Source organism: Stegostoma tigrinum, chromosome 1 (assembly GCF_030684315.1).
Source record: "Stegostoma tigrinum isolate sSteTig4 chromosome 1, sSteTig4.hap1, whole genome shotgun sequence".
In the NCBI taxonomy this organism is placed as follows: domain Eukaryota; kingdom Metazoa; phylum Chordata; class Chondrichthyes; order Orectolobiformes; family Stegostomatidae; genus Stegostoma; species Stegostoma tigrinum.
In genome coordinates this window covers 187,530,663-187,602,751 of record NC_081354.1, presented here as the reverse complement: position 1 = coordinate 187,602,751, position 72,089 = coordinate 187,530,663, and the positions used below count along the sequence as shown (strand labels likewise).

At 48.4% G+C, this 72,089-nt stretch overlaps 2 protein-coding genes across 3 annotated transcripts in view; both read right to left on the bottom strand.

Moving 5' to 3' along the window:
* Positions 1-14,675, bottom strand: part of LOC125455611 (V-type proton ATPase subunit B-like) — a 60,932-nt gene extending 46,257 nt beyond the window's left edge. Inside the window, exon 1 of the mRNA XM_059650658.1 lies at positions 14,280-14,675. Coding sequence (XP_059506641.1) covers positions 14,280-14,394 — 115 coding nt within the window. The 5' untranslated portion in view covers positions 14,395-14,675. The remainder of the gene's footprint in view (positions 1-14,279) is intronic.
* A 14,195-nt stretch (positions 14,676-28,870) lies between these two features.
* vax2 (ventral anterior homeobox 2) lies at positions 28,871-65,883 on the bottom strand. 2 transcript variants are annotated; one of them, XM_059651649.1, is made up of 4 exons: positions 65,690-65,883; positions 65,110-65,360; positions 54,793-54,980; positions 28,871-30,473 (listed from the first exon to the last, which is right to left on the bottom strand). In XM_059651649.1, the coding sequence occupies exons 2-4, from the start codon at positions 65,297-65,299 to the stop codon at positions 30,021-30,023; spliced, it is 831 nt and encodes a 276-aa protein (XP_059507632.1). In that variant the 5' UTR covers positions 65,300-65,360; positions 65,690-65,883; the 3' UTR covers positions 28,871-30,020. The 2 variants fall into 2 exon arrangements, with proteins under 2 accessions (XP_059507632.1, XP_059507630.1); XM_059651647.1 differs by having other exon boundaries at positions 65,110-65,883.
* Positions 65,884-72,089: the final 6,206 nt, after the last annotated feature.

Here is a 72,089-nt window from a genome sequence, read left to right as displayed (position 1 = left end):
ATATGTAGCTATGACCCCTTGTACAAGCTGAAGTCATCATCCTCGGAAAAAGACTCTCACTGCCCACCCTATCTAATCCTCTGATCATCTTGTATGTCTCTATTAAATCCCCTCTTAGCCTCCTTCTCTCCAATGAGAGCTGACCCAAGTCCCTCAGCCTTTCTTCATAGGGCCTGCGCTCCAGGCCAGGCAACATCCGGGTAAATCTCCTCTGCACCTTTTCCAATGCTTCCACATCCTTCCTGTAATGGGGCAACCAGAACTGTACGCAATATTTCAAGTGAGGCCGCACTAGCGTTTTGTACAGTTGCAGCATGAAACATTGTTGTGTATGAATCTCAGTGCCAGTGTGACGCCAAGGTTTTTTGGCCATATGTCCCAAAGACATTAAACAACATAGCCATTGAAAATTAATGAAAACAACCCAGCTCAGCAAGCTAGAGCAGAACTTCACACACAACCTTAGCTACAAATCTCTGCTGAAACCTTAGGCCCATTCAGCCGTTCCGAAGAATGAAAATATTTACCACACCCAGCCTGTACCTGCAAAACCCACAACACAGTGTCCAACATTTAGTGTGGTTCAGCAATTGGACAACATTTAATGGATAATCCTGAGTGTGTGAAGAATGATGCTGATGCCCAATTTTGTATTGTTAGTTGGGTTTGTAGTTTGGTGCCCCTGCGTATGTTGGAAGATTCATTTATGAATACAGTGGGTCCTTTGCTTTATAGACCCAAAGAACCAACTTTTTGTCTGAATAAAACAGGTGACTGCCATTCATAGGGAATGCCTTGATCAGTCAGAAACCACATCCCTGGTTTAAAATTTAACCAAAATCGGGCAGTAAACCATCAATTGGCATTAATGGATGCTTTCTCCATGGCAACGTCTTTCCCAATCAGACTCCACTTGCCAACCATTAGACGACAGGAAATGGGAACAGGAGTAAGCTATTCAGCCCCCTCAAGGCTGCTCTGTCATCCAACAGGACCATGGCTGACCCGATATCCCACATATCCGCTTTCCTATCCTTTCCCCGTAATCCTTCATTCTTGACTGATCAAGAATCTATCTGTCTCAACCTTAAATATACACAAGATCTCTGACCTCTCCCACAGCTCTCTGTGGCGAGGAGATCCAAACACTCACAAACCTTGGAGAGAAGGAATTCCTCCTCATCTCAGTCTTAGATTGGTGCCTCTTTATTCTGAGATATGCCCTCTGGTGCTAGACTCTCCCATGATGGGGAACATCCTTTCAGCATTTACCCTGTCAGTCCCCTCAATAATCCTGCATGTTTCATTGAGATCATCTTTCACTCTTCTAAACTCCAATGAGTAAAGTCTCAATGTGTTTAGCCTTCTCTGAGCTGCTTCCAAATGAACTGGGATATTTCCTTAAATAAGGGGGAACAAAATGCTCACAGAACACCAGACGTGAACCTTGTTGCAGTAAGACTGCGCCACTCTTATATTTCAACTGCTTTGATATATGGGCCAACATTCAGGTCCAACACAAGCATGTCCCGGCAAAACTGAAGGATAGGAATGGCAGGATCCCGGAACCATGGATGACAAGGGAAATTGTAAACTTCGCCAAAAGTGAAAAGGGAGTATACAGTAGGTCAAGGGAGCTACAAACTGACAAATCCCTTGAGGGGTATGGAGAACTTAGGAAGGAACTTAAATGCAGAATTAGGAAGGCTGAAAGAGGGCATGAAACAGCAAACATGGTCAAAGACAATCCCAAGTTTATTTGTGCACATATTAGAAGAAAAAGGTAGCAAGGGAAAGAAGACACCCTCCAAGGACAAAGGAGGGACATTATACATGGAGCTGCAGGAAGTGGGAGAGATCTTTGATGAGCGCCTTGTATCGGTATCACCGAGAAGGACAGGACTGATGTTAAAGTCAGGGATGAGTGTGTGCATACTGTAGAGAATGTCAGTATATTAAAGGAGGAAGTTTTGGGAATCCTAAATTGCATTAAGGCAGACAAGTCCCCAGGGCCAGACGGGATCTATCCCAGGTTCCTGCGAGAGGCAAGGGAGGAACTAGCCGGGGCATTAGCAGATATCTTCGCATCCTCCTTGACCACGGGTGAAGTTCCAGAAGACTGGAGATTAGCCAATGTTGTTCCTTATTTAAGAAAGGAAGCAGGGATAATCCAGGAAATTATAGGTGGTGAGTCTGAAATCTGTGGTGGGGAAGCTCTGAGAGAAGATACTGAGAAGATACGATACATGCACATTTGGAGGGAAATGGACTAGTTAGTGACAGGCAGCATGGTTTTGTACAGGGAAGGTCATGTATCACCAACCTGACTGAATCTTTTAAGGAGGTGACAAAGATAATTGATGAGGGATGAGCTGTGGATGTAGTTTATAGGGACTTTAGTCAGACATTTGATAAGGTCCCACACGGCAGATTGGTACAAAACCTAAAATCACAAGGGATTCTGGGTGGGCTGGCCAGATAGGTACAAAACTGGCCTGGTCATAGAATACAGAGGGTAGCGGCGGAAGGGTGATTTTCAGAATGGAGATAGGTAACTAGCAGTGTTCCACAGGGATTGGTCTTGGGTCCTGTGTTATTTGTAGTATATATAAATGATCTGGAGGAAAATGTGGGTGGTCTGATTAGCAAGTTTACAGATGACACAAAGATTGGTGGAGTTGCTAATAGTGCCACTGATTGTGAAAGGATACAACAGGATATATACAGATTGGCGACTCAGGCACAGAAATGGCAGGTGGAGATTAATCCAGACAAATGTGATGTGATGCATTTTGGAGGATCAAATTTAGGTGTGAATTATACTGTAAATGGCAGAACTCTTTGGAACATTAACACACAGACAGATCTGGGTACACAGGTCCAAAGTTCCCATAGGTGGCCAGAGTGATTCAGAAGGTATATAGCTTCCTGGCCCAGGGGATGTAAGGTTAAAAAGACTAGGACTGTTTTCATTGCAAAGACAGTGGCTGATTGGCGACCTGATAGAGGGCTGCAAAATTATTAGAGGCATAGATAGTCAGAGGTTTTTCCCAGGGTTGAAGTTTCAATGACAAGGAGGCAAGGTTCAAGATGAGGGGGGGAAAATTTAAGGGAGATGTAGGAGAAAATGTTTTCCCACAGAGAATGGGTATGAGCCTGAACACACTGCCAGAGGAGGTGGCGGAAGTGGGCAGATTGACGACATTTAAGAGGCATCTGGATGTTTCCATGAACAGACAGACATATACACACGCACAGATGCATATTCACACAGACACATGCACGCACACAGACACATGCATGCACGCTGACACACGTACACTCACACACAGACACACATGCATGCACACACAGATACATGCATGCGCACACACACATGTACACTCTCACACACAGACACACACACACACACGCATACACAGACACACACAAAGACACATACATGTACTCACATGCACAAACAGACTCACTCACACTGATATACATACAAATCAGTATATAATGAAAGGCAGACACAAATCACTGATGCACACACACACAAGTTTTGTGATAAATATTCTTGATTGGTGACCAATTCTGACTCAACCAGTCTCAGTAAGCAGCAAGGCAAGTCATTTTCACGTAATTCATTCAACACAGGTTGACAGTGTCACTGTGAGCACGCACTCAAACTCCTTCCTGCGTGTGAGAGCAATAGGAAAAAATAATAACTCCAATCACAACGTTACTTCTCCCGGAACTAGCAACAACACAGTGCTGGAGGTATCAGCACAGGCTTTCACATTTCTCAATGAAAAACTGTGACATTCTTCGATCAAACTGTATTACAGTCCGAGTACTCAGGCACTCAGTCAACATGCACCCTGCCACCAGGCACACTCTCTGAGATCCCTGTCCCAATGAAACACAAGCCCAGCTCGCCATAACACCCTCCCAGCTCCCTGTCACACTGTAACACTCTTCCAACTCCCTGTCACAATGTAACACCCTCCCAGCTCCCTGTCACACTGTAACACTCTTCCAGCTCCCTGTCACAATGTAACACCCTCCCAGCTCCCTGTCACACTGTAACACTCTTCCAGCTCCCTGTCACAATGTAACACCCTCCCAGCTCCCTGTCACACTGTAACACTCTTCCAACTCCCTGTCACAATGTAACACCCTCCCAGCTCCCTGTCACACTGTAACACTCTTCCAACTCCCTGTCACAATGTAACACCCTCCCAGCTCCCAGTCACACTGTAACACCCTCCCAACTCCCTGTCACACTGTAACATTCTCCCAGCTCCCTGTCACACTGTAACATTCTCCCAGCTCCCAGTCACACTGCAACACCCTCCCAGCTCCCAGTCACACTGTAACACCCTCCCAACTCCCTGTCACACTGTAACATTCTCCCAGCTCCCTGTCACACTGTAACATTCTCCCAGCTCCCAGTCACACTGCAACACCCTCCCAGCTCCCAGTCACACTGTAACACTCTTCCAACTCCCTGTCACAATGTAACACCCTCCCAGCTCCCAGTCACACTGCAACACCCTCCCAGCTCCCAGTCACACTGTAACACTCTTCCAACTCCCTGTCACAATGTAACACTCTCCCAGGTCCCTATCACACTGTAACACCCTCCCAACTCCCTGTCACACTGTAACATTCTCCCAGCTCCCTGTCACACTGTAACATTCTCCCAGCTCCCAGTCACACTGCAACACCCTCCCAGCTCCCTGTCACACTGTAACACTCTTCCAACTCCCTGTCACAATGTAACACCCTCCCAGCTCCCAGTCACACTGTAACACCCTCCCAACTCCCTGTCACACTGTAACATTCTCCCAGCTCCCAGTCACACTGCAACACCCTCCCAGCTCCCAGTCACACTGTAACACTCTTCCAACTCCCTGTCACAATGTAACACTCTCCCAGGTCCCTATCACACTGTAACACCCTCCCAGCTCCCTGTCACACTGTAACACCCTCCCAACTCCCTGTCACACTGTAACATTCTCCCAGCTCCCTGTCACACTGTAACATTCTCCCAGCTCCCAGTCACACTGCAACACCCTCCCAGCTCCCAGTCACACTGTAACACTCTTCCAACTCCCTGTCACAATGTAACACTCTCCCAGGTCCCTATCACACTGTTACACCCTCCCAGCTCCCTGTCACACTGTAACACCCTCCCAGCTCCCTGTCGCACTGTAACACCCTCCCAGCTCCCTGTCACACTGTAACACCCTCCCAGCTCCCTGTCACACTGCAACACCCTCCCAGCTCCCTGTCACACTGTTACACTCTCCCAGCTCCCTGTCACACTGTTACACTCTCCCAGCTGCCTGTCACAGCATAGCACTCTCCCAGATCACGGTCACACTGTAACACACACGCAGCCCCCTGTCACACTGTCACAAACTGCCAGCTCCCTGTCACACTATAACACCCTCCCAGCTCCCTGTCACACTGTTACACCCTCCCAGCTCCCTGTCACACTGTATCACCCTACCAGCTCCCTGTCACACTGTAACAATCTCCAAGCTCCTTGTCACTCTGTATCACACGAACAGCTCCCTGTCACACTGTAACAATCTCCAAGCTCCTTGTCACTCTGTATCACACGAACAGCTCCCTGTCACACTGTAGCGCGCCCCTGTCTCCCTGTCACATTGTAACACTCTCCCAGGTCCCTATCACACTGTAACACCCTCCTGGCTCCCTGACACACTGTTACACTCTCCCAGCTCCCAGTCACACTGCAACACCCTCCCAGCTCCCTGTCACACTGCAACACCCTCCCAGCTCCCTGTCACACTGTAACACTCTCCCAGCTCCCTGTCACACTGTAACACCTTCCCAGCTCCCTGTCACACTGCAACACCCTCCCAGCTCCCTGTCGCACTGTAACATTCTCCCAGCTCCCTGTCACACTGCAACACCCTCCCAGCTCCCTGTCACACTGTTACACCCTCCCAGCTCCCTCTCACACTGTATCACCATCCCAGCTCCCAGTCTCACTGTAACACCCTCCCAGCTCCCTGTCACACTGCAACACCCTCCCAGCTCCCTGTCACACTGTAACACCCTCCTAGCTCCCAGTCACAATGTAACACTCTCCCAGCTCCCTGTCACACTGCATCACCCCCCGAGCTCCCTGTCACACTGTATCACCATCCTGGCTCCCTGTTGCACTGAACCACTCTCCCAGCTCCTTGTCATGATGCAACACCCTCCTAACTCCCTGTCACACTGTAACACCCACTCAGCTCCCTGTCACACTGCAACACCCTCCCAGCTCCCTGTCACACTGTTACACTCTCCCAGCTCCCTGTCACACTGTTACACTCTCCCAGCTGCCTGTCACAGCATAGCACTCTCCCAGATCACGGTCACACTGTAACACACACGCAGCCCCCTGTCACACTGTCACAAACTGCCAGCTCCCTGTCACACTGAACCACCCTCCCAGCTCCCTGTCACACTGTTACACCCTCCCAGCTCCCTGTCACACTGTACCACCCTACCAGCTCCCTGTCACACTGTAACAATCTCCAAGCTCCTTGTCACTCTGTATCACACGAACAGCTCCCTGTCACGCTGTAACAAACTCCAAGCTCCCTGTCACACTGTAACACCCTCCTAGCTCCGTGTCACACTGTAGCACGCCCCTGTCTCCCTGTCACATTGTAACACTCTCCCAGGTCCCTATCACACTGTAACACCCTCCTGGCTCCCTGACACACTGTTACACTCTCCTAGCTGCCTGTCACAGCGTAGCATTGTCCCAGATCACGGTCACACTGTAACACCCTCCCAACTCCCTGTCACACTGTAACAAACTCCAAGCTCCCTGTCATACTGTAACACCGGACCAGCTCCCTGTCACACTGTATCACACGAACAGCTCCCTGTCACACTGTAACAAACTGCCAGCTCCCTGTCGCAATGTAATACCCCCCCAGCTCCCAGTCACACTGTATCACCCTCCGAGCTCCCTGTCACACTGTAACACCTTACCAGCCTCCTGTCACATTGTATCACCCTCCGAGCTCCCTGTCACACTGTAACACCCTACCAGCTCCCTGTCACATTGTAACACCCTCCCAGCTCCCTGTCACACTGTAACAAACTCCAAGCTCCCTGTCACACTGTAACACCGGACCAGCTCCCTGTCACACTGTTACACCCTCCCAGCTCCCTGTCACAAGGTAACACCCTCCCAGCTCTCTGTCACACTGTATCACACGAACAGCTGCCTGTCACAGCGTAGCACTCTCCCAGATCACGGTCACACTGTAACAATCTCCAAGCTCCTTGTCACACTGTAACACTGTAACAAACTGCCAGCTCCCTGTCACACTGTAACACTCTCCCTGCTCCATGTCACAAAGTAGCACTCTCCCAGATCACAGTGACAATGTAACACCCTCCCAGCTCCCTGTCACACTGTAACACCCTCTGGGCACCCTGTCACACTGTAACTATGTCCCAGCACCCTGTCACACTGTAAAACCCTCCAAACATCCTATCACACTGTATCACCCTCCTGGCGCCCTGTCACACTGTAGCACTCTCCAAGCTCCCTGTCACACTGTATCACCCTACCAGCTCCCTGTCACACTGTTACACTCCCAGCTCCCTGTCACACTGTAACACCCTCCCAGCTCCCTGTCACACCGTTACACCCTCCCAGCTCCCTGTCACACTGTATCACCCTACCAGCTCCCTGTCACACTGTAACAATCTCCAAGCTCCTTGTCACTCTGTATCACACGAACAGCTCCCTGTCACACTGTAACAAACTCCAAGCTCCCTGTCACACTGTAACACCCTCCTAGCTCCGTGTCACACTGTAGCATGCCCCTGTCTCCCTGTCACATTGTAACACTCTCCCAGGTCCCTATCACACTGTAACACCCTCCCGGCTCCCTGACACACTGTTACACTCTCCCAGCTGCCTGTCACAGCGTAGCATTGTCCCAGATCACGGTCACACTGAAACACCCTCCCAGCACCCTGTCACACTGTAACACCCTCCCAGCTCTGTGTCACACTGTAACAAACTCCAAGCTCCCTGTCATACTGTAACACCGGACCAGCTCCCTGTCACACTGTATCACCCTCCGAGCTCCCTGTCACACTGTAACACCCTACCAGCTTCCTGTCACATTGTATCACCCTCCGAGCTCCCTGTCACACTGTAACACCCTACCAGCTCCCTGTTACATTGTAACATCCTCCCAGCTCCCTGTCACACTGTAACAAACTCCCAGCTCCCTGTCACACTGTAACAAACTCCCAGCTCCCTGTCACACTGTTACACCGGACCAGCTCCCTGTCTCACTGTTACACCCTCCCAGCTCACTGTCACACTGTATCACACGAACAGCTGCCTGTCACAGCGTAGCACTCTCCCAGATCACGGTCACACTGTAACAATCTCCAAGCTCCATGTCACAAAGTAGCACACTCCCAGATCACAGTGACAATGTAACACCCTCCCGGCTCCCTGTCACACTGTAACAATGTCCCAGCACCCTGTCACACTGTAAAACCCTCCAAACATCCTATCACACTGTATTACCCTCCTGGCACCCTGTCACACTGTAGCACTCTCCAAGCTCCCTATCACACTGTAACACTGTCCCAGCTCCCTGTCACATTGTAACACCCTCCGGGCACCCTGTCAGACTGTAACACTTACCCAGCTCACTGTCACTCTGTAACACCATCCCAGCTCCCTGTCATGCATTAGTTTTCGCCCAGCACCCTGTCACACTGTAACCCACTCCCAGCTCCCTGTCACACTGTATCACCGTCTCGGCTCCCTGTCACACTGTATCACCCTCCCACCTCCCAGTCACACTGTCACACTCTCCCAGCACCCTGTCACACTGTAACACCCTCCCAGCACCCTGTCACACTGTAACACCCTCCCAGCTCCCTGTCACACTGTTACACTCTCCCAGCTGCCTGTCACAGCGTAGCACTCTCCCAGATCACGGTCACACTGTAACAATCTCCAAGCTCCTTGTCACACTGTAACACCGGACCAGCTCCCTGTCACACTGTATCACCCTCCCAGCTCCCTGTCACACTGTTACACCCTCCCAGCTCCCTGTCACACCATATCACCCTCCCAGCTCCCTGTCACACTGTAACAATCTCCAAGCTCCCTGTCACACTGTAACACCGGACCAGCTTGCTGTCACACTGTAAAACCCTCCGAACATCCTATCACACTCTATCACCCTCCGAGCTCCCTGTCACACTGTAACACCCTCCCAGCTCCCTGTCACACTGTTGCACCTTCCCGACTCCCTGTCACACTGTTACACCCTCCTGGCTCCCTGTCACACTGTTTCACCTCCCAGTTCCCTATCACACTGTAACACTGTCCCAGCTCCCCGTCACAAAGTAGCTCTCTCCCAGATCATGGTGACAATGTAACACCCTCCCAGCTCCCTGTCACACTGGAACAAACTCCAAGCTCCCTGTCACACTGTAACACCCTCCTAGCTCCGTGTCACACTGTAGCACACTCCTGTCTCCCTGTCACATTGTAACACTCTCCCAGGTCCCTATCACACTGTATCACCCTCCCAGCTCCCTGTCACACTGTATCAGCCTCCCAGCTCCCTGTCACACTGTATCACCCTCCCAGCTCCCTCTCACACTGATTCACCCTCCCAGCTCCCTGTCACACTGTATCACCCTCCCAGCTCCCTGTCACACTGTAACACCCTCGCAGCTCCCTGTCACACTGTATCACCCTCCCAGCTCCCTGTCACACTGTATCACCCTCCCAGCTCCCTGTCACACTGTAACACCCTCCCAGCTCCCTGTCACACTGTAACAAACTCCAAGCTCCCTCTCACACTGATTCACCCTCCCAGCTCCCTCTCACACTGATTCACCCTCCCAGCTCCCTGTCACACTGTATCACCCTCCCAGCTCCCTGTCACACTGTAACACCCTCGCAGCTCCCTGTCACACTGTATCACCCTCCCAGCTCCCTGTCACACTGTAACACCCTCCTAGCTCCGTGTCACACTGTAGCACGCTCCTGTCTCCCTGTCACACTGTAACACCCTCCCAGCTCCCTGACACACTGTTACATTCTCCCAGCTCCCTGTCACACTAACAATCTCCAAGCTCCCTGTCACACTAACAATCTCCAAGCTCCCTGTCACACTGTAACACTGGACCAGCTCCCTGTCACTCTGTATCACCCTCCCAGCTCCCTGTCACACTGTAGCACTCTCCAAGCTCCCTGTCACACTGTAACACCCTCCTAGCTCCCTGTCACACTGTATCAGCCTCCACACTCCCTGTAACACTGTATCACCCTCCGAGCTCCCTGTCACACTGTACCACCCTCCCAGCTCCCTGTCAGACTGTTACACCCTCCCGATTCCCTGTCACACTGTTACACCCTCCCGGCTCCCTGTCACACTGTTTCACCCTCCCAGTTCCCTATCACACTGTAACACTCCCCCAGCTGACTGTCACAGCGTGGCACTTTCCCAGATCACAGTCACACTGTATGACCCTCCCGGCTCCCTGTCGCACTGTTACACCCTCCCACCTCGCTGTCACACTGTAACACTCTCCCAGCTCCCTGTCACACTGTATCGCCCTCCCAGCTCCCTGTCACACTGTATTACCCTCCCGGCTCCCCATCGCAGTCTTACACCCTCCCAGCTGCCTGTCACACTGTAACACCCTCTCAGCTCCCTGTCGCACTGTTACACCCTCCCACCTCGCTGTCACACTGTAACACTCTCCCAGCTCCCTGTAACACTGTATCACTCTCCAAGCTCCCTGTCACACTGTAACACCCTCCCAACTCCCTGTCACACTGTATCACCCTCCCAGCTCCCTGTCACACTGTATCACCCTCCCAGCTCCCTGTCACACTGTATCACCCTCCCAGCTCCCTGTCACACTGTAACACCCTCGCAGCTCCCTGTCACACTGTAACACCCTCGCAGCTCCCTGTCACACTGTATCGCCCTCCCAGCTCCCTGTCACACTGTATCCCCCTCCCAGCTCCCTGTCACACTGTATCACCCTCCCAGCTCCCTGTCACACTGTATCACTCTCCGAGCTCCCTGTCACACTGTATCACCCTCCCAGCTCCCTCTCACACTGTATCACCCTCCCAGCTCCCTGTCACACTGTATCAGCCTCCCAGCTCCCTGTCACACTGTATCACCCTCCCAGCTCCCTGTCACACTGTAACACCCTCGCAGCTCCCTGTCACACTGTATCGCCCTCCCAGCTCCCTGTCACACTGTATCCCCCTCCCAGCTCCCTGTCACACTGTATCACACTCCCAGCTCCCTGTCACACTGTATCACTCTCCGAGCTCCCTGTCACACTGTATCACCCTCCCAGCTCCCTGTAACACTGTATCACCCTCCCAGCTCCCTGTCACACTGTATCAGCCTCCCAGCTCCCTGTCACACTGTATCACCCTCCCAGCTCCCTCTCACACTGTATCACCCTCCCAGCTCCCTGTCACACTGTATCACCCTCCCAGCTCCCTGTCACACTGTAACACCCCCGCAGCTCCCTGTCACACTGTATCACCCTCCCAGCTCCCTGTCACACTGTATCACCCTCCCAGCTCCCTGTCACACTGTAACACCCTCCCAGCTCCCTGTCACACTGTATCACCCTCCCAGCTCCCTGTCACACTGTATCACCCTCCCAGCTCCCTGTCACAATGTAACACCCTCCCAGCTCCCTGTCACACTGTATCGCCCTCCCAGCTCCCTGTCACACTGTATCACCCTCGCAGCTCCCTGTCACACTGTATCACTCTCCGAGCTCCCTGTCACACTGTATCACCCTCCCAGCTCCCTGTAACACTGTATCACCCACCCAGCTCCCTGTCACACTGTATCAGCCTCCCAGCTCCCTGTCACACTGTATCACCCTCCCAGCTCCCTGTCACACTGTATCACCCTCCCAGCTCCCTGTCACAATGTAACACCCTCGCAGCTCCCTGTCACACTGTATCGCCCTCCCAGCTCCCTGTCACACTGTATCACCCTCCCAGCTCCCTGTCACACTGTATCACTCTCCGAGCTCCCTGTCACACTGTATCACCCTCCCAGCTCCCTGTAACACTGTATCACCCACCCAGCTCCCTGTAACACTGTATCACCCTCCCAGCTCCCTGTCACACTGTATCACCCTCCCAGCTCCCTGTCACACTGTAACACCCTCGCAGCTCCCTGTCACACTGTAACACCCTCGCAGCTCCCTGTCACACTGTATCGCCCTCCCAGCTCCCTGTCACACTGTATCCCCCTCCCAGCTCCCTGTCACACTGTATCACTCTCCGAGCTCCCTGTCACACTGTATCACCCTCCCAGCTCCCTGTAACACTGTATCACCCACCCAGCTCCCTGTCACACTGTATCAGCCTCCCAGCTCCCTGTCACACTGTATCACCCTCCCAGCTCCCTGTCACACTGTATCACCCTCCCAGCTCCCTGTCACAATGTAACACCCTCGCAGCTCCCTGTCACACTGTATCGCCCTCCCAGCTCCCTGTCACACTGTATCACCCTCCCAGCTCCCTGTCACACTGTATCACTCTCCGAGCTCCCTGTCACACTGTATCACCCTCCCAGCTCCCTGCAACACTGTATCACCCACCCAGCTCCCTGTCACACTGTATCAGCCTCCCAGCTCCCTGTCACACTGTATCACCCTCCCAGCTCCCTGTAACACTGTATCACCCTCCCAGCTCCCTGTCACACTGTATCACCCTCCCAGCTCCCTGTCACACTGTAACACCCTCGCAGCTCCCTGTCACACTGTAACACCCTCGCAGCTCCCTGTCACACTGTATCGCCCTCCCAGCTCCCTGTCACACTGTATCCCCCTCCCAGCTCCCTGTCACACTGTATCACCCTCCCAGCTCCCTCTCACACTGTATCACTCTCCGAGCTCCCTGTCACACTGTAACACCCTCCCAGCTCCCTGTCACACTGTAACATCCTCCCAGCTCCCTGTCACACTGTATCACTCTCCGAGCTCCCTGTCACACTGTATCACCCTCCCAGCTCCCTGTAACACTGTATCACCCACCCAGCTCCCTGTCACACTGTATCAGCCTCCCAGCTCCCTGTCACACTGTATCACCCTCCCAGCTCCCTGTCACACTGTATCACCCTCCCAGCTCCCTGTCACAATGTAACACCCTCGCAGCTCCCTGTCACACTGTATCGCCCTCCCAGCTCCCTGTCACACTGTATCACCCTCCCAGCTCCCTGTCACACTGTATCACTCTCCGAGCTCCCTGTCACACTGTATCACCCTCCCAGCTCCCTGTAACACTGTATCACCCACCCAGCTCCCTGTCACACTGTATCAGCCTCCCAGCTCCCTGTCACACTGTATCCCCCTCCCAGCTCCCTGTCACACTGTATCACCCTCCCAGCTCCCTCTCACACTGTATCACTCTCCGAGCTGCCTGTCACACTGTATCACCCTCGCAGCTCCCTGTCACACTGTATCCCCCTCCCAGCTCCCTGTCACACTGTATCACCCTCCCAGCTCCCTCTCACACTGTATCACTCTCCGAGCTCCCTGTCACACTGTAACACCCTCCCAGCTCCCTGTCACACTGTAACATCCTCCCAGCTGCCTCTCACACTGTATCACCCTCCCAGCTCCCTCTCACACTGTATCACCCTCCCAGCTCCCTGTCACACTTTATCAGCCTCCCAGCTCCCTGTCACACTGTATCACCCTCCCAGCTCCCTCTCACACTGTATCACCCTCCCAGCTCCCTGTCACACTGTATCACCCTCCCAGCTCCCTGTCACACTGTAACACCCCCGCAGCTCCCTGTCACACTGTATCACCCTCCCAGCTCCCTGTCACACTGTATCACCCTCCCAGCTCCCTGTCACACTGTAACACCCTCCCAGCTCCCTGTCACACTGTATCACCCCCGCAGCTCCCTGTCACACTGTATCACCCTCCCAGCTCCCTGTCACACTGTATCACCCTCCCAGCTCCCTGTCACACTGTAACACCCTCCCAGCTCCCTGTCACACTGTATCACCCTCCCAGCTCCCTGTCACAAGGTAACACCCTCGCAGCTCCCTGTCACACTGTATCGCCCTCCCAGCTCCCTGTCACACTGTATCACCCTCCCAGCTCCCTGTCACACTGTAACACTCTGCCGCTTCCTTTGCCTTGTTCCTGCACCCCTCTGTGCTGAGGTTAGAGGCTGGGTATTACTCTCCACCTGTTTTACTTACTGAGTCTGGGCTGACAGATGTAGTCTCTTGTTACTGCACACACATGCTCCCTGGCTGCCGTCAGCTCTCCCCTCTCATCATTCAGTTGAAGTTGCACCTTGGTTGCCGTGACCATAATGAGTGAGAGTTTGTTCCTGCCCGAGTTCCTCTGCCCGAGGTTGTGTACTCTGCGAGGTGCTGCCGCGGTCTCTCTCTCTCGTGTCTGTGTTACTGAGTCTTTGTGCTGCGACTCTGAAGCTGTGCCTGTGTTTACTGTAAGCACTGAGGCAGTGCCTACCTTCTGCTGTAAACTTTGATACTTATCGGAACTGGGATAGTCTGCTCTATCCCAGCGGCTAGGTCAGGGAAGGTCAGTGTGCTCCTTTCCTCACTTACACGAGCTGGTTGCAGTGCAGTGCTCCTGAACGGCAGTGAAATAGTTGGCATGTCAGTCAATTCGACAAAATATGCAAGGATAAATCAAAGATTTGCTAAAAATTTATAACGGTGGCAATAAAAAAATGTGCAAGGGAAAGCTGCTTCAAATTGCCCCAATGGATAGTAAAAGTTTATTCGACATTTAAATCAGAAAAGAGTTAACTCAGTAAGTGATAATGGGAACTGCAGATGCTGGAGAATCCAAGATAATAAAATGTGAGGCTGGATGAACACAGCAGGCCAAGCAGCATCTCAGGAGCACAAAAGCTGACGTTTCGGGCCTAGGCCCTTCGAGTCTAGGCCTGAAACGCCTGCTGTGTTCATCCAGCCTCACACTTTGTTAACTCAGTAAGTGTTGGCCCAATAGAAAATGAGTTGGAATGAAAATTAGAGTTTTGTTTAGATTTTACTGTCATGTGGACTGAAGTACAGGAATACATGAGTACAGTCAGAAGTGTTCAAAGTCACTGTTCTCTTCATTAAAAACCAGAACTTTTAAAAACACAGCAGAAATAAAAGAAAGCTAAAAGGTGAGAAAAACATCCCAAATTTTAAAGTCAATGTTTAATCTTCAAAGAAGGAGTTGGGAAGCACCGAAGCAAGCACTTGGGCCTAGTCGCAGGATGCAGTGCCAGCCAGCCCTGTCAGTCTCACTTCCATCTCCTGGAGGAGCCATATCTACTGCTGTCGATGTTTCTCCTTATCTCCGTTCTAAAAGCTCTTCCCTTTACTCTAAGACTGTCCCCTCAGGTCCAAGTCTGTCCTACAAGTGGAACCATCTTCCCAACACTTGCTCTGTCCACACCATTCAGTATTCCGTAAGTTTCCATTAGATCCCACCCCCATCCTTCTAAACTCAGCACCATGTCCAACCCTCCCTCTCATCCCATTGTAGCAGCACCTCATATTCCACCTCGGGAGCATACAGCCAGATGGTCTAAATGTGGATTTTACCAGTTTTAACATCTCCCCACATCCCCTCTCCGATCTCATCCCATGTCCAAGCTTCCCTCTCATCCCCTCCTCCTTGGCCTGGTAACCTATCCATCTTCTCTCCCACCTATCTGCTCCTTCTCCCTCACTGAACAATCCCCACCTGCACTCACCTATCATCATCCCACCTACACCCCCCAGCCCCACCCTTTCCCCCTCTATTTATTTCCCAGCTCTCTTCCCCCTCCCCCTTTTCTGAAGAAGGGTCCAGATCTGAAACGTCAGCCTTCCTGCTCCTCTGATGCTGCTTGGCCTGCTGTGTTCGTCCAGCTCCACACCTTGTTATCTCAGATTCTCCAGCATCTGCAGTTCTTACTATCTCCCAGCGGTAAGCAAGTTGCCTCCGAAGTCACGGGAATTCCTGAAGAATTGCAGGAAAAGTTGCTAACTCTGGTATTTTACCCCACCTGGTGTTGCCACTTGGATAGGTGTTGGGTGAGGCTTTTACCACAAAGCCCATTGCTGCCAAATAGCTTGGCTGTAATCAGAGTCCAGGGCTGGAATGTGAACAGGAAGAGCCAACGCCTCAAAGGGAGAGATAGCAAGAACTGCCGATGCTGGAGTCAGAGATAACGCTGTGCGGGCCTGGATGCAAGCAGCAGGCCAGGCACCATCAGAGGACCAGGAAAAGTGACGTTTTGGGTCTGGACCCTTCTTCAGAAATGGGGGAAGAGGGGTCCAGACCTGAAACGTCAGCTTCCCTGCTTCTCTGATGCTGCCTGGCCTGCTGTGTTCATCCAGATCTATACCATGTTACCTTACAGGGAGAGATGGGAGGGAGGGGCTCAGAAGGTCACAGCAGTGTTTACGAAGAGGATGAAGGGTTGGATTGGATGCATTTGGAATGGCTGTCCTGGTAGGTGGGGGGCCACAGGATCATCCACTTTGGCCACATTCTGTGAGAGCAATGAGCAGCAGCCCAGAATGATGCGGGTTTTCACAAGGCAGCCAGCAGCCATTGCAATGTTAATTAAACCGAGTGAGTCAATCTCCCTACTCACGCCTCCACTGTTCCTCACTGAGAACAAGCCATCGACATTCCCCCTGAAGAAGGGTCTAGGCTCGAAACGTCAGCCTTCCTGCTCCTCTGATGCTGGTTGGCCAGCTGTGTTCGGCCAGCTCCACACCTTTTTGTCTCCGACCTTCCCCTTGTGCCTTTCAAAACCGTTTTCATATGAACAAGGCTGGCCTGGGGGCTTCTGGATCAGTGCCTGGTGGTGCTGGAGAGTAGACCAGGAATGCAGAGTGCATTATCATTCACAACAGCAAAGTGACTGGAGTATTAGACCCAGCACCTGAGGAATGCCTGAGGTCAATAATACTGACAAATTTAAAGGGGAATAGATAAACTCACGAGGGAAAGGATTTGGCAGTAAGGTCTGTAGCTGAGGTGGAGAGGGTTGGGAAGTACTACATAGGATATATAGGATCATACAGCGCAAAAGAGGCCTTTCAGCCCATCGAGTCATTACCACCAAAAGCCACTCTAAATCTATACAAGGCACATTTTCCCTCAGTATGGCCAAATCGTTGAACGTTATGACATTTCAAGTGCTCACTCACATTCATTTAAAGGTTAGAAACTGAAAGAACTGCGGATGCTGTAAATCAGGAACAAAAACAGAAGTTGCTGGAAAAGCTCAGCAGTTCTGGTGGCATCTATGAAGGTAAAAAGCAGAGTTAACATTTCAGGTTTCTCAGTGCTGAGGAAGGGTCAACTAAAAACCTTAACTTCTGTTTTTATACTTCTAAAAATTGTGAATTTTCCCCTTCCAGGCAGTGCACGCTCATCCCCTCTTTGCCTCAAGACCCCTCCAAACCTCTTGCCTTCCATCTTCAAAAGAAGGAGAACGGCAGCTTTGTAGCCAAGTGGCCTTTGTAATGTTACACTCCTCCAAACCTTTGATCCCCAAACCTCCTCCACCCCAATCCTTCCCAGCTACAAAGTAAACGACCTGAGCTCTTATGGCACAGTGACTCAGGCATGTCCCAGTGACAGAGAATGCCCAGTTTCTGGGCCGCACTTGAAATGAAAACTGGCGTTAGATGAATGATCCTGTCCTTTCTGAGTCGATTACATCAGGACTGGAGGAAACCATTCAACCCCTCAAGCCTATCCCACCATTCAGTAAGATCGCAGCTGATCTGAGTCTTGGCTTCATATGCAGGTATTTTTAAAAATTGCTCTATCATGGAACGTGGACTTTGTGGGCTCAGCTAGCGTCCATTGGCCATTCCTATTAGTGCTTGAACTGAGTGGCTTGCTGGATCATTTTGGGACCCCATGATTGGACCGGAGTCACACGTAGGCCAGACATGATGGCAGATTTCCTTCCCTAAAGGACATTAGCAAACTGGATGAACTGAGTTGGCATCTACTTTTGGGGAGAAAGCTTTAAGTTTCCATCATCATCAGGTGCAAAAAGTATGCGCTAACATGTCTCAGAAATGATGTGAGGTAACAAGGTGTAGAGCTGGATGAACACAGCAGGCCAGGTAGCAGCAGAGGAGCAGGAAGGCTGACGCTTTGGGTCTGGATCCTTCTTCAGAAATGGATTGGAAGATTGCGACCCTTGTCTTATACACATCACTTCCTGGTACAATTAGTCGCTCCTGAACAATTTCCTCCAGGGTCTGAAACCTTTCAATCAGATCGCCCCTCTACATTATCTGAATCTAATACCACATGAACACATTGACTCTTAACTGAACCCTTGGAAGATATTCAGTTTTACAAGCCCTAACTTGTGAAGGAGGTGGACCATTCAGTTGGTCTAGCCAATGGCAGCCTCACCTAAGAGCACAGCAGTCACATGACACCAGGTGATTGTCCAACAGGTTTATTTGAAATCACAAGCTTTTGCCTGATGAAGTGGAGAGAGGTACACAGGAACAGAATATATAGGCAGAGAAATAATGGCAAAGTAACACCAGGTGATTAGGAGTGTCAACAGATAAGTATCATAGACAATTGACAATAGGTGCAGGAGTAGTCCATTCGGCCCTTCGAGCCAGCACCACCATCATTATGATCATGTCTGATCATCCACAATCAGTATCCTGTTCCTGCCTTATCCCCCTCACCTAGAAAATGGATATTCAGCGAGGGGGAGCTGCACTTGAGGGGAAATTTGGTCCTACCAATGAAATCCTGGTGAAGTGAGCAGCGATGTCACCCAGCCTCAAGCCTCCCTCCACAAGCAGAGGTTGGAAATGTCAAGGTATATCTCTTTATGACCCATTGGCCTCCATCCGAGGGCCACCACTGGCAGGTACTAGCCTGTGTTGAGGCCTGCTCATCTTCCAGAGCTCGATGGGCTATGTTTCCAAATCGTTCCACTCGTCATTGTCTGGAAGTGGCGATGATGTGGTTAAAAGGAAGCCAATGGTCAGAATTTCCACTCACCTTGCGATGATCCAAAATGACAAACCTTTCTGACAATGTTTAATAGACCAGGTTAAAAGTACATTGTGAGAAGTTAACTAGCTTTAGAAAAATTCCCTCCAGTTCAAATTCCAGTCAGTAATCATTACCAAAGAATACTCCAGAAAAATGTCAGGATTAGGAGCAGGATTAGAGCTTGGAGCTTCTCAACTTTGCATTTTGATAAATTTTTAAAATATTCTTCAATGGGCTGGACCAGCATTGGTCAGGCATCAGTCATTGATGCGAAAGTCCATTATTAAGAAAGAAATAACTGGGTGTTTTGATAAACTTAACACAATTAAACAGAGTAAACATGTTTTCTGAAAGGGAAATCATGTGTGACAAATTTGCTTCGAGGATATAACAAGCAGAGTTGATAAAGGGAAAACTGTGCATGGAGTGCCTTTCGATTTCTCAGTGAGGTGCCAGTCTTAAGGTTATTGCACAAGCGATGAGCCTATGGTATTGAGTGGGACTCTTTTAACATGGATTGAGTATTGATTTTTTAAATAGAATTCCTAGAGTGTGGAAGCAGGCCATTCTGCCTAACAAGTACACACTGATCCCCTGAAGAGCATCCCAACTCAGAACCATCCCCATACCCTATCCCTATCACCTTGCTAATGAACCCAACCCACACATCCCTGAACACCGTGGGTAATTTAACATGGTCAATACACCTTACCAGCACATCTTTGGTCTGTGGGAGGAAACCGGAAGAAACTCACATAGGCACAAGGAGAACATGCAATCTCCACACAGGTAGTCGCCCGAGGGTGGAATCAGACCCAGGTCCCTGGCACTGTGAGGCAGCAGTGTTAATCACTGAGCCACAAACATCAGTCCCAGAGTCTCAGTAATAAGGGTCAGAGTGTGGTGTATTTGTTGATGATATAATATTGGCTGGGAGGGTATTTTATAATGAGGACATAAGGTACCTGTAAGGGGATATAGATGGATCGAGTGAGTAAGCAACAATCATTTTTTAAAATTCACTCAAGGGATACAGTTGTTACCAGAAAGGACAACATTTATTGCCCATCCCTAATTGCCCAGAGGGCAGTTAAGAATCTATCCCATTGCTAAGGATCTGGAGTTGCCAGGCCAGGTAAGGACGGCAGCTTCCTTCCCTAAAGGGCATTAATAAACCAGATGGGAATTTCCTGACAATTAACAATGGGCTCATTGTCATCATTAGACTCTTAATTGCAGACTTTTAAAAATGTGAATTCAAATTCCACCATGGCAGGATTTGAGCCCAAGGTCCCCAGAACATTAGTGGGGTCTCTGTGTTAACAGCCTAGCAACGATACCACTAAGCCATCACCTCCCCATTGTAGATTTAATTTATCATAAGAAAGTGTAAGGCCATGCACTTTGGTAGGAAGGATCAAAAGTAAAAGTTACTATTTAAACAGAGAAATTGCAGCACGGAGGGAGCTGGCTGTTCTTGTGCATGAAACATAAAAAAGTTAGCATGGAGACACAGCAAGTAATTCAGAAGGTGAATAGAATTTTGGCTTTCACTGCTCGGGAGTTGAAGTTTAAAAATAGCAAATTCTTGTTAAGATTGAACAGGGTGCTGTACCGGGGTACCGTGTACCGGCCTTGTCCCTGTACTTGGCAAAAATTGAAGGCAACTCAAACAATATTCACTGGCTGACTCCTGGAAGGAAGGGTTTGACTTAACAAGAACAGTTAAACAGGTTAGGCTTTCATTCAGTGATACTGAGAACTGCAGATGCTGGAGAATCCAAGATAATAAAATAGTTTTAAAATCTCCCCTTCCCCCACCGCATCCCAAAACCAGCCCAGTTCGTCCCCTCCCCCCACTGCATCCCTAAACCAGCCCAGTTTGTCCCCTCCCCCCACTGCACCACACAACCAGCCCAGCTCTTCCCCTCCACCCACTGCATCCCAAAACCAGCCCAGCCTGTCCCTGCCTCCCTAACCTGTTCTTCCTCCCACCCATCCCCTCCTCCCACCCCAAGCCGCACCTCCATTTCCCACCTACTAACCTCATCCCGCCTCCTTGACCTGTCCGTCTTCCCTGGACTGACCTACCCCCTCCCCACCTCCCCACCTGTACTCTCCTCTCCACCTATCTTCTTTTCTCTCCATCTTCGGTCCGCCTCCCCCTCTCTCCCTATTTATTCCAGAACCCTCACCCCAACCTCCTCTCTGATGAAGGGTCTAGGCCCGAAACGTCAACTTTGGTGCTCCTGAGATGCTGCTGGGCCTGCTGTGTTCATCCAGCTCCACATTTCATTATCTTGGATTCTCCACCATCTGCAGTTCCCATTATCACTAATAAAATGTGAGGCTGGATGAACACAGCAGGCCCAGCAGCATCTCAGGAGCACAAAAGCTGACGTTTCGGGCCTAGACCCTTCATCAGAGAAGGGGATGGGGTGAGGGTTCTGGAATAAATAGGGAGAGAAGGGGAGGCGGACCGAAGATGGAGAGAAAAGAAGATAGGTGGAGAGGAGAGTATAGGTGGGGAGGTGGGGAGGGGATAGGTCAGTCCAGGGAAGACAGACAGGTCAAGGGGGTGGGATGAGGTTAGTAGGTAGGAGATGGAGGTGCGGCTTGGGGTGGATGGAAGGGATGGGTGAGAGGAAGAACAGGTTAGGGAGGCAGAGACAGGTTGGACTGGTTTTGGGATGCAGTGGGTGGAGGGGATGAGCTGGGCTGGTTGTGTGGTGCAGTGGGGGGAGGGGACGAACTGGGCTGGTTTTGGGATGCGATGGGGGAAGGGGAGATTTTGAAGTTGGTGAAGTCCACATTGATACCATTGGGCCACAGGGTTCCCAAGCGGAATATGAGTTGCTGTTCCTGCAACCTTCGGGTGGCATCATTGTGGCACTGCAGGAGGCCCATGATGGACATGTTATCTGAGGAATGGGAGGGGGAATGGAAATGGTTTGCGACTGGGAGGTGCTGTTATTTATTGCGAACCGAGCGGAGGTGTTCTGCAAAGCGGTCCTCAAGCCTCCGCTTGGTTTCCCGAATGTAGAGGAAGCCACACCGGGTACAATGGATGCAGTATACCACATTGGCAGATGTGCAGGTGAACCTCTGCTTAATATGGAAAGTCATCTTGGGGCCTGGGATGGGGGTGAGGGAGGAGGTGTGGGGGCAAGTGTAGCATTTCCTGCTGTTGCAGGGGAAGGTGCAAGGGGTGATGGGGTTGGAGGGCAGTGTGGAGCGAACAAGGGAGTCACGGAGAGAGTGGTCTCTCCGGAAAGCAGACAGGGGTGGGGATGGAAAAATGTCTTGGGTGGTGGGGTCGGATTGTAGATGGTGGAAGTGTCGGAGGATGATGCGTTGTATCCGGAGGTTGGTGGGGTGGTGTGTGAGAATGAGGGGGATCCTCTTTGAGCGGTTGTGGCGGGGGCGGGGTGTGAGGGATGTGTTGCGGGAAATGTGGGAAAAGCAGTGAAGGGCGTTCTCGACCACTGTGGGGGGAAAGTTGCGGTCCTTGAAGAACTTGGACATCTGGGATGTGCGGGAGTGGAATGCCTCATCCTGGGAGCAGATGCGGCGGAGGCGGAGGAATTGGGAATAGGGGATGGAATTTTTGCAGGAGGGTGGTTGGGAGGAGGTGTATTCTAGGTAGCTGTGGGAGTTGGTGGGCTTGAAATGGACATCAGTTACAATCTGGTTACCTGAGATGGAGATTGAGAGGTCCAGGAAGGTGAGGGATGTGCTGGAGATGGCCCAGGTGAACTGAAGGTTGGGGTGGAAGGTGTTGGTGAAGTGGATGAACTGTTCGAGCTCCTCTGGGGAGCAAGAGGCGGCGCCGATACAGTCATCAATGTAACGGAGGAAGAGGTGGGATTTGGGGCCTGTGTAGGTGTGGAGGAGGGACTGTTCCACGTAACCTACAAAGAGCCAGGCATAGCTGGGGCCCATGTGGGTGCCCATGGCCATCCCCTTTGTCTGTAGGAAGTGGGAGGAATCGAAAGAGAAGTTGTTGAGGGTGAGGACGAGTTCGGCTAGGCTGATGAGGGTGTCGGTGGAGGGGGTGGTCAGGCCTGCGGGACAGGAAGAAGCTGTGTAGATAACAGTAAGATACTGTTGAAGGCCACCCCAGCTTGGTTTGTGATTTAGGGACTGGGAAAACAGAACTCTGCTTCCCTTTATTTTGTTCCGCTTCACTCATTATACTAATGTTTTGTCTGTTTATCTCTTTGGGTGTCAGGTAAAGAGTTCTGAAGAATCCTGGTGTTGTTTATTCTTATCCTGGGTAGCAGTAAGTGAGAGGGAAATTGGGGCTGTTGATAGTTTCATTAATTTTTAACATTTGTGGTGACTTTGAGTGGTGGTAGCACAACATCTTATTCCTCTGAACTCCAGGGTGGAAACACACAGACTTGTCCACATTCAAGGTATCGGTCCTGTGGACCTTCTCTCATCTGCTTCTGATGCTTTTGTACATGGTTATGCATTGATACATGGTTGACTCTTAACTGCCCTCTGGGTAGTTAGGGGGATGGGCAATATATGCTGCCTAGCCAGCAACGCCCTCATCCTGTGAATTAATGTAAAAAAATGCTTCCTTAAATAAGGAAACTGAAACTGCGCCCAATGCAAATTCCCAAGGCCCCTTCAGCATTAGAGATAATGGGAACTGCAGATGCTGGAGAATTCCAAGATAATTAAAATGTGAGGTTGGATGAACACAGCAGGCTGAGCAGCATCTCAGGAGCACAAAAGCTGACGTTTTGGGCCTAGACCCTTCATCAGAGAGGGGGATGGGGGGAGGGAACTGGAATAAATAGGGAGAGAGGGGGAGGCGGACCGAAGATGGAGAGAAAAGAAGATAGGTGCCTTCCCCTTCAGCATTCACTGCTTTCCCTTCTGAAAAATTCTTGTCAGCCTGAAAACTGATCACTCAACTCATCCACCTCAACTCCTCGCTATGTGCCATTGCTGAGATTCCCTCATTTATCCCCAGTCACTACTTCCTGCTCAGTCACCACCCTTTATCCATTCTAATAGACTATAAGAAGGTAAAAGAAGCCATAATCTTGCCAGATCATACAGCTGCTCTCCCATTCGAGAGAAACAGAGTGAGAGAGAGAGAGAGAGAGAGAGAGATGATGGGGTGATGGTTTACCTGAGAATCAACACTGCTCTGGTGAAGGCAAAGTTGAGAAGGAGACCCAACCTGATGAACGCGTAATATAATCCCCACAACTCCATGATTTGCAAACTAACCTCCTGTGAGGCACCTTATCAAATGCCTTCAGGAAATGCAAATAGATTGTTTCCTGAGATAGCTCAAATAAATTTTTCAAACACATGTTTTTCCTGTTTGTCTGATCAGACTATGATTTCAGTTGCACTGTTAGGTTCCCTAAATAATAGATTCCAACATTTCCCAAATACTGATGTCAAGCCACCTGGCCGATAGTGCCTTATTTTCAGTCTCCCACTTTTCTTCAAGAGTTAGATTTTCTAACCTTGAGTCCACTGGGATAATGCTGGGCTTTGAGGAATTTTGGAAAATTACACTCAGCTCATCCACTGTCTCAGCACCCTTCTCATTTACAAATCTAGGATGTACACCATCAACCCAGGAATATTTGCCCACTGTCTTTGCCATTCCCCCGTGATAATCTGTCCTGTTTGTGCTGCCAAACAACCAACATTTACTTTACTGAAATCAAAAAATGTTGGAAATCAGGCGGGTCAGGCCGCATCCATGGAAAAAGGGCAAACTAATGTTTCGAGTCTAGGTGACACGTTTACTTTTGTTACTCTCTTCCTGTTAACGCAATTGTAAGAACTCTCAGTTAATTTTTGTATCCCCTGCTAGTTTTCTCCCTTACTTATTTTCCCATTTTATAACAATATTTTGGCTACTTTTGCTGGTCTCTGGAACACCCCCAATCCTCATTCTTGACTTCTTTTAATTTAATACCATTATCTTTAACTTTTTTTGTAAACTACAGATGGATCAAAATTGCTGACCTTTTGCTTTTCAATGGGGTGTATTTTTGTTGAACATTTTAAGGTTACCCAGTCAGCCTTTGCTAGCTTTCGCCTCAATAACATTTTAAACTAAGGACTGGATCATATCACATTCAATATGGAATTGATTTGCATTGTCATCACTATTTCTTCCCCCAGAGGATCTTTTGCTGTGAGTTTGCCAGTTAATCTGCTTCATTGCACAATATTAGATTGAAAACAGTGTCATCCCTTGTTAATCCCATGATGCATTATTTCAGGAAAGCATTTCACAAATTCACCTTCAATGAACCTTTGCCAGCAATAGAATCATAGGATTTTACATCACAGGATGCCATTCAGCCCATCATGTCTGTACCAGCTCCTGAAAACCTACCGAGTTAATCCCATTCTCTAGCCCCATATCTGTAGTCCTCTAAATTCATGATTTTCGAATAAATATCCAGCTCTCCTTTGAAACCTCAAATGGAATCTGCCTCCCCCCCTGTCACAGGCCATGCATTCCAAATCCTAGCAATTCTCTGAGCTGGATATTTATTTGAAAGAGAAAAAGTTAGTGTGCTATGGAAATGGAGCTGGACAATGAGGCTAGCTGAGTAGCTCTTTCAGATATAGTCATGATGGGTCAAATGGCCTCTTAAAATTCTGTGATTCTAAAGAAGTTTCTCCTCATCTCACTCCTCGCTCTTTTGCTGACAGTCTTGGCATTGTGAACCCTAATTATTGACATAACAACCAGTGGAAACAGAATATCTTTCTTTACCCTGTCAAAATTGTTCATAATTTTGAGAACCTCAATAAGATCACCTCCTCACCTTCGCTGCTTCAAGGAGAATAAACCCACACTCTCTAATCTTTCCTTGTATCTAAAATTCATCATTCCTGGTATCATTCTAGAAATCCTGTTTGAACTTTCTCGAGGGCTTTTAGATCTTTCCTTACATAAGGCACCCAGAACTGAACACAATGTTCCAAATACAGTCTGGCCAATGAGTTGTAGAGATGTACCATCACTTCCTTGCTTTTATACTCTATCCCTCTATTTATAAACCTAATGATCCTATAAGACTTCTCAACAACTGTTTCAAGTTGCCTGGTTGCTTTCAGAGAATTATGCCCATGAACCTCAAAGTCTGTTTGCTCCTGTAATTCGCTGAAAGCTGTTCCATTGAGCCTGTACTATCTCTCCATGTTTCTTCTTCCAAAATAAATTGCCCCACGCTTCTCTGCATCGAAATTCATCTTCCAGGTACCTGCTCATTTGGCCAACATGTCATTGTCTCTCTGAAGTCAGTCTCATCCTCACAATTCATTACTCCCCCTGGCTTAGTGTCACCTGCAAATTTAAAGATATGCCCCAAAACATCCATTTCTAACTTGACTTGCCCAATCTTATATTAAATTCCCTGGGATTGCTGTTGCCTGTATTACAAGTTCCAATATTTTGTTATCTAATGCCATTTCCAACAGTGTAAATTCTGTTATAGCAGCCAATAAAACACTTCCAAAATTTTCTGACCATTACTGGTTTTGCTATCTGATATTCTCAGCCAGGGTTCTTTCTCATGAGAATCCTTTTGTCAACATTAATGATCAGGCCTGCCCTTTCTCTTTTTCCCTGGTTAAAATGATTCATTCTGGAAGGTCGAATTTGAATGCAGAATACAGGGTGAATGGCAGGATTCTTGGCAGTGTGGAGGAACAGAGGGATCTTGGGGTCCACGTCTATAGATCCCCTCAAAGTTGCAACCCAAGTTGATAGGGTGGTAAAGAAGGTGTATAGTGTGTTGGCTTTCATTGGCAGGGGAATTGAGTTTAAGAGCCATAAGTTTATGCTGCAGCTCTATAACACTCTGGTTAGACCACACTCGGAATATTGTTTTCAGTTCTGCTCACCTCATCAGAGAGGGTGCAGAGGAGATTTACCAGGAAGCTGCCTGGGCTGGAGGGCAGGTCTTATGAGGAAAGGCTATGCAAACAAAGGTTTTTTCATTGGAGCAAAGAAGGATGACTTGATAGAGGTGCACAAGAGGGTGAGTGGCATGGACAGAGTGGAAATGTCAGAGACTTTTTCCCAGGGTGGAAATGACTATTATGAGGGGTCTGAATTTTAAGATGATTGGAGGAAGGTGTAGGGGAGATGTCAGAGGTAGGTTCTACACACAGAGAGTGGTGGGTGTGTGGAATGTGCTGCTGGCAGTGGTAATGGGGTCAGATACTTTAGAGACTTTTAAGCGGCTCTTCGGTAGGCACATGGAGGCTAGTAAAATGTAGGGTATGCAGGGTAGATTGATATTAGCAGATAATAGGTCAGCACAACACTGTGGGCCGAAGGGCCTGTACTTTGCTGTACTGTTCTATGTTCTAAGTCTTCAAATCCCAGAGATTACATGTCCAACTGAATGAATTAGGCAAAAATATGAAAGAAGAAAACTTTATTATCACCGGCAAATTGCTTGGAAATTAGCTGCCGGGGAAGAACATACAGAGTCATAGGGTCATATAACAAGGAAACAGGCTCTTCGGCCCAAACAGTCCATGCTGAACATAATCCCAAACTAAACCATTCCCACCTGCCTGCTCCTGGCCCATAAGTCTCCAAACTTTTCCTATTCATGTACTTGTCCAAATGTCTTTTAAACGTTGTAACTGTACATATATCCACCACTTCCTCAGGAAGTTCATTCCACACACGAACCACTCTCTGTGTAAAAAAATTGTCTCCTGGTGTCTTTTTAAAATCTCTCTCCTCTCACCTTAAAATGTGCCCCTTAGTCTTGCAATTCCCCATCTTAGGGTAAAGACAGCTGCTATCAACTCTATCTATACCCCTCATTATTTTATAAATTTCTACCAGGTTACCTCTCAACCTGCGATGCTCCAGTGAAAAAAGTCCCAGCCCGTCCATCCTTTCTTTATAAGTTAAACCTTCCACACTCGCCAACATCCCGGTAAATCTCTTCTGAACCCTTTCCAGCTAGATAATATCCTTTCTATAACTGGGCAAATAGAACTGGATACAGTATTCCAGAATAGGCCTCATCAACATCCTGTACAACATCTAAATGATGTCCCAACTCCTATACTCAAAGGGCTGACAATGGAAACAAGCATGCTAAATGCCTTCTTCACCACCCTGTCTGTATGCAATGCAAACTTCCAAGGATTATGTACCTACAACCTGAGGTCCCTCTGCTCTACAACACTACCCATATCTCAGCAGCACTAGTGATGGTTGTTGGGAAAGAGAGGATTGAGGGACGGGGTGAGAAAGAGAGGAGGAAATGAAACTGGTTTGCTCTACAGGGAGCTGGCAAAGACTTGATGGATTTAATGATCTTTTCTGTGCCATATTGACTCTACGAGGAGGAAAAAAGTTTGAGGATTGATGGATACATTGATGAGACGGGATACATTACATGGGTTACAGCAAGAAAAGTTTGAGGGACATAACAAGGAGAGATGAGGATTTATTTGGAAGGATCCAGGATTATGGAGAAGAGGGAGAGAGTGATTTGATGAAAAGGACTGAGAGATGGATGCTAGCCTCCTCCATTCCTTGTATCCAGATCTCCAAATATGCCCATCAAAATTATTCAGCTGCCTTTCTTGCATTGAAGAAATTCTTCATTCATTTGCCTGAAACCTCCTTTGAGATGTGCAGCCACCGAGAGAAACAGTGACCCCCTTATAAAGCAAGATGTGTTAATGTTAAGGGCCTGAAGTGAGAATCCAAAACCAGAAACAGGCACAATATAAAGACAGGCTACAAGTCTTTGTTGAATAAGTTATAATTTAATAATTGCTGTCGAGACTCCTGGTTGGAAGGTGGGGGTGGTGGTAAATGAGGCATTTCCTGAACCACTCAGTCTGTTTTTGTATATGTTCAAAATCAACTCTTTTGACTGCAAAAGCATTTTCTTACAGTGCGACTAAATTCCAGTCAGCAGTGACTGTGAACTTACCTGATGCTGTGGCAGCACGGAGACAGACAGACTGAGTGAGTGAGAGAGAGAGAGAGAGGGAGAGACAGAGAGTGCCAGCTGATATGTGTTTGGAGAGGTGTGAAGTGTATAATGAAATCTCTACAATCCCTCCCTCCCCATCCAGGAACTAACAAGCAATAGGACAAGGCCAACTGTTTCAAGGTGCACCAGTCCACTTCCGCTCCCCTTACCTGTTTGGACAGGTAAGGCACTGCCTGTTCTGAGTCTCTCACACCGGAGGGGGCTCTGATTCCCACTTCGTTCTTCCCCTGTCCATTGGAGTATTTAATGGATAGGAAAGGGGGTTGGGGTTGGTTGCAGAATGCCGAGGAAGGTCAATCAATTTTCACACCACCCTGCTACCCCACCACCCATGCTCCTCATCCACTGCCTTTAAAAATAATCTTGGAATGTCCACCTTGCTTGAGTGGAACAAGCTTGGGATATACAGGTGAGTTTGGGCCCATCATTAATGTAAAAGCCCCATCCCACCCCTGTGGTTTTTCCTCACATCATTGTCGGTTGTGCCCTCATCTATAGCTATAAAAGATCCATAACTCCACTGATACTGCAGAATGCAACAGTCAGGATGGGAGAAGGTTCACTACATGACTTTGTATCCTTCCCAAATCTCTGAATTCCTACATTGCTACACTGAAACCATTTAGCCAACAGCAAGATGGTGGGCATAGCCTCCATTGATTGGACAATGGGACCCGGTGACCCGGCCGTGAACTATAGAGTGTCAGCTCCTGGTTGTTGCCAAGAGAATGATTTGTTGGATTTTGATTAGTTCTCCCTGTCTGTGTTGTGCTGGGGGAAGGAATTTGCATCAGAATCACCATCACATCAACTGAACATTGGTACGACTCAAAACACAAGATGGAACAGGAACATGTTGAGAGAATCTCTTTTCTTTCCCCGCTTCTCGCTGTCTCTCTACGAGCTTGGCCTTTTCTCTGTGGCACCAGTGTCTCCCTCAGTCCGTGTGTAAGGCTCAAAGGCTGATATACCCGCCCTGTGGCTGGAGGAGAGCTCAGCAGTGGTGCCTAGTGGTGGCTTTGTGAAACATGGAGAAGTACCTTGCTGGCAGTGGGGTGAGCTGGTGGACTGGGGAAGTGCGGAGAGGCTGAAAGAGACTCCAGTCACCCCAGGCGAGCTGCTGCTGGAGGACCCCAGGCTGCAATTGTCACCCACTGGAGATCCAAGAGGACCGACTCCTTGAATGATCAAACTGGGAGCCGGAGGGATGGACATCAATCTCCCTTGTTCCAGAAGTCTCAGGATGTTACAGGTGCTGATGGATTCTGAAGCACTGGCAGAACGGCGATCACAATCCTTATTGTGGTCCTTTTTCTGCTTTGTGCGTCTGTTCTGGAACCAGACCTTGACCTAAAACACAAAGACAGAACGAAATTGAATCAGTAAATTCCCGTCAGTAAAACAGGATGATTCAAACAACAACCTGCATATTCTGCAACAGCTACACAATAGACAACAGATAATAGGTGCTGCAGTAGGCCATTTGGCCCTTCGAGCCAGCACCACCATTCATTATGATCATGGCTGATCATCCACAATCAGTATCCTGTTCCTGCCTTATCCCCATAACCCTTGATTCCACTATCTTTAAGAGCTCTATCCATCTCTTTCTTGAAAGTATCCAAAGAGTTGGCCTCCACCGCCTTCTGGGGCAGAGCATTCCATATGTCCACCACTCTCTGGGTGAAGAAGTTTTTCCTCAACTCTGTTCTAAATGGCCCACCCCTTATTTTTAAACTGTGTCCTTTGGTCCTGGACTCCCTCATCAGCGGAAACATGCTTCCTGCCTCCACAGTGTCCAATCCCTTAATAATCTTATACGTCTCAATCAGATCCCCTCTCATCCTTCTAAACTCAAGAGTACACAAGCCCAGTCGCTCCAATCTTTCAACATATGATAGTCCCGCCATTCCGGGAATTGACCTTATGAACCTACGCTGCACTCCCTCAATAGCAAGAATGTCCTTCCTCAAATTGGGAGACCAAAACTGCACACAATACTCCAGGTGCGGTCTCACCAGGGCCCTGTACAGCTGCAGAAGGACCTCTTGCTCCTATACTCAATTCCTCTTGTTATGAAGGCCAGCATGCCATTAGCTTTCTTCACTACCTGCTGTACCTGCATGCTTGCTTTCATTGACTGATGTACAAGAACACCTAGATCTCGTTGTGCTTCCCCTTTACCTAACTTGACTCCATTTAGATAGTAATCTGCCTTCCTGTTCTTGCCACCAAAGTGTATAACCGCACATTTATCCACATTAAACTGCATCTGCCATGCATCCGTCCACTCACCTAGCCTGTCCAAGTCACCCTGTATTCTAATAACATCCTCCTCACATTTCACACTGCCACCCAACTTTGTGTCATCAGCAAATTTGCTAATGTTACTTCTAATGCCTTCATCTATATCATTAATATATATCGTAAACAGCTGCGGTCCCAGCACCGAACCTTGTGGTACCCCACTGGTCACTGCCTGCCATTCCGAAAGGGACCCGTTTATCACTACTCCTTGCTTACTGTCAGCCAGCCCATTTTCAATCCAACTCAGTATTTTGCCCCCAATACCATGTGCCCTAATACACATTAGGAACAGCCCTAGGTCTTTGTGACCAGGAAATGACTGACATTGAACCAAAGAAGGAGGTAATAAAATACAGGTGGCCAATGGTTTGGTCAAGGATGTTGATATTAAGGAGCACCCTAACTTTGGAAAATGTGGGACAGAGGTAGAGAGGCTCAGGGAGGGCCTGGAGGCTGTGGGTACTGAGCCAACTGATGGGAAGTGACCAATGGGTAATAAAATTGCAAAGCATTCCTTGGAGATTTTAGGCAGGAAGCGATTATAAGACCATAAGATGCTGGAGCATAAGTAGGCCATTCAACCCATCGAATCTGCTGTGCTAATCAATGAGAACATGGCTGATCTGATAACCCTCAAGTCCACTTTCCTGCCTTTTCCCCATATCCCTTGTTTCCCTTACCGATAGAAAATATTCCAAACTCAGCCATAAATATACAGCCCAGCCTCAATAGCACTGTGTTGAATAATTCCATAGAATCACTCCTCTCTGAGAAAAGAAATTCCTCCTCATCTCTTCCTTAAATGGATAACGCCTTATTCTGAAATTATACCCTCTAGTCCTAGACTCTCCCACAAGAGGAGACAGCTTTTCCTCATTGACTCTGTCAATCCCCCCCAAGAATCTTGCAGGTTTCAATGAAGTCACTTCTCATTCTTCCGAATTCCAGTGAGTACAGGTCCAATCTCCTCAAAGACAGTCCTTTCAGCTGAGTGAATCTTCTCTGGACTGCTTCCAATGTCGGTATATCTTCCATTAAATAAGGGATCCAAAACTGTTCACAGTATTCCAGCTGCAAGCTGACGGGTGCCTTCTATAGTTTTAGCAAAACCTCCTTACTTCAAGGCTCCATTTCCTGTTGAAAGAAAGGCCAACATTCCATCTGCCTTCCCTACTACCCACTGATCAAGGATGTTAGTTTTTTGTAATTCACAGATGAGGACTCCCAGATCTCTCTCTGTGCTGTAACTTCCTGCAGTCTTTGCCCATTAATATTCAGCTCCTGCACTCTTCCTGCCAAAGTGCTTAACTTTACACTCCCCATCATTCATATTCCATCTGCTAAGATTTTAGCCGCTCACTGACCTGCTTTCTATCCCTCTGTCACATCCTCAGCAGTTGCTTTCCTGCCTGTTTTAGAGGTGTTCACAAACCTGGCTACACTACATTCACTTTCCTCATCCAAAACATTAATATACGGTAAATCATTGTGGTCCTAACACTAATCTTTGTGGTGTTCCACTAGTTACAGTGTACCAGCCTGAACATATCCCTCCTTGTCCTAAAACTCTGTTTTCTATTACTTAGCCAATCCTCTATCCATGCTAAGCAGCATCCGAGGAGCAGGAAAGTTTGATGTTTTGGGTCGAGCATTTTCTGAAGCAGGGTCACGACTCAAAACATCAAACTTTCCTGCTCCTCTGATGCTGCTTGGCCTGCTGTGTTCATCCAGCTTCACACCTTGTTATCCCAGATTCTCCAGCATTTTCCTCAAAGAATTCTAGTCAATGTGTCAGACCTGATGTCCCCATCATGCAACCATACCGACTGTGTTTGACATTATTTTGTATCTCTAAATGCTCTACTAATACAGCCTTTATAACAGACTCTAACGTATCCCCAATAACACACATTAAGCAAACAGACCTGCAGTTTCCTGTCATTTGTCTCCTTCCCTTTTTAAATAAAGGCATTACATTGGCAGTTTTCCAATTCTCCGGGACTTTTCCAGAATTTAAGGATTCCTGAAAGATTATTACCAGTCCATCAACTATCTCTGATGCTTCTCCCTTTAATATCCCAGAGTTCAGCACATCAGGTCACTGATGGAATGGCCTGAGGTCATGAAAGTAATTGAATTGCAAGAGACCACATTTTTTCTCTTTTGAGGCTACAAACTGAAATTCAACACAGAGTGCTTAAAACTGAATTACCAGGGAGGCTTGCAACTTTTTAAAAAAATCAAGTGCTACGTATATTGTCGACCTGTGCAAACCAGTACTGTTTTTTTTAGAAGCAGTGAGAGCAGTATCAAGAATCTTTCGAGCTAAGGAGTCTGCCTGACAACAGCCCTCTGATTGGTTGAGGTATTTATTGTTGAAAAGCTGCTAAATGCTCAGAGCTGCAGAAAGGAAGAAATAACAAGACCCTATAGTCAGAAAGCATTCATCTCTCTCTCTCTCTCTCTCTCTCTCTCCTTCTCCCTCCATGTGGGAAAGGGACAGAAAAAATAAATAAACCCTAAAAAAAAGAATTCTAAAACAAGAAAGACCTAGGTCCACTTGATCATCCATTGAACCAAAGAGCAACTGTCACCCTACAGACAACAATGTCCCAACGTTGCTAAGTTTGAAAGTACTAGAAAATAACTTTCTATTTTGTGGGTCTGGACTTTGTATCTTCAGGTTCTTGTTTACACCAACACGATGGTTGTGAACAGAGATAATAGGAACTGCAGATGCTGGAGAATCCGAGGTAACAAAGTGTGGAGCTGGATGAGCACAGTAGGGCAAGCAGCATCTCAGGAGCACAAAAGCTGACGTTTCGGGCCTAGACCCTTCTGATGGTCCCTTTAAAAGATGATGCGCTTTCTCTTAGTGAATCAACAAGGATGTCTGTGGTGCACAGGGCACCTGAATTGAAACGTTGGTAGCAAAAGGCTATACTGTTAGGAGGGAATTAGATACCAAAACCCAATTACATGTAAATCTGATGGTTTTGACAACATAGGACCAAATGATATGTCATCAAAGGTATAAAAGATGAGGGCATTGGGAAAACTAGGGGATAGCCAACGGCAATCTGCCAAGAGAACAGCTCTGAGCACAAAAAGAAAGAATTACTAGCTCGCACAGAATTCTCTAAGTCTGAGAGTAAGCTCCATCTAAATTCAAGGCACCCATAGCATAAATAGTAAATGTTGCTGACAGAAGAATTCAACACAGAAGGTATTCCTGATGGAAGGATTCATTGAGAAGGCGTTCCTGACAGGAGACTTCATCGGAAAAGGCATAGAACATTCCAGAAGACATAGCCTGGCTGTAAGTTTGAGACATTAAATTCTAATTTTGTTTTATATAAGTGTGACTTGTATTTATCAGAACAGCATACCATTACAATCCGGTTGTATTCAGGAATAGTTGGAGTTTAAAAACCAAAAGAACTGCGGATGCTGTAAAAACAGAAGTTGTTGGAAAAGTTCAGCAGGTCTGGCAGCACCTGTGAAGAAAACATCAGAGTTAACATTTCGGGTCCGGTGACCCTTCCTCAGAATGGAACAGGATCACTGGACTCAAAATGTTAACTCCGATATTTTCCTTCACAGATGCTGCCAGACCTGCTCAGCTTTTCCAGCAGCTTCTGTAGTTAGAAAGGGCTTATTGAGTTTGTTAATAGTTTAGTCATTTTGTTCACTGCTGGGGTTAGATAAATAAGTTGTTACTTGTTGATTATAAAGAATGTTTCGGTTTTTTTAAAATTTAACCACGTTGTTAACAGATTGGAGTTTTTTTTAAAACAGATTACAGCGTGCCTCTCTGGGTATTTCAGTTGTAGTTACAGGGCGGTGGGGGTGGGGGTGTTGACCTTCCAGTATAATACTGTATACTTTGAACCATTTGTCTTTTGGCTGTTTAAGCATGGCTGATTGCATGTGTGAATTTAGTGTTTTGAATGGGCTCAGTTTAAGTTGCATAAATTAGATTTTGTTAAAGCAAAAGTGTGACAATAAATAGAATTGGATTGCCTACAAAACCTGATGTGAATAGTTTTTCTTCTCAACACAGTGACTATAAGAGCAAGTCAGAGGTACAGGATACTGCAGTGAGTAACTCCCCTCCTGACTCCCTGAAGCCCATCCACCATCTACAAGGCACAAGTCATAGAAGTAATAAACTAGAGGCAGGTGTAGGCCATTCGACCCTTTGAGTTTGCTTTGCCGTTCAATATGATTATGGGCGATGCTCTCGCTTAATAACATATTCCGTCTTTCTCTTCATACCACATTGATGCCTACACAATCTAAAATATTATCTCTTCAGTTTTTCGGCTAGCATAGCTTTCTGCAGTTGAGAATTCTACGGCTTCGCTAGCCCTTGAAGAAATCTCTTCCCCATCTAAATACAGAATGGTCTAACCTGGTCTAGGGTCCCCAACCGTAGAAAACATCCTCCCTGCATCTAGTTTGTCCAGTCCTGTCAGAATTTAATATGTTTCAGTCAGAGCCTTTCAATCGGTCTAAACTCAAGTGAGTACAGGCCCAGTCAGACCAATGTCTGTTTGTAGGACAGTCCTGCCATCCCTGCTATCAGTCTACTGACTCTCTGCTACGCTCTAGCTGTGGAGAAGTATAGCCTTCCTTGGGTAGGGAGAGCAAAACTGCTGTGGCAGTGACCTCACCATTGCCCTGTACAACTGCAGTCAATGATCCCTACTTCTGAACTCAAATGCTCTCGCAATGAAGGCCAATTTACCACTTCCTTCCTAATTACTTGCTGAACCTATCTGTCTACTTTGTTGACTGGTGTACAAGGACACCCAGATCGCTTGGTACATCCCAATATGTCACCATTTAAACAATATTCTGCATTTCTGTTTATCATCCTGAAGTGTGCAACTTCACTTTCCTCCACATCGTATCTGCAAGGCTGTTCTTACTCATGATCTCGGCTGATTTGTGGTCACAAATATTTTACTGTGAGGAAAACAGTAATATAAATCACCTTGAAGTCTCCCTGCATTTACCTCACAACTCAGAAGCCCAAGATGACATTCCACATTAAGCAGAGGTTCACCTGCACATCTGCCAATGTGGTATACTGCATCCACTGTACCCGGTGCGGCTTCCTCTACATTGGGGAAACCAAGCGGAGGCTTGGGGACCGCTTTGCAGAACACCTCCGCTCGGTTCGCAACAAACAACTGCACCTCCCAATCGCAAACCATTTCCACTCCCATTCTCTAGATGACATGTCCATCATGGGCCTCCTGCACTGCCACAATGATGCCACCCGAAGGTTGCAGGAACAGCAACTCATATTCCGCCTGGGAACCCTGCAGCCATATGGTCTCAATGTGGACTTCACCAGTTTCAAAATCTCCCCTTCCCCTACTGCATCCCTAAACCAGCCCAGCTCTTCCCCCCCACCCACTGCATCCCAAAACCAGTCCAACCTGTCTCTGCCTCCCTAACCAGTTCTTCCTCTCACCCATCCCTTCCTCCCACCCCAAGCCGCACCCCCAGCTACCTACTAACCTCATCCCACCTCCTTGACCTGTCCGTCTTCCCTGGACTGACCTATCCCCTCCCTACCTCCCCACCTACACTCTCTCCACCTATCTTCTTTACTCTCCATCTTCGGTCCGCCTCCCCCTCTCTCCCTATTTATTCCAGTTCCCTCTCCCCATCCCCCTCTCTGATGAAGGGTCTAGGCCCGAAACGTCAGCTTTTGTTCTCCTGAGATGCTGCTTGGCCTGCTGTGTTCATCCAGCCTCACATTTTATTATCTCAGAAGCCCCCTCCCAGTTTTGAGTCATTTCTCAATGCTTCTTTCCCCCCCAAGTCAGGAGTGTGATGGGATACCCCCCACTTGCCAGGATGGGGGCAGCTCCAACATCACTCCAGAAGTTTGACGCCATCCAGGACCAAGCAGCCTGGCTCTTTGGCTGGGCCTGACTCGGTATGGGGAGCTGTACCTGATGCTCAAGGGCCTGGGGAGGTAGGATTCAGCATCATAATCCAGGCTTCATGTGCTATCGGGCCTGAGGAGCTTCAGGACTGAAAATCTGGCCATAAAGACATAGAGTCAGTGCTTTTGGACAGACAGCTCTGATTTGATTTGGCAGGTCAGATTCACCAACAGTGACTGAGCTGCTGCTCTCCACCTTCAGGCAGTGTTTTAGTGGGTGCAATTTCTTTCAAAAGCCCCAAAAGGACCAACAGAGCTGCCCACAGGCCAGCAACAGCAGCTCCTACTGGCAGACTCACAGCAACCAATCTGGGAACTCTTGGTTGAAAAATTTGGTTGGAAAATTGTCAATGCCTCTGGAATCATTTTAGAGCCAATGGGATACTGTGTTGGGGGAGGCTGTGCCTCAGAATAAATTGAATAATGAGGAAGCTCTGAAAGAATGGGACAAGGTAAAAAGCTATCTGACTCAGGAACAGAGAACTGAATTGAAATGATTGTTGCAGCCCTCTGAGGACATATATAAAACCAGAATGGGGAGAATTAATACCATAGCACATTGGGTTAATATAGGGAATGATGTTCCAATAAAACAACACCCTTACAGGCTTAATCCTCTCAAAGCAGAGCAGGTACAGAAGGAAGTGGAAGTGATGCTCCATGAAGACATCACCAAGCTGAGTCAAAGTGTGTGGAGTTTGCCAATCGTGTTGGTTCCAAAACCTAAATGGTACTCAACAATTCTGCTTAGATCATCGGAAGATCAATACCATGACTAAATCAGACTCATTCCCCACTTAAAGGCTGGAGGACCGTGTGGAAAAATGTGGACAAGCCACTTACAAAACAAAATTGGGTTTACTTCATGGTTACTGGCAAGTACCTCCATTGGAGCGAGTTGAAGAACTTTCAGCATTTGTACCCCAAATGGGCAGCATCAATTTAAAGTAATGCCCGATGGAATGAAGAATGAATGCACCAGCCACACTTCAAAGACTTATGAACAGAGTTGCGGCGGGATTGGCTTATTGCGCCATCTATATAAATGACTTTGTGATCTTTAACCGCTCACGTGCAGATCACATGGTGCATTTTGCAGAGCTCTTTGAGAGACCATGGAAGGCAGAATTGGCAAAGACAGAATTCGTGAAGGGGGAAGTGTCATTCCTAGGACACAACATCAGACGCAGATGGATGACATCAAGAAATGTGAAGATGATGGCCATCAAGAAGTTTCCAAGACCGTCCTAAAAGAAGGAAGTGCTACAATTTTTGTGACTGAGCAGATTCTGTAGGAAATTTGTGCAAAACTTTAGTAGTGTGGTGACACTGCTGATGGATTTGTTAAAGAAGAACACAATATTCAGGTGGACAGAAGAATTCCAGGAGGCATTGGAGAATTTAAAAGCTGTGTTAACCCACTGCACCAGTTTTAGCCATTCTCAATTTCTTGAAAACCTTTAAAGTTGCAATTGATGCAAATGATGTACGGGTTGGAGCTGTGCTGTTAGGGGAGGACGATTGTGGAACTGAAAGGCAAATCGATTATTTTTGAAGGAAACTCAATATCTACCAGAGAAAATATTCAAATTTTGAAAAAGAGTTATTGAGTTTGGTGCTGGCCTTGCAACATTCTAGTGTTTACATTGCAAACAAATATCGGAGACATTGTGTACACTGATCATAACCCTGTGACATTTTTGGAAAGATTTAAGGTCAAAAACACCAGACTATTTTGTTGGAGTCTCATGTTACAAGCATTTAATTGACAGATCGCATATGTTGCAGGTCCTGAAAATATTATTGTGGATGTGTTATCATGGGTTTAAAGGAAAATGTGTATTTACGATAGAGTCAACAGTGTTCAATGCCATATGTGTATATAGAATTAGTATAAAATGTGTAACTTTATATCTATAGCCTGTTATCTAATAATAATGCTGTTAAGGTTTAGAGAAAAAAAGCCCTCTCTGGATGTGAGTTTGCTCGCTGAGCTGGAAGGTTCGTTTTCAGACGTTTCGTCACTTGTTTTTTTATTTGAAAAAAATATACTTTATTCATAGAATGTACAAAAAAAACCATTTATACACCTACCCAGTCATGCAAGCCACTCCGGGTTACCCAGGGGGTACGTACACTAACTAAAGGAAAAAATGACACAAAGGAAAAAAAACAAAGCAAAGAAAATACCCTGGCAGTCTTCTCCCAGCACAGTCCCCATTGGCCCCCTGACCAGTTGGGGAAGGCGCCAGCTGGGCCCAGTTACCAGATAAGGCCCTTTTTTCTATTATGGACGAGGGGTTTCATACGATGGTCTTTCCCCACCGCGCCTTGGCGGCGGCTGCCCCAAGCTTTAGCGCGTCCCTCAGCACGTAGTCCTGGACCTTGGAGTGCGCCAGTCTGCAACACTCGGTCGGGGTCAGTTCTTTCAGCTGGCAGGCCAGCAAGTTGCGGGCAGACCAAAGAGCGTCTTTCACCGCATTGATGGTCCTCCAGGCGCAGTTGATGTTGGTCTCAGTGTGCGTCCCGGGAAACAGCCCGTAGAGCACGGAGTCCGCGTCACGGAGCTGCTCGGGACGAACCTCAACAAATACCACTGCATCCCCCTCCAGACCTCCTGCGCATAGGCACACTCCAGAAGGAGGTGATCAACAGTCTCGTCCCCCCCGCAGCCACCTCGAGGGCAGCGTGCAGTGGCGCAGAGATTCTGGGCATGCATAAAGGATCTCACTGGCAGAGCCCCTCACACCACCAGCCAAGCAACGTCCTTGTGCTTGTTTGAAAGTTCTGGCGATGAGGCATTCTGCCAAACGACTTTGGCAGTCTGCGTGGGGAACCACATGACGGGATCCACCCTCTCCTTTTCCCGAAGGGTCTCGAGGATACGATGTGCTGACCACTGCCTGACGGCCTTGTGGTCAAAGGTGTTTCTCTTCAAAAATTTCTCCACAAAGGACAGGTGGGACGGGACGGTCCAACGACTCGGAGCGTTCCGCGGCAACGAGGCCAGGCCGATCCTTCGCTACACCGGGGACAGGTAGAACCTCAGTAAGTAGTGACACTTGGTGTTTGCGTACTGAGGATCTACGCACAGCTTGATGCAGCCGCACACAAAGGTAGCCGTCAGGGCGAGGGTGGCGTTCCGTACGCCCTTTCCCCCATTTTCCAGGTCTTTGTACATGGTGTCCCTGTGGACCCGGTCCATCCTCGACCCCCAAATGAAGTGGAAGATGGCCCGGGTGACCTCAGCGGCGCATGTCCAGGGAATAGGCCAAGCCTGCGCCACATACAACAGTACCGAAAGCCCCTCGCACCTGACAACCAGGTTCTTACCCGCGATGGAGAGGGACCGGAGCGTCCACCTGCCCAGCTTCTGCTTCAGTTTGATGATACGCTCCTCCCAAGTCTTAGTGCACGCCCCAGCTCCACCGAACCAAACACCCAGCACCTTCAGGCAGTCTGCCCTGACAGTGAAGGGGATGAAGGAGCGGTCGTCCCAGTTCCCGAAGAACATGACCTCGCTCTTACCCCTATTGACTTTGGCACCCAAGGCCAGTTCAAACTGGCAGCAGATGTCCAACAGCCTACTGTCCGACCGACGATTGGTGCAGAAGACGGCGACGTTGTCCATGTACAGGGAGGTCTTGACCTGAAGGCCTCCGCTGCCTGGGATAGTCACGCCCTTCAGGCTCACATCCTTCCTGATGGAGGCGGCGAAGGGCTCCACACAGCACACGAACAAGGCAGGAGAGAGCGGGCAGTCCTGCCTGACTCCAGATCTGACGGGAAAACTGTCCGATTCCCACCCGTTGATCGAGACTGCGCTAACGATGTTGGTGTAGAGCAGCCGGATCCAAATGCGGATGCCCTCCCGAACCCCATTTTGGAGAGGACGTCCCTCATGTAAGCATGAGAGACCCTGTCGAAGGCCTTCTCCTGGTCCAGGCTGACGAGGCAGGTGTCCACCCGCCTGTCCTGTATGTAGGCGATCGTATCCCTGATGAGCGCGAGGCTCTCAGCGATCTTCCTGCCCGGCACAGCACAGGTTTGGTCAGGGTGAATCACTGACTCCAGGACACTCCTGACCCGGTTGGCTATGACCTTGGCCAGGATTTTGTAGTCCACGTTCAATAGTGAAATGGGACGCCAATTCTTAATTTCTTCCCTCTCCCCCTTCCTCTTGTAAATGAGGGTGATGATGCCCTTCCTCATGGGCTTGCACATTTCCCCTGCCCGAAGCGCACTATCGTACACCTCCAGCAGGTCCTGGCCGACCAGGTCCCACAGAGCGGAATACAGCTCGAACGGTAAACCGTCGCTCCTGGGAGTCTTATTCCTCTCCAAGGACTTGAAGGCTCTTGTCAGCTCGTCCAGGGATATGGGCCGGTCCAGCCACTCCCTCGTGCCGTCGTCTAAGACCTCTGTGATAGACGACAGGAACGACTCGGAGGCCGTGCTGTCCGTGGGCTTCATGTCGTACAGTCCAGCATAGAAGGATCTGCTGATCCTCAAAATGTCGGGCCGAGACGATGTCACCGAGCCGTCGTCCTCCTTCAGCCGGCTAAGCACAGAGCTCTCTTTGTGCACCTTCTGAAAGAAGAAACACAAGCACGTCTCGTCCTGCTCCACGGAGTGGACCCTTGACCGGAAGATTATCCTGGAGGCCTCCGCGGTGAAGAGTGAGTCTTGCTGGTCCCTCACCTCGCGGAGGTTCTCCGTGACATCGACCCCCATCGACTGCAGAAGGAGCAGGTTCTGCACCCTTTTCTGGAGTCGCGACAGCTTTCCCCGCCTCTCTCTCGCCTTCTGAACACCCTTGAGGACAAAGAACCTCTTGATGTTCTCCTTCACCGTCTCCCACCAGTCGCCCGGAGACTCAAAGAGCGGTTTCACGGTTCTCCAACCGACGTACTCCCTCTTAAGCTCCTCGACGTTCTCTGGGGTCAACAGAGTTGTGTTGAGCTTCCACGTCCCCTTGCCGGCCGGCTGGTCGTCCTGTAAGTGACATCGGCTAGTAGGAGGCAGTGGTCAGAGAAGAACACCGGCTCGACGCCGGTGGACCTGACCGAGAATGCCCGTGACACAAACAGGAAGTCTATCCTTGAGCGGATAGACCCACCTGGCCGTGACCAGGTGTACCTCCGCTGCACTCCGTCTGCAGGGGTGCTGAAGACTTTGAGCAGCTTGGCGTCCTTCACCGTGCCCATCAGGAATCTGCACATGACGCCCAGTTGACTCCCCCCACCCGCTGTCCCCACTCCGGATCTGCCATCTGCATCGATGATGCAGTTGAAGTCTCCGCCTAGGATGACCGGCCTGGACGTAGCCAGCAGGGGTGGAAGCCGCTGCAGGATGGCCAAACACTCACTCTGTACCGCTGGGGCGTACACATTGATCAGCCTCAGGGGAGCGTTCCTGTAGGTGATGTCAGCCACTAGGAGGCGCCCCCCCCTCCACCACCCCCTGAACTTGAGAGATGGTGAAGTTGTGCCCCCACAGCAGAATAGCCAGGCCCGAGGAGCGACAGTCGTTACCCCCCGACCAGATCAAAGGCCCACAGGTCCAAGCGCCGGACCATTTCCCGTACCTGCTGAGGTGCGGTATCCCGCACTCCTGCAGAAACAGGAGGTCCGCCTCGATGGTGGTCAGGTAGGCCAACGTGGATACACAACTTGCGGTGGACTTGACGCTGCGCACATTAATGCTCGCCACTCGTACCCCCATTGTGGGCAGTGACTGCAATACCCTCCCCAAGTCCAAGGTCCAGCCCCTCCATCTGTCCCTTCATGCCCAATGCACGGGCGAACTGCTGGACGCTCTCCGGGCTCAAGAAACCGTCCGTGCTGCCTTCTGGGTGGCATCCCCCCCGTCGAGTGTATGGAGGCAGGAGAGTCCGGCTCTGGATCAGGTTGGGGGCATGTTGTTTCCTGCTTCCCGCCTGCTGGTTCCGGGGGGCCCTCCAGGGCCCCAGCAGCAAGTGGCTGGGTGTCGGAGGGAACCTCAGGACAACTCCCGTCACCTGGAAGCGAGGTGCTGCTTTCCTTCTCAGTGGAAGTCTTCAGCTTCTGCTTTGGGCAGGCCTCCTCCGAATCTCCCTCGTCAGAGGAACTCTTATAGCCCCCTGTACCTGCCTCTTTCCGCCTGATGGTTGCAGAGCTGGGGCCTTCTGGCGCACCTTCCTCCTTGCCTTCTAGACCGTCGTCCACTCCCCTGGGTCACCTGTCGCCTCCTCCATCGACTCTGGGTTGTTGGGGGGGAGCAGAGCCTGCAGGAGCGCTTTGCTGGCCTCGGGTCCATCCTGTGGGGCTGGTCCCTCATCCACAACCTGGCCCTCCTGCACACTAGGGGGGTCCTTGCAGGGGCCTGGTGCCTTCCTCTCCTCCGGGGGCTTGCCCCACATTGCCCCTGCAGGCGACCTGGGCGTAGGTGGTCCCCCGCTGTGGGCATGCCTTATAGAGGTGGCCTGCTTCCCCGCGAAGGTTGCAGCTTCTCTCTCGTGGGCAATCCTTTGCAAAGTGTCCCTCCTCCCTGCAGTTCCTGCAGATGGTGGCTTTGCAGTCGGCCGCCACGTGACCTGACCTACCACAGGCATGGCAGACTTTAGGTTGCCCTGCGTAGGTCAGGTAGCCCTTGCTCCCGCCGATCGCGAAGCTGGACAGTGGGTGTACGACGTTCCTGTCTGCACCCATCCTCAGCGTCACCTTGACCTGCCTCTTACTGGTCCAGATGCCAAAGGGGTCCATGATGTCAGTTAGGTCCCCCTCCACCTTCACGTACCTTCCAAGGAAGGTCAGGACATCAGCTGCTGGCACATGCGGGTTGTACATGTGTACAGTCACCATACGGCTCCTCTGCGCTGGCATCACGAACAGCGGGACAGCGGTCAATACAGAGAGGGGGCCCTCACCTCCTTTCTCCTTGAAAGCCTCCAGGAAGCGCTCGCAAAGCTTGGCACTCCTGAAGGTCACATCGTAAAAACCTCCTCCGGGGAAATCCTGCAGGCAGTACATGTCCGCAGTTGGTGACGTCATTTCCTGCATTGGTGATGTCATTTCCCATTCTTTTTCTCAGACGATGGTAGATTGGCTCCAAATCTTCCTCTCAGAAGAAGAACAGGAAATGACATCACCAACCCAAGGAAACCTAACCAGATAAATAGAAAGCGGGACATAACACCAGCGCTTTGTCAGAGGCTCACTGTTGATGTTACCTAGAATGGTGACGAAATGTCTGAAAACAAACCTTCCAGCTCAGTGAACCAGCTTACATCTGGAACAAAGTAAAGACCCACTCTTCTATGGACCGCGAGGAGGAGCGTGCGGCTGTGTTGGAGGTGAAGGGAGGACGTCGGGTTGGCTGTGCACCCTTGCAACCGGCGGATCTTAATGCTTCAGCCTAACGCTGGTTCAGGGGAGCAGCCAACCTGCAACGATGGCTGCGGCAAGTGCTCGTGCCCCAGGTCAGGGGGTCCGGAACACCATCCGCGTTTCCATGAAGAAGGTGGATGAAGGTGCACCTGTGGACCGCACCTTCTTCGTGAAGAGGGTCCTGTTGGACTGTTGTGGGTTCGCTGCTGCGGACATTTACTGCCTGCAGGATTTCCCCGGAGGGGGTTTTTACGATGTGACCTTCCGGAATGCCAAGCTTTGCGAGCGTTTCCTGGAGGTTTTCAAGGAGAAAGGAGGTGAGGGTCCCCTCTCTATATTGACCACTGTCCCGCTGTTTGTGATGCCAGCGCAGAGGAGCCGTATAGTGACTGTACACATGTACAACCCGCATGTGCCAGCAGCTGATGTCCTGACCTTCCTCGGAAGGTACGTGAAGGTGGAAGGGGACCTAACTGACATCATGGACCCCTTTGGCATTTGGACCAGTAAGAGGCAGGTCAAGGTGATGCTGAGGATGGGCGCGGACGGGAACATTGTACACCCACTGTCCAGCTTCGCGATCGGCGGGAGCAAGGGCTACCTGACCTACGCAGGGCAACCTAAAGTCTGCCATGCCTGTGGTAGGTCAGGTCACGTGGCGGCCGACTGCAAAGCCACCATCTGCAGGGAGGAGGGACACCTTGCAAAGGATTGCCCACGAGAGAGAAGCTGCAACCTTTGCGGGAAAGCGGGCCACTTCTGTAGGGCATGCCCACAGCGGGGGACCACCTACGCCCAGGTCGCCGGCAAGGGCAATGTGGGGCCAGCCCCCCCGGAGGAGAGGAAGGCACCAGGGCCCAGCAAGGACCCCACTAATGTGCAGGAGGGCCAGGCCGTGCAAGAGGGCCCAGCCCTGCAGGATGGGCCCGAGGCCAGCAAAGCGCCCCTGCAGGCTCTGCTCCCCCCCGACAACCCGGAGTCGATGAAGGAGTCGACAGGTGACCCAGGGAGTGGACAATGGTCCGGAAAGCGAGGAGGAAGGCACGTCGGCGGGCCCAGGAACCACAACCATCAGGCTGGAAGAGGCAGCTACAGGGGGGCTATAAGAGCTCCTCTGACGAGGGAGATTCGGAGAGGGCCCGCCCAAAGCAGAAGCTAAAGATCTTCAGGGACAGGAAAGCAGCATCACGCTTCCAGGTGACGGGAGGCGTCCTGAGGCTCCCTCCAACACCAGGTCATGTGCCCCTGGGGCCCTGGAGGGCCCCCCCGGAACATTCAGGTGGGAAGCAGGAAACAGCGTGTCCCCAGCCTGACCCACAGCCGGACTCTCCTGCCTCCATACACCCGACGGGGGGAATGCCACCCGGAAGGCAGCACGGACGGTTTCCTGAGCCCGGAAAGCGTCCAGCAGTTCGCCCGGGCAATGGGCATGAAGCGACAGATGGAGGGGCTGGACATTGGACTTGGGGAGGGTACTGCGGTCACTGCCCACAATGGGGGTACGAATTGCGAGCATTAATGTGCGCAGCGTCAAGTCCACCGCAAGATGTGTATCCACGTTAGCCTACCTGACCACCATCGAGGCGGACCTCCTGTTTCTGCAGGAGTGCGGGATACCGCACCTCAGCAGGTATGGGAAATGGCCCGGCGCCTGGACCTGTGGGCCTTTGATCTGGTCGGGGGGTAACGACTGTCGCTCCTCGGGCCTGGCTATTCTGCTGCGGGGGCACAACTTCACCATCTCTCAAGTTCAGGAGGTGGTGGGGGGGCGCCTCCTAGTGGCTGACATCACCTACAGGAACGCTCCCCTGAGGCTGGTCAACGTGTACGCCCCAGCGGTACGGAGTGAGCGGTTGGCCGTCCTGCAGCAGCTTCCACCCCTGCTGGCTACGTCCAAGCCGGTCATCCTAGGCGGAGACTTCAACTGCATCATTGATGCAGATGGAAGATCCAGCGTGGGGACAGCGGGTGGGGGGAGTCAACTGGACGTCACGTCCAGATTCCTGATGGGCACGGTGAAGGACGTGAAGCTGCTCGACGTCTTCAGCGCCCCTGCAGACGGAGTGCAGCAGAGGTACACCTGGTCGCGGCCAGACGGGTCTATCCGCTCAAGGATAGACTTCCTGTTTGTGTCACGGGCATTCTCGGTCAGGTCCACCGGCGTCGAGCCGGTGTTCTTCTCTGACCACTGCCTCCTGCTGGCCAACTGTCACTTACAGGACGACCAGCCGGCCGGCAAGGGGACGTGGAAGCTCAACACGACACTGTTGACCCCAGAGAATGTCGAGGAGCTTAAGAGGGAGGACGCTGGTTGGAGAGCCGTGCAACCCCTCTTTGAGTCTCTGGGCGACTGGTGGGAGACGGTGAAGGAGAACATCAAGAGGTTCTTTGTCCTCAAGGGTGTTCGGAAGGCGAGAGAGAGGCGGGGAAAGCTGTCGCGACTCCAGAAAAGGGTGCAGAACCTGCTCCTTCTGCAGTTGATGGGGGTCGATGTCACGGAGAACCTCCGTGAGGTGAGGGGCCAGCAAGCCTCGCTCTTCGCTGCGGAGGCCTCCAGGATAATCTTCCAGTCCAGGGTCCACGCCATGGAGCAGGACGAGACGTGCTCGCGTTTCGTCTTTCAGAAGGTGCACAAAGAGAGCTCTGTGCTTAGCCGGCTGAAGGAGGATGACGGCTCGGTGACGTCGTCTCGGCCCGACATTTTGAGGATCCCGATGTGAGTTTGCTCGCTGAGCTAGAAGGTTCGTTTTCAGACGTTTCGTCACCATTCTAGGTAACATCATCAGTGAGCCTCCGACAAAGCCTATCGCAGGCTTCGTCGGAGGCTCACTGATGAAGCCTGTGATAGGCTTTGTCGGAGGCTCACTGATGATGTTACCTAGAACGGTGACGAAACGTCTGAAATCGAACCTTCCAGATCAGCGAGCAAACTCACATCCAGAACCTCAACCTGAGCTACAAATCTTCTCAATTTTGAGGATCAGCAGATCCTTCTATGCCGGACTGTACGACACAAAGCCCACGGACAGCACGGCCTCCGAGTCGTTCCTGTCGTCTATCACAGAGGTCTTAGACGACGGCACGAGGGAGTGGTTGGACCGGCCCATATCCCTGGACGAGCTGACAAGAGCCTTCAAGTCCTTGGAGAGGAATAAGACTCCCGGGAGTGACGGTTTACCGGTCGAGCTGTATTCCGCTCTGTGGGACCTGGTCAGCCAGGACCTGCTGGAGGTGTACGATAGTGCGCTTCGGGCAGGGGAAATGTGCAAGTCCATGAGGAAGGGCATCAACACCCTCATTTACAAGAGGAAGGGGGAGAGGGAAGAAATTAAGAATTGGCGTCCCGTTTCACTATTGAACGTGGACTACAAAATCCTGGCCAAGGTCATAGCCAACCGGGTCAGGAGTGTCCTGGAGTCAGTGATTCACCCTGACCAAACCTGTGCTGTGCCGGGCAGGAAGATCGCTGAGAGCCTCGTGCTTATCAGGGATACGATCGCCTACGTGCAGGACAGGCGGGTGGACACCTGCCTCGTCAGCCTGGACCAGGAGAAGGCCTTCGACAGGGTCTCTCATGCTTACATGAGGGACGTCCTCTCCAAAATGGGGTTCGGGAGGGCATCCGCATTTGGATCCGGCTGCTCTACATCAACATCGTTAGCGCAGTCTTGATCAACGGGTGGGAATCGGACAGTTTTCCCGTCAGATCTGGAGTCAGGCAGGACTGCCCGCTCTCTCCTGCCTTGTTCGTGTGCTGTGTGGAGCCCTTCGCCGCCTCCATCAGGAAGGACGTGAGCCTGAAGGGCGTGACTATCCCAGGCAGCGGAGGCCTTCAGGTCAAGACCTCCCTGTACATGGACGACGTCGCCGTCTTCTGCACCAATCATTGGTCAGTGAGTAGGCTGTTGGACATCTGCGACCAGTTTGAACTGGCCTTGGGTGCCAAAGTCAATAGGGGTAAGAGCAAGGTCATGTTCTTCGGGAACTGGGACGACCGCTCCTTCATCCCCTTCACTGTCAGGACAGACTGCCTGAAGGTGCTGGGTGTTTGGTTTGGTGGAGCTGGGGCGTGCACTAAGACTTGGGAGGAGCGTATCACCAAACTGAAGCAGAAGCTGGGCAGGTGGACGCTCCGGTCCCTCTCCATCGCGGGTAAGAACCTGGTTGTCAGGTGCGAGGGGCTTTCGGTATTGTTGTATGTGGCGCAGGCCTGGCCTATTCCCTGGACCTGCGCCGCTGCAGTCACCCGGGCCATCTTCCACTTCATTTGGGCGTCGAGGATGGACCGGGTCCACAGGGACACCATGTACAAAGACCTGGAAAACGGGGGAAAGGGCGTACCAAACGCCACCCTCGCCCTGACGGCTACCTTTGTGTGCGGCTGCATCAAGCTGTGCGTAGATCCTCAGTACACAAACACCAAGTGTCACTACTTACTGAGGTTCTACCTGTCCCCGGTGTTGCGAAGGATGGGCCTGGCCTCGTTGCCGCGGAACGCTCCGAGTAGTTGGACCGTCCCGTCCCACCTGTCCTTCGTGGAGAAATTTTTGAAGAGAAACACCTTTGACCACAAGGCCGTCAGGCAGTGGTCAGCACGTAGTATCCTCAGGACCCTTCGGGAAAAGGAGAGGGTGGATCCCGTCGTGTGGTTCCCCGCGCAGACTGCCAAAGTCATTTGGCAGAATGCCTCATCGCCAGAACTTTCAAACAAGCACAAGGACATTGCTTGGCTGGCAGTGAGAGGGGCTCTGCCAGTGAGATCCTTTATGCATGCCCGGAATCACTGCGCCACCGCACGATGCCCTCGAGGCGGCTGCAGGAGTTGGGGGGGACGAGACTGTCGATCACCTCCTTCTGGAGTGTGCCTATGCACAGGAGGTCTGGAGGGGGATGCAGTGGTATTTGTCGAGGTTCGTCCCGAGCAGCTCCGTGACGCGGGACTCCGTGCTCTACGGGCTGTTTCCGGGGACGCACACCGAGACCAACATCAACTGCACCTGGAGGACCATCAATGCGGTGAATGACGCTTTTTGGTCTGCCCGCAACTTGCTGGTCTGCCAGCTGAAAGAACTGACCCCGACCGAATGTTGCAGACTGGCGCACTCCAAGGTCCAGGACTATGTGCTGAGGGACGCGCTAAAGCTTGGGGCAGCCGCCGCCAAGGCGCGGTGGGGAAATACCACCGTATGAAACCCCTCGTCCAGAATAGAAAAAAGAACCCTATCTGGTAACTGGGCCCAGTTGGCGCCTTCCCCAACTGGTCAGGGGGCCAACGGGGACTGGGCGGGGAGACAACTGCCGGGGTATTTTCTTTGGTTTGTTTTTTTTTTCTTCTTTGTTTTGTTTTTTCCTTTAGTTGGTGTATGTACCCCCCGGGTAACCCGGAGCGGCTTGCATGACTGGGTAGGTGTATAAATATGTTTTATTTTTTGTACATCTTATGAATAAAATATATTTTTCTCAAATAAAAAAAGTGTCGAAACGTCTGAAAACGAACCTTCCAGCTCAGCGAGCAAACTCACATCCAGAACCTCAACCTGAGCTACATACCTTCTCAAAACCCGTTAAAAAGCCATCTTTTCATAATGACGGCTCATTTATTTCTGAAGGGGGAGGTGTTGCAAAGTTGGGTCGAGTACTTGATGTTTGTAAAATGATAGGAGTGAAGTATGCATGGCACTTTAAAGATGCTGCTTTTTTTATGCTTGGAGGTTGAAAAAAAGTCTGCAGACAGCTGCAAATGCGCAGAGGGTTCTTGAAGCAGAAACATTGCTTCAAAAAATTATACTGTTGGCAGGCTAAGCAGCATTTTTACCAAGACAACACGATTTTGAATTTCGTCCATTAATTTAAACCAGTCCCTAGATATCAAAATCCAATTAAATTTAAATCTGACGGTTTTGACAATTTAGGACCAATCCTACTGGAAGTAATTAATGTGTCATCAAGGGTATAAAAGAAGGGGGCATTTGGAAGCCACTGTGAGAACAAATTGCCATCTGAAGATAAACTCATTTGGCGGAGGAAGACATTCCTGAATTAAAAACAATGGAGGAGACAAAAATTCCAGAGGATTTATCCTGACTGTATTTTAGAGAAATTAAGTTTTTAGTTTGTTTTTTCTCATTACTTTGATTTATATAAGTAGGACTTGTATTTATTAGAACAGCATACCATTATAATTTTGCTTGTTTCGGGAATAGTTCGTAGTTAAAGGGAGAATTATTTGGTTTGTTACTAGTGCTGGTAATTTGTTCACTGTTCAAGTCAGATAAACACGTTTTCACTTGTTGCTTATGAAGTGAGTATCAGGAATTTCTCTCCTTTATAACAGATTGGGGGTGAGAGGCAGATTACACCACATTTTTACATTTCCTTTAACAGATTACGAGGCACGTTTCCCTGCGTGTTTCAGTTTTAATTATCAGAAAGGGGTGTCAGACCTTCCCCCCGCCCCCACCTCTTTTCACAATATGTAAGAGCTAAATACACAGCCATATGGGGCACCCTTGTTGAGGATGTTTGTGGAAGAAGTATTATCACCTTTCATTTTGCAGTTTAATGAGAGCTTGCTGAGCACTCTATAGTTTTCATATTCCCCGCTTTCTCGCCTTTCAAATGGTCCCATCAAAAACATATTTTGATACATTTTATCATAAAAACGTCAGGATTCAGGTCATGGAACATGCAATAATCAAACAGGTTTTACTCTATTTTTCCAAGGAAACCCTAAAGATATGCAGACACTCCAAAATACCACATTCAAAAATAAAAATCAAACAAAACAAAACAATCAAAAACAAAATAAACAAAACAAAACAATAAGACATCGAATATATCGTATAAATATATTTTTAAAAAATTGAAAGTAACACAACTTGTTTAATAAAACAGAAATGGGGCATCCCTGTGAAAAGATTGTTTATCCTCTTCCACTTAGATTAGATTAGATTAGATTTCCTACAGTGTGGAAACAGGCCCTGCAGCCCAACAAGTTCATACCGCCCCTTGAAGCATCCCACCCAGACCCATCCCCCTATAACCCACACACCCCTGAACACTGTGGCCAATTTAGCATGACCGATCCACCTAGCCTGCACATGTTTGGACTGTGGGAGGAAACCCAAGCAGACACAGGGAGAATGTGCAAACTCCGCACAGACAGACAGTCACCCGAGGGTGGAATCGAACCCGGGTCCCTGGCGCTGTGAGACTGCAGTGTTAACCACCGAGCCATTGTGCCGCCCCGAAGGATAATTTGCAAGAATACCAAATTAGTCTTCTTATGAACTGTCCTAATGAGTGCAGAAAATGTTTAGAAAAAAACTTTGATTATCTTTGTCTTTTCTCAGCAATAGAAAAATAACACAACAAGTCTGATCCAACAAAGTACACTCGACCAGGTATGGTGCTTCCAACTGAGGTAGTGGTCTTGTGGTTTTATTGCTAGGCTATTAATATTCTTGGATCTGGGCTCAATCCTGGCATGGCAGATGGCTCGAATTCACAATTTGGATTCAATAAAAGAATCTGAAATTAAGGGTCTAACGATGACCATGAAACCACTGTCAGATGTCAGGGAAACCCACCTTGTTCACTACTATCATTGAGTGAAGATAGTCTAACTGTCCAAACTTGGTCTGGACAAATGTGACTCCAGACCTACAGCAATGGTTGATTCCCAACTGCCTTCTGGGTGATCAGAGATGGGCAGTAAATGGTATCCTAGCCCATGTCCTCTTAATGAGTAAAAACTAACTAGACACATAACTCCCAACCAGACCCAATATGCCTTGTGTATATTCAGAGGCCATTCAGTCCCTTAAACCTGCTACATGTGAAGAGGAAGGATTCATTCATCTCCTCAACTCTGTTGCAGAAGAATAGCAAAACATCATTCAGCTCTTTGGGTCCACACTCCCATTCCATTGGATTGTAACTGACCTCATATCAGGGATCCCACAAGTACATACCCAACAGATTCACAGTTATATTCTGTGTGTATAAATACATACGTAATGATATCAAAACATTGATGCTCTCAGATTGATGAAGGGATGTGGTGACCCATGTGACGAGCGGATAAACATTCTAAACAGACTAGGGTGGGATTCTCTGAGGGTCAGTGTGCGCTAGTTGGGCCGAAGGGCCTGTTTCCACACGGTAGGGATTCTACGATCAAATTTAGGGAAAAAGGGAAGATGTAATTTAATCAGTGCTTATGATTCAGTAGTCATACATGAAAACTTACATCTATGCAACATCTTACACAATGTTTCAAAGTGCTTTGCAGCCAATGAAGTGGTTTCTGAGTTGTCGGAAACACAGCAGTGAACATACATGCAGCAAACTCCCACAAACAGAGGCAATCCTGCCCAGATATGGCCTTTTATTCAATGATTGAAAGATAAATGTTAGCCAGATCATGGGAATAATTCCCTTACTCTGCTCCTTTAAAATAGCACCATGGGATCGGATACATCCACCTGAGGAGGGCAGGTGAGGCCTTGGTTTATCATCTAATCCAAGCAGGCCCTTTGAGCCAGCACCCCTGTTCAATATGATCATGGCTGATCATGAAATCTACTGGCAGCACAGTGCTCCCTCAGCACTGCCCTGGAACAGTCAGCGAATAGGTTTGCACTCAAGCCTCTGGAGTGGATTAATGAACTCAGCACCCAGTCAGGTGGGACCCACCAGGGGGCACCTAAGATCCACTGTTATAAGATGTTTGTTCTCCAATTCAACGACTACTCCTGTCAACACCTTCAGATTGTATGAGTTTACACTCACTCAGGCAAACAGCCTGTGAACAGCCAGAATGGGAAAGAAGACTCACATTTTCATCTTCACAACCTCTGAACTTCCTCAAATGCTTTGCAGCCAATTAAGAACTTTTACACCTTAGTCACTAATGGAGTAAACTAAAGTCCCCCCAAACAATTGGTGTGTAGGGTCAAATCTCCTTTCTACATCTCTTCTCCAAGGGAAACAGTCCCACTTTCTCTGGGCTGTCCACTTAACTGAAGTTCTCCATTCCTGATGTCATGCTGAAAATGTGTTGCCTTCGGATGAAATCATTGCATAGAAAACATAGAAACACAGAAAACGGGTGCAGGAGGCCATTCGGCCCTTTGAGCCAGCACCACCATTCAATATGATCATGGCTGATCATGCAATCTCAACATCCCATTCCCACCCTCTCTCCATACCCCTTGATCCCTGTAGCTGCAAGGGCCACGTCCAGCTCCCTCCTGAATATATCCAATGAACTGGCCCCAACAGCTTCCTGTGGGAGAGAATTCCAGAGGTTCACAATTCTCTGAGTGAAGAAATTCTTCCTCATCTCAGTCCTGAATGGCTCACCTCTTATTCTTAAACTGTGACCCCTAGTTCTGGACTTCCCCCAACATCGGGAACATTCTGCCTGAATCTCAGCCTGTCCGGTCCCATCAGGGTGTCATATGTTTCTATGAGATCACCCCTTCATTCTTCTAAATTCCAGTGAGTATAAGCCCAGTCAATCTGATTTTTCTTCAAATGTCAGTTAATTCTAGTCAGTGGTTATTTAATGCAGGCTATGTGCCTAATATTGTCTGAAAATGATATTTCATGTTGGCGGTGTAGGCTGGATAGTCTCAAACCAGGGAACAGAGTAAAGAGCAGAATATTAAAACTGAGATGAAAAGGGATTTCTTCCCCCAGAGGGGTTGTGAGTCTTTGTAATTCTCTGTGCCAGTGTACACTCAGTCAGCGAGTCTGGATAAGGCAGAGATTTCTGCATTGTAGAGACTGCAAGGAATGTGGGAATAGTACAGGTACAATGGTGCTGAGCTAGAGGACTGGCCATGATCTTGGTGAGATATGGGACAGGCTCCAACCTCCTGAGTGACTTCATCCTGATCCTGCTCCCTTTGTTCTGGGAGCAATCGCAGCATCAGGGGAGTACCGAGAGCAGACTAGCAGCTGTTTGCTGCTCTCCTTGAGTGAATGTATGAGAGTGAGCATCCTCACCACCCCACCCTGGTACCTGGGTCTCAGAGAGACTGAGCTGCCTGGCCAATTCCGTGCGCTCCTTGCCCACCACATACTGACAGCGTTGGAATTCCATCTCCAGGCGGTAAAGCTGCTCTGCTGTGAAAGAAGTCCGTGTTCTCTTCGGCCGGTCCAAATCCAACCCCCTCGGCAGAACAATCTCACGGATAGTCCCTTTAGCATCTAACCAGCAAAGTGAGAGATGGATTAACACAATAATGTAGAACATTTCAATCTCTCTCTCATTGAAGGTCATAGAATCCTATATCATGGGGGCAGCCATTCAGCCCACTGAGTCCACACCAGCCCTCCAAAGAGCATCCCAACCAGATCCAACCCCCTTCTCTATCCCTGCAACCCTGTATTCCCCATGACCAATCCATCAAACCTTCACATCTTTGGACTGTGGGAGGAAACCGGAGCACTCGGAGGAAACCCACGCAGACACAGGGAGAATGTGCAAACTCCACACAGGCAGTCACCAGAAGGTGGAACTGAACCCGGGTCCTTGGCGCTGTGAAGTAGCTGTGCTAACCACTGAGCCACCGTGTCACCCAGCTTTTCCGGCAATTGGCAATGAGGGAGGTGATGGCCTTGTGGTATTATTGCTGCACTGTCAATGCAGAGACCTAGACAACATTCTGGAGACTTGGGTTCAAATCCTACCATGGCAGATGGTGAAATTTGAATTCAACAAATATCTGGAATTAAGAATCTTAGGATTGTCGATTGGGAAAGAAATTGCCATCCTTACTAGATCTGCCTAGGCACAACAACAATGTTGTGGAGTCTTAGCTGCCCTCTGGGCAATTAGGGATGGGCAATAAATGCTGCCTGGTCAGTGACACCCTCATCCTGTGAATGAATAAAGAAAAAGAAAATTATCATCATCATTGGATTCTTAGTTGTACACGTTTGTTAAATTCAAATGGGATTTGAACTCAGGTCCCCAGTAAAAATAGCTGAGTTTCTTGATTAACAGACTAGCAATAATATCACTAGGCCACAGCCTCCCTAGAGTCACCAACTTGTCACCAATCTGCTTTTCTCTAGTTGCACTTTAATCAGATTTCAAAATTTTACTCCATATTTAAAGTTCTCTACAATGATTCTATCTGAGATAATAGGAACTGCAGATGCTGGAGAATCTGAAATAACAAAGTGTGGAGCTGGATGAACAGTGCAGGCCGAGCAGCATCTAAGATGCTCGTAAGATGCTGCCTGGCCTGCTGTGTTCATCCAGCTCCATACTTTGTTATCTTGGATCCTACCTGCCTGAATTTTGTCTGTTACTTCTCTTTTTCTCACTCCTCCTTTTCTTATTTCAGCTCACAACTTATTTCTTTCTGCTTTGTTTTAGAAGGATTAATCCATTTCCTTCCTCTAAATTCCTCAAATACAGAAAATTCCAAATCTTTCTGACAAATCTGTGTTGAATTTATGCTCGAGAAGAGATGGGGAAGGGATGGAATGAGAGGCCGAGAGATAGGGGCAGAATGGGGGGGAGAGAGAGAGAAAAATAGAATGAGAGAGGAATAAAGATGCAGAATGGAAGAGAGAGATGGAAATGAGAGAGCGGAATAAAGAATCAGAGTGAGAAAGGCATGGGCTGTAAATGGTGGCCCAGAGACACCCACAACCCACGAGTCAACAAAATAAAGGAGAGATAGAGGCACAACATGAGAAACAGTTATAAAAAAGATAGAATAGAGAGAGAGCTAGAACTGTCAGTGAAATTGAGATGGAGAGAGGGCTAGACAAAATAATGAGGAATGTTGAGATTAAATAGAGAGATAGAATGAGAGGGAGAGTGATGTACTATAGAGATGCAGGATCAGAATGGAGGGAAGGATAGAGAGATGAAGCAGAGAGAGAGAATGAGGCAAAGTGGAGAGGGATGGTGAGCCAGGATAGAGAAACATAATGGAGTGGAGGACGGAAAGGATAGAGACAGAGAGATTACGAAAAAAATTGTTGAGAGAATGAATTGGTGACATTTGCAGAGAAATGCAAAATGTGAAAAGAAATAGAGAGATAGAGAGAAAGGGTGGGTGTCTGACAGAGATAAAAAGAGGGAAAAAAATTCAAAATGGAGCGGAGGACAGAGACCAACGGAAGCACAGTGAGGGAAGAGGGAGATCCTCTGAGAGGAGGTGTGGTTGGTGGGCCAGAGAGAGAGAGAGAGAGAGCGTCACAATCAAACGGTGATGGATGGAGAGCTCAACAGAGAGAGAAAGAGAAAAAGAGATAGAGAGAGATCCTGGGGTTCAGAAGCTGGCTGACCAGCAGGTACCCACTGCTCAGCCTAGTCCTGAGGGGGCTACCTTTAATTGAATGGAGCACCCACACCTTGTTCAGTGAGTGACTGATCACTGTCGTCGTCCCATGTCAGCCACACCAGACACTGTGTGTGTGTGAGGGTGTGTGTGTGAGTGTGAGTGTGAGCGTGTGTGTGTGTGTGTGTGTGAGTGTGTGTGCACATGCATCTGTTTGTGTGAGAGAGAGGGAGAGTGAGGGAGAGGGAGACAGAGTGTGTGTGTGTGAGTGACTGGGTGTGTGAGTGTGACTGTGTGTGTGAGTGTGTGATTGTGTGTGACTGTGTGTGTGTGACTGTGTGTGGGTGAGTGAGAGTGTGTGTGAGAGAGTGTGTGTGTATGTGAGTGTGCATGTGTGTGTGTGAGTGTGCATGTGTGTGTGTGTGAGTGCGTGTGTGTGAGAGAGTGTGTGTGAGTGAGTGTGCATATGTGTGTGAGTGTGAGTGTGCATGTGTGTGTGAGTGAGTGCGTGTGAGAGACTATGTGAGTGTGTGTGTGTGTGAGTGAATGTGTGTGTGTGAGAAAGAGTGTGTGTGTGTGTGAGTGTGTTAATAACGAGGAGGGGACGAAGTGAAAGGAAATCGGACAATTTCAAGTAGAAGCTAAAAATGAGATGTAGACCTGGAGTGAGTAACCCCGGAACTGTCTCCTTGGAGACACTGTGGTACCTTTACAACAAGTCACGCCATCCCTTCATTCGCTACCAGGGTAGGGACTGTTTATATCTGCACATTTGACAGAAAGCAGGGAGCGCTCACCCCTATCAACCCGAAGAAAGTGTGTGTGTGAGAGAGTGTGAGTGTGACACGGTTCGAATCACAGAATCATTACGGTGCACACAGGGACCATTCGGTCCATCGGTTCTGCGCTAGCAAACAACAAAATGGATCGAAACCGAAAAGAACTGCGGATGCTGGAAATCCGAAGAACATCCGAGGGTCTACCGGGCCCGAAACGTTAACTCTGATTTCTCTCCGCAGATGCTGCCAGACCTGCTGAGCTTTTCCAGCAACTGCTCCTACGATGTCTGTTTTTGTCACAAAATAATTTGGTTCTATTTTTATCCGGAACATTGAGCGAGTACTGTAAACGTGGTTTTTAATTTCTCCGTTGGGTGGTGGGTGGGGTGGAGGCAGGAGTAGAAGGTGGGGCAGCGGGTGCTGGCCTCTGAATTTCTGGACACCCAGCTCGGGCTGGGTCCGTCACAAACAAGACAACGGAGAGCAGGTTAGAGAACCGCTCAGCGTTACTGACCAGGTGCGGGAGCTGGAGCCGGGGAAGGCGACAGAGAGAGAGAGAGAGTAATGGGTGAATTGTATTAAATTCAACTGTCTGCCTGAAACCAACGAGATTCGGATTGTAGACTGTTTTATCGAATGGGACACTGTACCTTGACTCCTCTAAACACCATCCTCAGAATTCCTGATTTCTGAACGAACCTTTGAATGGTTTCAAGCTGACTGGCTTAATTTATTTCATTTATTTAAATGAAGTGACACTGGCGTTTTTTTAAAAAATAAGTTGCTGAAGATGTAATATAATAGAAAATATTTTCAGTGCAAATTTATCTAATTTAATGCTACAAACGACAGTGTCATTCTGTTTACCATTGTATGTTTAACATGACAGAAAAATCATAGGAAATATACTCATTTTTGCGTAGCTGTTCAAATAGTTTCTAGCCCTCTTAGGCTAGCCATGTTTCACAAGGTGAGAATTAAATTTTCAAACCAGATATCTGCCATATCAGAGCTTCAAAAGCCCCAAAGTTCAAAAGAAACTAACCCGAAACGTTAACTCTGCTTTCTCCTTTACAGATGCTGCCAGACCCACTGAGCAACTTCTGTTTTTGTCCCTGATTTACAGCATCTTCGGTTCTTTCGGGTTTTAATTGCCCATCGTGAGAAATTGCGTTTAGTTTAAAAAACAACAAAATTAATTTGGGGAGATGAATCTGAAATCTGAGACCGCCGAGTCTGGAGGCGAGGTGGGGTGGGGGAAGAGAAACGGCAGATAGTTTTATTTAAGCGATCTGCAGGCTATAAATATCTAAAACAGCGTGTCACCTGTCTTAGAGAGCTGCTCTCCAACTTAACCACAGATCAGCAGCGACTTACTGACCTGTGTTTGACCTCCTTCTAGCCGCTAAACTTCGTTAGGCCTGGGATTGTACAGGGTGTATGTGTGTGTGTGTGTGTGTGTACGGCGGGGGTTGAAAACAATGGGGCGGCCTGTATCTCTCAATAAACATGTTCCCTTCTCTGCCTGGGCTTCTCTGATTGTACAAGGGCAGGGGTGTGCGAGCCATCCTATTGGCACGATCACAGGAGACCCCAACATTCCCCCCTTCCCCCCCACACCACATCTTCCTTTCTCTGGGGTTGGGGGAATTCCTCTCACTGCTCGAGTCCTTTCCCTCGTGTCCAGCCTCCAATGTTCACGCAAATAAGGAAGGGCGAAACCACAATGTGGCAAATAGAAGAGTTCCGGACCCCAGGAGCCCACCAGTCGCAGGAAACCATCCAGGGTAACTCAGCGACTCCTCGGAACACGACCAGGCCATTCAGCCCCTTAACACTCTCCCACAACTCGTTGAGATCATGGCTGATCTGTGGCCTAACTCCACTTCCCTGCCTTTGGTCCATATCCCTCAATACCCTTGTTTAGCAAAAACATTTTATCGTGGGCCGAAGGGCCTATATTGTGCTGTACTGTTCTAAAATCTCAGATTTAACATTAATAAATGATCCAGCATCCACCGCCGATTGTAGAAGAGAATTCTAAATCTCTGCCTCCCTTTGTGTGTAGCAGTGCTTCCTAACATCTCTTCTGGAAGGCCGGGCCCTCATTCTCAGACTATACCCCAGGTTCTCGAATCCCCACCCAGTGGAAATAGTTTCTTCATTTACCCTGCCTTCCCCTATTAATACCCTGGAAACCTCGATTAGATCACATCTTAAACTTCTAAATTCGAGGGAAAACAGGCCCAATTTGTCTAATCTCTCCACAAAACCGCTGAAGTCCAGGTCCCAGTCTACATTATAGTCCCACCAAGTCCGAATGGATCCTTCCTAAGGAACTGCGCGGGAGGTGTTTATGTGAGATCCCCTTCGGATACCGCAGTCACATCTCCCCCGTGATAATCCGGATTTTGTTAATTTCAGAGAGACGAGTGAACACAGGCTAATCTCACGTATATCGTTCGTTGTCAAGTTTAACATTTTTTATACATATTTGAGAAATTGCGGGGAATTTGCCGACGATGTATTGGATAGAATTAAATCGACGCATCTTTCTAGTTTAAAAATCTTTCTTATCGGCTCGAATTGCGCGTTATGGATCGTAAGTAAGAACTGTACGCGGGCACAATATTGTCTGAAGTGTGTTTGAATAAAAGCAACATTTCGACCCGGCCAGAACCTGCGTCAAGAAAGATTCTTTTAAAGAAACAAACTAAAACTGCAGAATGTGAGGAAATCGCGCTGTCCGTGCACTATTTCCAGCAAGGGTTTAGACCAGAGTGGGGATTAATTCCATACACAGGCGTGGGATTTTACAGAGACGGGACAATAAATGTAAAAATATCGGGGTGAGTGTAAGTGTTGAAAAACAGAGAAACGATGATACAAAGAGGAGGCATAGAGAAAAGGTACAGAGAGGCAGATTACACAGTACAAAGTACAGAAAGAGAGACGCAGCAACTGAGGCAGAGAGAGTGAGAGAGAGAGAGAAAAAAGGAAACAATGGGGCAAAGGAGACAGACAGACAACAGAGATAAACAGGGGAACGCACAGAGACAGAGAAACAGACAGACGCAAACAAAACACAGAGACTGTCGCAGACAGGCACGAGAGGCAGAGACAGGGAGAGAGAGATAGAGTGAGATAAACACTGAGAGGGAGATGCAGAGACAGGGAGAGAGAGGTAGAGTGAGATAAACGCCGAGAGGGAGAGGCAGAGACAGGGAGAGAGAGGTAGAGTGAGATAAACACCGAGAGGGAGAGGCAGAGGCAGGGAGAGAGAGATAGAGTGAGATAAACACCGAGAGGGAGAGGCAGAGACAGGGAGAGAGAGATAGAGTGAGATAAACACGGACAGGGAGAGGCGGAGACAAGGAGAGACCGAGAAAGGGAGAGAGAGAGTGTAACAAAGACAGGAGCGATTGTGGAAGTGTCCCCATTAAAAACTCACATTCCAGAGTCCCATTAGCTCCCTCACTAAAACACCTTCAAACCTACATTCCAGAGTCCCATTAGCTCCGTCACTAAAACAACTTCAAACTCACATTCCAGAGTCCCATTAGCTCCCTCACTAAAACACCTTCAAACCTACATTCCAGAGTCCCATTAGCTCCCTCACTAAAACACCTTCAAACCTACATTCCAGAGTCCCATTAGCTCCCTCACTAAAACACCTTCAAACCTACATTCCAGAGTCCCATTAGCTCCCTCACTAAAACACCTTCAAACTCACATTCCAGAGTCCCATTAGCTCCCTCACTAAAACACCTTCAAACCTACATTCCAGAGTCCCATTAGCTCCCTCACTAAAACACCTTCAAACCCACATTCCAGAGTCCCATTAGCTCCCTCACTAAAACACCTTCAAACCTACATTCCAGAGTCCCATTAGCTCCCTCACTAAAACACCTTCAAACCTACATTCCAGAGTCCCATTAGCTCCCTCACTAAAACACCTTCAAACCTACATTCCAGAGTCCCATTAGCTCCCTCACTAAAACACCTTCAAACCTACATTCCAGAGACCCATTAGCTCCCTCACTAAAACACCTTCAAAACTACATTCCAGAGTCCCATTAGCTCCCTCACTAAAACACCTTCAAACCTACATTCCAGAGTCCCATTAGCTCCCTCACTAAAACACCTTCAAACCTACATTCCAGAGTCCCATTAGCTCCCTCACTAAAACGCCTTCAAACCTACATTCCAGAGTCCCATTAGCTCCCTCACTAAAACACCTTCAAACTCACATTCCAGAGTCCCATTAGCTCCCTCACTAAAACACCTTCAAACTCACATTCCAGAGTCCCATTAGCTCCCTCACTAAAACACCTTCAAACTCACATTCCAGAGTCCCATTAGCTCCCTCACTAAAACACCTTCAAACCTACATTCCAGAGTCCCATTAGCTCCCTCACTAAAACACCTTCAAACCTACATTCCAGAGTCCCATTAGCTCCCTCACTAAAACACCTTCAAACCTACATTCCAGAGTCCCATTAGCTCCCTCACTAAAACACCTTCAAACCTACATTCCAGAGTCCCATTAGCTCTCGCACTAAAACACCTTCAAACCTACATTCCAGAGTCCCATTAGCTCCCTCACTAAAACACCTTCAAAACTACATTCCAGAGTCCCATTAGCTCCCTCACTAAAACACCTTCAAACCTACATTCCAGAGTCCCATTAGCTCCCTCACTAAAACACCTTCAAACCTACATTCCAGAGTCCCATTAGCTCCCTCACTAAAACACCTTCAAACTCACATTCCAGAGTCCCATTAGCTCCCTCACTAAAACACCTTCAAACTCACATTCCAGAGTCCCATTAGCTCCCTCACTAAAACACCTTCAAACTCACATTCCAGAGTCCCATTAGCTCCCTCACTAAAACACCTTCAAACCTACATTCCAGAGTCCCATTAGCTCCCTCACTAAAACACCTTCAAACCTACATTCCAGAGTCCCATTAGCTCCCTCACTAAAACACCTTCAAACCTACATTCCAGAGTCCCATTAGCTCCCTCACTAAAACACCTTCAAACCTACATTCCAGAGTCCCATTAGCTCCCTCACTAAAACACCTTCAAACCTACATTCCAGAGTCCCATTAGCTCTCGCACTAAAACACCTTCAAACCTACATTCCAGAGTCCCATTAGCTCCCTCACTAAAACACCTTCAAAACTACATTCCAGAGTCCCATTAGCTCCCTCACTAAAACACCTTCAAACCTACATTCCAGAGTCCCATTAGCTCCCTCACTAAAACACCTTCAAACCTACATTCCAGAGTCCCATTAGCTCCCTCACTAAAACACCTTCAAACCTACATTCCAGAGTCCCATTAGCTCCATCACTAAAACACCTTCAAACTCACATTCCAGAGTCCCATTAGCTCCCTCACTAAAACACCTTCAAACCTACATTCCAGAGTCCCATTAGCTCCCTCACTAAAACACCTTCAAGCTCACATTCCAGAGTCCCATTAGCTCCCTCACTAAAACACCTTCAAACCTACATTCCAGAGTCCCATTAGCTCCCTCACTAAAACACCTTCAAACCTACATTCCAGAGTCCCATTAGCTCCCTCACTAAAACACCTTCAAACCTACATTCCAGAGTCCCATTAGCTCCCTCACTAAAACACCTTCAAACTCACATTCCAGAGTCCCATTAGCTCCCTCACTAAAACACCTTCAAACTCACATTCCAGAGTCCCATTAGCTCCCTCACTAAAACACCTTCAAACTCACATTCCAGAGTCCCATTAGCTCCCTCACTAAAACTCCTTCAAACTCACATTCCAGAGTCCCATTAGCTCCCTCACTAAAACACCTTCAAACCTACATTCCAGAGTCCCATTAGCTCCCTCACTAAAACACCTTCAAACCTACATTCCAGAGTCCCATTAGCTCCCTCACTAAAACACCTTCAAACTCACCTTCCAGAGTCCCATTAGCTCCCTCACTAAAACACCTTCAAACCTACATTCCAGAGTCCCATTAGCTCCCTCACTAAAACACCTTCAAACCTACATTCCAGAGTCCCATTAGCTCCCTCACTAAAACACCTTCAGCGCACGCATTTTCTGAGATTTTCCTCTCATGGAACACAGGCGGTCGTTATTTCCGAGCCTCGGGAATTAATTGTTTAGTCGCTGCTTGTGAACATTTGTCTTCCATTTTAAAGAAAAGAAACTATTGCGATAAATCCTCAATATTTAAACACAACACACACACATTCCCTCAAACGGCCTGTATCTGAAAGCCCTTGGACAGAAGTTTAACTGGAGAAACCTGCGCACCGCCGATTGCAAACGGACATTAAATTGATTTTGTTTTAAAACAGTGCGGTCTCTTAAATTATTTTTGAATGTAAGTGGGACTGCTCTCTGCTAGAAAATCCACATCTCATCCAAACATTAACCATCTCTACAGCAGTGTCAGCATCGTTCCAAACATCACAGTCACGGTAAAAAAAAACTAGGGCTTTCTGTATAAATCCTGTCTCTAACATATTGCACTATCGAAGAAAATGAAACAACTGCAGACGGTCAAGAGAAAACGAGCAGAAATCGAAAGCCACATTGGAAAGGGTTAAATAAAAAAACTGAAGTGTGTGGAATGCTGCTGTGAATCTCAGTCTCCAAACTAGCGGCACCTTCCTCGGGTCTCTTGACCGCAGAGAGAGCGGGAGGGTGGAAACAGATTTAAGTTCGAAAACACCACTTAAAACTGAAGTGCAGTTTGAGAGAGAAAGGGGTTGTTCGATCCTCATGACCATTATTTTTGAAAAAAAAAACGGAAAGTTCTTTTTAAACATCGATTTAGCTCAGTCTTGAATCGAATTGAGGAGAGACGATTGTTTCAGTGCTCCGGGATATTTCTGCCCCTCTGTCTGGGTATTTTTGACACGGGGAAGGGCTGGCAGAATTCCGATAAAATCTGCTGGATTTGGGCACTGAAACACAGGCATTTTAATTCAATGTTGAAATCAACTTGCCCCATGATTATCGGATCCGCGCCGCGAAAACATTTAGATTTTATTTCAGAAAAATGCACACAGCTTTAAATTCTGCCTTGTAAATTTGAAATGCTATTATTTCCGAGCTTCAAACTCCTGTATTCCGTTTCTTTCTCGCCTCGTTCTTTTATTTCCTCAGTTTATTATTTTCGTTTCTCCTAAAGTTTTTGTTTTGTTGAGATTTACACAAAGATCTTTGCCGCTGAGACAATTTTTCGCTTCGTTCTTCTTACCTCGGACTAGGATCCTCCTGCAATAATCGGGATCTCCCGGAGACAGTTTCCCTTCTCCCGGGGACACAGAAGTCGAGGCGGTTGTACCGGAGGGATCTGTCCTGGCCTCCCGGGCCTGGGTTTCGCCCCTCGGCGCCTCCTTGCCTGGCTCACCCACTCTGTCGCTCATGGTGTCGGCCTGTAAAAGCATTCACTCGGGCCCTGGTCTCTGGAACGGCCGCTGGCTCCGATTCACAAGGACCCGCGCTTTCCTGCAAGGGAAGAGTGATCACAATCGAGCCACCTCATCCCGAGATCAGCTCCACCGTCTCGCCATCGCCAGGGACCTTCCCCGGAGAGTGTCCCCCGACCCTCTGAGGCAACGTGACGATATGAGAGGCCCCAGGAAGGCCAATCCCCCAAACCTTCACCAGGCTCTGCGCCGCTAGGAGCTGGGGAGATGAGCCTAGAGCTGGAGGCGGGAGTCGCTTGTCATCCGGTTTCCCACACACACCTCGGTTTCCCAAAGTCACCAGGGTTCAGTCCGGGAAGGTGGAGGGTGTGGGTCACCCCTTATTCAGCAAAATCCCCTCTCCCTCACCTGGTCGCCCCCTCGTCCTTTCTGAAACAGGAAACCATTGCCAAGCAGAAAGCTACAAGGTCCACAATCTTCACTGTACATCCCAGCATTAGTCCGACCAGCCACTTCCCCCACCGCCCCTGTCCCTGCACCCCGTTCTCAACATCTCAGGGAATGCAGTGGGTTCTGGAGGAGGGGAGGGAAACCCAGAGAAAGGTTGGTGGGGGGGGATAGTTCGAAGATGTGGGGGGGGGGTCTTTAAATTCTCTGCCAAGGTCACGTAATTTCCTGTTTGCTCGTTCATTGGTAAAAACAAAGGATCAGTTTAAATCGAGCTTTAGCGAACGGGGGTGTTGAATGCCCCACGAACCCCCGTCTCCTTGATTTGAAACAGGGAGAGAGAGAGAGAAAGGGTAATGTGAAATAATTGCTGTTTGAAACAACGAGAAGATGTCAGTGCCCTGCATCTGTACAAAAACACGGGAATGAGACTGGAATTGAATAAATCTGTTTGTGATTGCTATCTAGATACAAGAAATAGGAATGTGCTCTGTGTGTCTGTAAAAAGATCAAGAATATATACGATATGCATGTAAGTACATGCATTAAAATATATCGACATATATGTAAATACATTAACACGAGTATTACAGTGTATGTATAAATATATTAACAAGAACATTAACGATATGTGTTCATAAGATACGAAGTATTTGCCTAAATACAATGATAAAAATATAAAGTGAATGTACAGATACATTGACAGGAATACAAACAATGTATATGAAAATACATGAATAAGGATGCATAAATATGTGTGCAGATATAATCATAATATATCTACATGTTCTGACACGTTAGCACGAATATATGCAATACTTGTGGAGCTGCATTAATGATAATGAGTCTGCGTAATTAAAAAGAATGCATAACGAAAAGTTTTGGTATTAACACAGATATATACTACACATTAATAGGAACAAATGAGGTATATGTGTAAAGTCAACTAGAACATATGCAACATTTGTCTTGGAACATTACTAAGAATATATGAAGTATCTAGGCAAGCTTTGGCCAGAATGATGTAGATCCAATGATAAGAACATAAGGTATTTTTTCAGTGTGCTAACAAGTGTGTATAGTGGATGTGCTGGCTAGTGTAGTTCCAGCATCGTCGGGTCTTTTCTTTTAAATATAGTGTATGGATTAGTATATGAACAAGAATACTTGCAGTATTATTGCACAGACATTCATAAGAATGAATATAATTTATGCAGGAACATGAATAAACACATGTAGAGGATTTGTGTCGGCACACTATCAAGCCTGCATGCACACTGTGTGTGTGTACACTGTATGTGTACACTGTGTGTGTACACTGTGTGTGTGTACACTGTGTGTGTATATACACTGTGTGTGTGTATACTGTGTGTGTGTACACTGTGTGTGTGTATATACACTGTGTGTGTGTATACTGTGTGTGTGTACACTGTGTGTGTGTATATACACTGTGTGTGTACACTGTGTGTGTGTGTATATACACTGTGTGTGTATATACACTGTGTGTGTGTATACTGTGTGTGTGTACACTGTGTGTGTGTATATACACTGTGTGTGTGTATACTGTGTGTGTGTACAGTGTGTGTGTGTATATACACTGTGTGTGTGTATACTGTGTGTGTGTACACTGTGTGTGTGTGTACACTGTGTGTGTGTATATACACTGTGCGTGTGTATACTGTGTGTGTGTACACTGTGTGTGTGTACACTGTGTGTGTGTGTATATACACTGTGTGTGTGTATACTGTGTGTGTACACTGTGTGTGTGTGTATATACACTGTGTGTGTGTATACTGTGCGTGTGTACACTGTGTGTGTGTGTGCGGTTCAGGAACTCACGGAGACTGTAAGAAACTCGCAGTTTCTCTGAATTGCGCTTTGACCGGGAGGTGGGGGAAGGGGGGGCCACGAGGGGGTTAATAATCCCGCCTTCAGCTGATAAGTGGGGGTCGCGGGGTGGGGGTGATTTTTTAAAAAAAATTGAAGCAGAACATACCCTGGGCTCTGTGTCCGGGACGGCTGAGTGTGAGAATCTAATTGCAGACACCGGCCGGGCTCTCAGCTTCTACAGGGGCGGATAGTGGCTGATGTAAATTTGTATCCAGCCCCTGGCCTTCACCCCAGCCCAGATCCCCTCCGACCTTACCCCAACTCACCGCCCCTGCAAACTACACTCCAGAACCCGTTCTCTCTTTTTGCGAGGACGGCGGTAGGTGAATTTTTTCCCCTACAATATGTACAGAGCAGTGAGAGAGTAGGGGTTGAACACGAGCTAAATCACGTTATTGATCATTATAAGAATTGTTTACGGAGCAGGGGCTATGACTATGTGCCACCCCTGACTGTGGTTTCATCCAGTCTTTGTGTAACCCCCGGTTCAATGTGTTGACCAAACTGTATCAAGACTGAGGTAAAACCGAACAAAAACTCGTTACAAATCCTCGCAAACACACACTGTCCACGGGCACCAACCGAAATAACCCTGGAAACTAGTACACACCAATAATAGATACACAAACCGTAAGGCGGGCACATAAATCGATTTAGACAGGAAAACGTGTGTAAAAAATAAGATAATGGGAACTGCAGATGCTGGAGAATCCGAAATAACAAGGTGTGGAGCTGGATGAACACAGCAGGCCAAGCAGCATCTCAGGAGCACAAAGCCTAAAACACAGTTAAAAAACACAGAAATGCCGTGACAAATATACAGAAATATATCGGTATAAATACCGATAAACCTCACAGGCCTCTCCACACAATTATCTGGGGTTATATTTAACACAGTGACACAGGACTACATATACACCAACATAAAATCAGGATCACATATCGCTGGAAAAACTCAGCGGGTTTGGCAGAATTGTTTTGTTTCTGATTTCCAGCATTTGAGGTTTTGTTTTTTTTAAAACCAATATAGATATTTACGCAATACGTACGCAAATAAAGACACATTCATTTACACCAAATACAGAACCATTTATACACAGAAATGTAGACATTTTCGCAAATACAGAGCCATATAGACACATTAGAAAAATACGGAACTGTATTCACACACGAATATGAACATATACATTTACATAAATGCAGAACAGTATATATACACAAATACAGAATTATACACACACATAAATATAGACAAATACAGTTACACAAACACAGGACTATATATTCCCAAAATGCAGACATTTACGTTCACACATATACAGAACTATATACTCGCAGAAATATAGACTTATAAATTTACACAAATACAGAACTATATATGCATTCGTAAAGATATATGTATTTATACAATTGCAATACTACACATGTACAGAAATATGGACAAATAGATGACCAGGCACTGGGTTACATATACGGACACACAGGGACGTATTTACACGTCTCCACACTCCACAATCTTAATGTCTGTCCCAATTTGTACATATAAAAAAATCCCAAACCATCTCCCAGTTTTATCGTGCAGCTCTTCTTGCCGCTTGAGATTAGTTTCTGTCATTATCGGGCGCCTCTCCGGCTCTAAATTTCAGGTTTCAATCTCCAGCACAATATGCAACAATCTTTCCTTTCCTTTCCATAAAATTATAATCGTACGCTTTCTCCCGTTTCATCTCTCTCCTCTTTCGTTTCCTCCCTTTACAGTTCAGCGCTCTTTCCCTTTCTCTAACCTCCTTCTCACGTCTTTCCGGCCGCGTTTATTTTACCTTCGAGCCTTGTTCGTTCCCCACATTTTGCTCGCTCTGTTTGCGGCTCCCGGTTCCCCCTTTCCCTTCCATCGCTCTTTCTCTACTCTATCTCTCCCCTTCTATTCCCCCGTTCCATTTCTCGATCTACTTTGAAGTTGGGAGGCGACTGATACGAAACCCGTTGTAAAACATTCCACACGTAGACAGACTGGCAATTTGCGATATAGCTGAGTGTTTCAGTGCGTTTCCAGACGTGAGAGAGGAGGGAACAACCTAAATAAACAGATAAATGATGAATCCCTCAGTTCAAGATTCTGAATTTCAAATCTAAGACTCTCTCTCTCTCTCCGGTCGCCCTTGCTCGTTTTTGATTCCTCAATAGCCTCGTGAAATTGTGCCTCGCAAACTTGTGTTCAGAAAAGATTTACAAGGATGTTGGAGGGTTTGAGCTACAGGGAGGGACTGAATGTTTTCCCTGGAGCGTAGGGGGTCGGGGGTGGGCATGGAGAGGGTGAATAGACAAGGTATTTCTCCCAAGATAGGGGAGTCCAAAACGAGAGGGGCATAGGTTTAAGGTGAGAGGGGAAAGATTTAAAAGGGATTTTAAGGAACCACTTCTTTACACAGAGGGCGATGCCTGTATGGAATGAGCTGCCAGAGGAAGTGGTGGAGGCTGGAACAGTTACAACATTTAAAAGGCATCTGGTTGGGTACATGAACAGGAAGGGTGTAGAGGGATATGAGCCAAATGCTGCCAAATGGGGATGGATTAATTTAGGATTTCTGGTCGGCATGGACAAGTTGGACTGAGGGATCTGTTTCCGTGCTGTGCATTTTGTGACTACAAATGTGTTTACAAAATGATTATTATTGGTGAAAACAAAATAAAAATACGATCAACTTGATTTTTGAAGTTCAGGCTCCAGTGCCCCTCACCATGAATTTGGGAATAATTTGATACGGTTCTCTTGGTCCACAAAGTCCTTGTGGGTGGGGGTCTATTACTCAGTGAGCAGGAGAATGTGCACGGATACATTTACATCCTGGGCTCAGGGAGCTACGGCTCCCCGTGGGAAGTGTGGAATTATAAACTTTAACTTTCAGAGACAGTGGGACACAACCGAGGCTAGCCCAGCTGTTCCAAATGCAGCCTGCAATCCCAGAGAAAAGTCGTTCGGCCCATCATTCCTGTTCTTGGGTGGAGCTCCACAGGTTTCTTGGACAGAGCAGCGCGGACGCTCTTCAGTTGGCGGTGGCTGAAAATAGTGGTAAATAACACCTTTACCAGCACCACCCTCCAAAACCAGAAAACCCGCACCTTTCGTGGCCTAGAAAGTTCCAGAAGTGCCAAAGCGCTCAATGAAATCAATTTGAAGAGCAGCCACTGTCTTAATATCGAAAGAATCAGGAATGTGGGGAAGATATCTTACTGTTAATATCATACAAAGCAGCTCCAGCGATCTAATCCAATCCAGTCCAATAGACTGAGGTTGACAGTGGACCAGCGCTGTGCGCTTTCACTGTGACAGTCCCCCTCTCAGGTGAGAACAACACACAACCCGGGCCGAGTGGAATCAGTCGGGAGAATATTGCTCTGGCCGTTAGCAGCGCCACACAGAACCGAAGATGGAAATGAACGGCGAAAGACGAGCTTCTTGCAGGAATTCAACCGCTCCAGATTTTCAATGTATGTAGGCGTTTCTAGGTGAGTGAGAGACAGCCTTTCAGTGTGGCTGTATGCGTGTGTGTCAGTGTCTGTTGTGTCCATGTGAATGTGTGTCAGAGACAGTCTGACTGTGTGTGCGTATGTGTGTCAGAGACAGTCTGACTGTGTGTGTGTGTGCGTGTGTGTCCTTGTGAATGTGTCAGAGACAGTCTGACTGTGTGTATCCATGTGAATGTGTGTGTCAGAGACAGTCTGTCTGTGTGTGTGTGTCCATGTTAAAATATGTGTCAGAAACAGTCCATTAGTGTGGCTGTGCGCGTATGCACATCTGTATGCCTTAGTATTCATGTATATCTGTATGGCTGTGAGTGTGTATATATGTGTCTGCATATGATCTGTATAGATGTGTGTATGTGTATCTGTGTGTGTATATGAGAGTCTGTCAGTATGGCTGCGCGTGTGTATCTATGCGGATGTGTGTGTGTGACTCTATGGATTTGGTGATTCATGTTATAATTGATAACTTGCCAAATTTGAAAGGTATATTTGGCAAGTTTATCATGAAACTTGCAATATAACAAAATACACAATCTATCTACGTACACAGGCACCCCATAGAGAGCGGCGGGAAACGGCACAGTAGTGCCTTAGTTAGCGCTGCTGGCTTACAGCACAAGGGATCCCAGGTTCGAGCGTGTGGGATCCCACAATCGGATGATTGTGTACGTGGGTTTCCTCCGGGTGCTCCAGTTTCCTCCCACGGTCCAAAGATGTGCAGGCTAGGTGGATTGGCCATGCTAAATTGCCCGTAGTGTTCAGGGGTGAAGTGGGTTAGGTGTGTTAGACATGGGAAGTGCAGGGTTACAGAGAAAGGGTTGGGTGTGTGTAGGACGCTTTTCGGAGGGTCGCCACGGATTTGTTGGAGAAAGATTGATGGATGGGAATGGAGAGACGAAAGAGTGAGTTGGTTGGAGCAACAAAGGGGAGGTGTTTGTACAGAAAT

What these genes read in the sequence shown, in the direction of transcription:
- vax2 (XM_059651647.1), bottom strand. Translation starts at nt 65,299, where the DNA reads ATGCTTTTACAGGCCGACACCATGAGCGACAGAGTGGGTGAGCCAGGC. An exon ending in CAGGAGGATCCTAGTCCGAG is followed by an intron (nt 54,981 to 65,109) that starts GTAAGAAGAACG and finishes TTTGCTGGTTAG; the next exon opens with ATGCTAAAGGGACTATCCGT. An exon ending in TCAGTCTCTCTGAGACCCAG is followed by an intron (nt 30,474 to 54,792) that starts GTACCAGGGTGG and finishes TTTGTGTTTTAG; the next exon opens with GTCAAGGTCTGGTTCCAGAA.